At 47.7% G+C, this 67,811-nt stretch overlaps 8 protein-coding genes across 10 annotated transcripts in view; 6 read left to right on the forward strand and 2 right to left on the reverse strand.

Moving 5' to 3' along the window:
* The first annotated feature begins 6,574 nt into the window (after positions 1-6,574).
* LOC101756302 (chitin-inducible gibberellin-responsive protein 1) lies at positions 6,575-10,787 on the forward strand. The gene is made up of 2 exons (XM_004957886.2): positions 6,575-6,735; positions 8,740-10,787. The coding sequence occupies exon 2, from the start codon at positions 8,771-8,773 to the stop codon at positions 10,481-10,483; it is 1,713 nt and encodes a 570-aa protein (XP_004957943.1). The 5' UTR covers positions 6,575-6,735; positions 8,740-8,770; the 3' UTR covers positions 10,484-10,787.
* A 946-nt stretch (positions 10,788-11,733) lies between these two features.
* LOC101756705 (pentatricopeptide repeat-containing protein At4g18975, chloroplastic) lies at positions 11,734-14,017 on the forward strand. The gene is made up of 5 exons (XM_004957887.4): positions 11,734-11,949; positions 12,182-12,272; positions 12,470-12,613; positions 12,752-12,964; positions 13,416-14,017. Exons 1-5 carry the CDS (start codon positions 11,843-11,845, stop codon positions 13,605-13,607), a joined length of 747 nt encoding a protein of 248 aa, XP_004957944.1. The 5' UTR covers positions 11,734-11,842; the 3' UTR covers positions 13,608-14,017.
* A 363-nt stretch (positions 14,018-14,380) lies between these two features.
* Positions 14,381-16,693, forward strand: LOC101757120 (isopentenyl-diphosphate Delta-isomerase I). The gene is made up of 6 exons (XM_004957888.3): positions 14,381-14,665; positions 14,960-15,015; positions 15,114-15,193; positions 15,581-15,683; positions 15,897-16,034; positions 16,186-16,693. The coding sequence occupies exons 1-6, from the start codon at positions 14,391-14,393 to the stop codon at positions 16,440-16,442; spliced, it is 909 nt and encodes a 302-aa protein (XP_004957945.2). The 5' UTR covers positions 14,381-14,390; the 3' UTR covers positions 16,443-16,693.
* Positions 16,694-29,778: 13,085 nt separating this feature from the next.
* LOC101757504 (isopentenyl-diphosphate Delta-isomerase I) lies at positions 29,779-32,940 on the forward strand. 2 transcript variants are annotated; one of them, XM_004957889.3, is made up of 6 exons: positions 29,798-29,996; positions 31,255-31,310; positions 31,424-31,515; positions 32,005-32,107; positions 32,198-32,335; positions 32,493-32,940. In XM_004957889.3, the coding sequence occupies exons 1-6, from the start codon at positions 29,929-29,931 to the stop codon at positions 32,747-32,749; spliced, it is 714 nt and encodes a 237-aa protein (XP_004957946.2). In that variant the 5' UTR covers positions 29,798-29,928; the 3' UTR covers positions 32,750-32,940. The 2 variants fall into 2 exon arrangements, with proteins under 2 accessions (XP_014660125.1, XP_004957946.2); XM_014804639.2 differs by having other exon boundaries at positions 29,779-29,996; positions 32,005-32,335.
* A 6,650-nt stretch (positions 32,941-39,590) lies between these two features.
* LOC101757898 (calphotin) lies at positions 39,591-43,867 on the forward strand. The gene is made up of 6 exons (XM_004957890.3): positions 39,591-39,864; positions 39,969-40,653; positions 40,956-41,152; positions 41,987-42,023; positions 42,131-42,195; positions 42,829-43,867. Exons 1-6 carry the CDS (start codon positions 39,770-39,772, stop codon positions 43,325-43,327), a joined length of 1,578 nt encoding a protein of 525 aa, XP_004957947.1. The 5' UTR covers positions 39,591-39,769; the 3' UTR covers positions 43,328-43,867.
* Positions 43,868-44,461: 594 nt separating this feature from the next.
* Positions 44,462-46,204, reverse strand: LOC101758320 (transcriptional regulatory protein AlgP). The gene is made up of 2 exons (XM_004957891.2): positions 45,797-46,204; positions 44,462-44,756 (listed from the first exon to the last, which is right to left on the reverse strand). The coding sequence occupies exons 1-2, from the start codon at positions 46,105-46,107 to the stop codon at positions 44,699-44,701; spliced, it is 369 nt and encodes a 122-aa protein (XP_004957948.1). The 5' UTR covers positions 46,108-46,204; the 3' UTR covers positions 44,462-44,698.
* A 7,659-nt stretch (positions 46,205-53,863) lies between these two features.
* LOC105913812 (putative F-box/LRR-repeat protein At5g02700) lies at positions 53,864-59,983 on the reverse strand. Its single transcript, XM_012843743.1, has 4 exons — positions 59,811-59,983; positions 54,448-55,075; positions 54,175-54,308; positions 53,864-53,918 (listed from the first exon to the last, which is right to left on the reverse strand). Exons 1-4 carry the CDS (start codon positions 59,981-59,983, stop codon positions 53,864-53,866), a joined length of 990 nt encoding a protein of 329 aa, XP_012699197.1.
* Positions 59,984-63,677: 3,694 nt separating this feature from the next.
* Positions 63,678-67,811, forward strand: part of LOC101758727 (BTB/POZ domain-containing protein At3g22104) — a 4,248-nt gene continuing 114 nt past the window's right edge. Inside the window, exons 1-3 of one of the 2 annotated variants that reach the window (XM_004957892.3) lie at positions 63,678-64,351; positions 65,677-66,810; positions 67,130-67,811. The exon at positions 67,130-67,811 is cut by the window's right edge and continues 114 nt beyond it. In XM_004957892.3, the coding sequence (XP_004957949.1) occupies positions 64,289-64,351; positions 65,677-66,810; positions 67,130-67,612 (1,680 nt within the window). In that variant the 5' untranslated portion in view covers positions 63,678-64,288 and the 3' untranslated portion in view covers positions 67,613-67,811. The other variant, XM_004957893.3, reaches the window with a different exon arrangement.

The raw sequence follows: 67,811 nt of genomic DNA on the forward strand, positions 1-67,811 counted from the left end.
CCAGCCTCCGACGCTATTTTTCGGGATCTGAAAATCTGATGGGAATCATGGGATCGATCGATCGACATATATGGCCGGGGGCCACAAGTTAGAAAAGCAAGCCGCCAGGTCGATTCGTCGAATGGCCGTGCGCCGGACGGCACGGGACCCCGCAGGCGCAGCGGTGGCGGTGGGTGTGGTGTGCTGCGGTGGCCTGCGAGAGAAATCAGAGAAACCGCTAGCGCACACGGGGAAGAGGATCAAGGTTCACGCCTGCACCTGCGATCGGCGATCTTGCTCATCTTCCTGCAATGGCCCGCCGCATAAGACGATCGAGTGCCTGCGGTGCGGCGCCGTCCCACGATAAATGCAAACACACACCCGTGCAGCTCTGATCGAGGGAATCTTCTGAACTTGGTGCCGGATCCAGAGCGAATCTCCGCAGGTTTTAGCTACTGGAAATATGACATTTGGTCCCATTCTTTTTTACCGGCTCCATGAATGAAATGCATTTAAGAAGAAAGGAAGCCATTTTGATCCGGTTTGTTTTGGAAATACCGGTTCATAACATCATCTGGTACTAAAAAAATTAGCATTCCGTCGTTGCCGCATGAACAGTTAGGTCATTCGGGTTTAATATTAGCATTCTGTCAATTGGGTCTTGTCGATGCACATCGTCCGGGAGCAAGGGTGCACGGGAAGGTGCGGGAGCATGCGAACCTCTCTCATAAGTCGTATATCGGCATTTGGAATATTTTATCTTTGTTCAATTTCCATTCCACCCCGTTTCTCTTCCGTTTGTCCTTTTCCTTGGTCGAAGGGACGAAGCAAGAGCCCAATCACGAGGTAAGGTACCGACAAGACCCAATTGACACTAAAAAGAAAATAAAAATAGAACCAGCGGTTGCTCTATAATTTTGATAATTTTTTATCTTGAAATATACCATCAATCGGTACAAAATGAATATTAAAAGTTCTATGAATACGAATAATAAACTTTGATGTACACATATAAGTACGTATATAATTTTATGAGCTGTTGGTAGAATCCTAGGGAGTAGGGAGTTTGGTTATATTTTTTTAATCATAATGCAGCGTGAAAAGGAAAAAAAAAAGGAGGTTACCAGTTACGTGCTCTTGGTACGTAATGCAGGCGCAGCTCAGTCTCCAAAAAATTAATATATAGTGATAAAAAACCTGCAAAATATGGACACACCGTGATAGCACGGGAGAAAACCGTGCGCCAAGGCTCTGGGATGGATAGGAGCAACTTCAGCCTAAAATCTTAATTAGAGGGAAATAGGAAAAAGTTCTTCCAATAGGTCCTTCAAACCTCCCGTAAATTTGTGTCCATCCGTATTCAGAGCTGTTCACCCGCATCCAGAGCTGTTCCGCCCGCAAATTTGCGCGGCGCTTTTCCTCCCCCAATCCGCCCGCACCGGCCATTCCTTCTTTTTTTTTCGCGCGCCCGCGCCTGCCTTTCCCGAGCGGCGGCGGCAACTCCTTTCCCGGGCAGCGGTGGCAGTGGCGGCGGCTGCTCCTTCCTGCGCGCGCCAGATGTTTCCTGCGCTCATTTTTTTGCCCCACGCGCGTATCGCCCGCAGCGCAGTGGCCACCGCCTGCTTGGCCCGTGTTGCTCGCCCCGCGCCGGCCGCCAGTCGCCCTGCGCCGGCCAGTCGGGTAGGGAGGGAGGGAGAATACGACACACTCGATGCAAAACTCGTGTGCGCAGTGGATGGGTGAAATGGATGCGGGACGGCGAGAGGAAGCTGCTGGTGCGAGGAATCGAACGGAGGTGGCAGGGATACGGCAAATTTGGCCGGCGGGAAGCTCTGCTCGAATGAGCGATGGAGCTCTGTTTTGGAGGTAGATAGAGAGGGGCTCTGTTCTGGAGGCAGGCCCAGTTACGATGACGTGGCAAATATTGGGGTAGTTATTGACGTTCTGCTGTGGGTTGATATGTTTTTGGAGAAAGAAAATTTTAGCATAATCCCCTGTACATTGTTTTGGATAAGAATTTTTTGTTATCCCAACCCCACTCTCATCCCACGTCCTACTCCGCATTTAGGAGAAAGAAACATAAAAAAAAACGTCCCCAACGGACCTCTGATCCGATTCCTAAGTTTGAGAGAACTCTCATCCGGCAGTCCAGACCTCCCGCACCTAGGAGCCCCGATCCGGACTCTCATCCGAACGAGAGGAGCAACCGCCGGTCTTCACACCGCCACGGACACCGCTCGCGCTAGGTAGAGAGGGGAGTACCGGAGAGGGAGGAGCGCCGCTTGCATCGCAGCTGTCCGCGGCGATTCATAGCTTCGTGCTGGCCGAGCTGCGCCGCCCCCACGTGCCGCACCTTGCAGGCCCGCAGCTCCCGTGCCGGCCCACACGCGGATCTGCGTGCGTGTGTCGGGGAGAGAGAGGCTCGCTGCCCAGGCCGCATGAGGGCTGAATGGAGAGGGAGGCCGGGAAGGGAAGGAGGTTGGGAAGGGGAGGAAGCTTGGCGGGAGCCTGCCTGTGCTGGCCGGCAGCTGCTTGCGTGCGGCAGCTACAACCTGCAGGGCTGCAGACCGTGCGGCAGAAGAGATTGGGAGAGGATACCATCAATTTTGCAGCTCCGGATTGCTTATCCGTCTTGCAATTTTATTTACATATGCATATGCATGAATCTTGCAATGCAGGGAGCACGATGGATAGCTGGGTGAACATGTTTAATGGAAACCATTGGTGGCAGCAATGATCTGAAATTTGATGAGACTCGTTCTAAATCATGCTCGTGGTAGTTACTTGATGTGAATAAAATATGGGAAAGTTAAATATAGGAGGGTAAACATGAGGGGTTTGTTGGAGATCACTGTGAAGTAGTAGAGAGAAACTGAACGAGAGACTCTTATTTAGATGTGTTTGAATACTAGATGCTAAACTTTAGCAGTGTTACATCGGATGTTCGGATGCTAATTAGGAGTACTAAATATGAGCTAATTATAAAACTAATTGCAGAACCCTTGAGCTAATTCGCGAGATAAATCTATTAATCCTAATTAATCCATCATTAGCAAATAATTACTGTAGCACCACATTATCAAATCATGAACTAATTAGGCAATAGATTCATCTCACGAATTAGACTCCACCTGTGCAATTAGTTTTTGTAATTAGTCTATATTTAATACTCTTAATTAGTATCCAAACATCCGATGTGACAGTTGATAAACTTTAGCGGGTGGTATCAAACACCCCAGATGGAATTGGAGGTTAAAAGTAGGAGATGGCAATCGCACCCAGCCATCGACATGGCCAGGCCGAATGGCGCAACGCGATCGTGGATGGCACGCTAGGCGGGGCTCGCCTCCTTGGTCGACCGATTCATGGCCGTCCCACGATGGCATGCGAGCGCACGTACGCTCCCTGCTTGGCTGCTGTGCCTGTGATTGATCCGAGGGAATCTTCCCCAACTTTTTTGTGTCAGATCAGGATGTTGTTTTTTCTTTAACGTCTTCCGGATGGGGGTCTTGCATTGGGAATTTGGGAAGTTTCCTACTTTTCGTACTACTGCTAGTTGTTGAGATGCTGCTGTTTTCTGACAGATCGTGCGAGTGCTTTCAGAGCAGTCGTACTATTGTTTGGGCCGTGTTTAGTTTGGCGAATTTGGGGGTGCTAAATTACTGTTACAGCACTGTAGCACACTGTAGCGTTTCGTTTGTATTTGTGAATTATTGTCCAAATATTGACTAATTAGGCTCAAAAGATTCGTCTCGCAAAGTACAACAAAACTGTGCAATTAGTTTTTAATTTCATCTACATTTAGTACTCCATGCATGTACCGCAAGTTTGATGTGATGGGGAATCTTCTTTTTGCATAGTGTCAAAGTTGGGAGTTGGGAGTAACTAAACATGGCCTTGGTTTTCTCAAATCTCAAGGGACGTGATGTGTCCGCAGGTCCTGCATTATTTTTGTTGCATGAATGTACAGCACATGTTTCCCGTGGGCACCAACCACCGGAATGGCCACCACGTAATGAGCCAATCTGCCAATGCAAGTTGCTTCATACAGTAGATTTGAGCGATGGGAGCATGTTCCAGCTATTGCATTCATTGCACTTAGCCATGACACAAACTTGGACGGTACACCAGCAAAGTCATACAGTACCAATTACCAACTGCAAGCTCGGCTTTCAGAGCAGTAGTCTCATTCCCGTTTCATCTACAATGGCCATTCAATGAACTCTTGGTAAATGCATGCTTAAATACCGCCAAGCCCACAGCCTAACGAACATCATTTTGTACCAATTTGCTGTACGAATTAGTCTCCTTTTGCTATAAAATCTAAATGGCTTAACTTCTCACGCACTCGTTCATCCCCTCCAACATACAAGACATGAGTTCCTTTTACGAACCACCAGCACAATCACTGGTGTGACCGGTGACCGTGACAACACTAGCGAAAAGCCATGCACCACCGGATCACTTTCAGGGTTGGCAAAAATGATTCGGCATGGTTGCATACAAAAATGTATACTCCTACAGTCCTACGTTTCACAAAAGGATCCAGTTTAATAAACAAACCAGCGAGAAAAGTAAAGCGGAGCACTTGAGGCGAGTTTTATTTTGCCTTACCTTTTTTTTTCCTCCTTTTTTGGGTGATCAACATTCTTTTTTGGGTGATCAGCCGAGTTGAGCGCCTCTCGTTCGCACTCACGGGGAGACACGGGGGCGTGTCGTCGTCGAATCGGCATCGGCCAGCCCGGGCCGACGTCAGTGAGTGGCCTCCTCATCTTCTGGTCCGGCAACGCAAAGCCATCCACTAGGCAACGAGCAAATTTTGCGTGGGCCCTGCGGGTGCGCGTGGGTGTGGCGGCCCACTTCCCAGCTGTTCGTTCTTCAGATTCAGAGAGAGCGAGAGAGTTTGAGGACGCGTGGCGACGGGGCCTCGTGGCTGGCCGCTGCCCTTCTAGAAGCCCGATTTCTTGCCATGTTCAGACCTCAGGTTGAGGGGTGGCAGCTCGCGAGCTCCAATTTCCCTTTTTCTTTCTCTGGGGTGTACGGTCTTACCCGGTCATTTGGCTGTCAATTGACAGCTCGTTTGCTTGGCTGCGGCGTTCGGCTGGCTGGCTGCTGCGTGCTGCAGTTGCTGCGGCAGAGAGCCGAGCAGCAGCAGCCAGCTGCAAAGCAGCCAGCCGAACGAGCCCTGAATCTTTGTTGATGGAACTATGTCCAAGCTCGTATCTAAACTTCTAAAGATACTATAACCCCTCCGTTCTAAAATAAAATATAGGTTATCATAATAAAACCTATGCATCTAGAAAAGTATTTTTTTTTCAAAGATACGCAACTGAGTTGCGTATCTTTGTATTAAGTAGAAGAAAGAATGATAGAACGTTTGGTTACAACGCGAGGCTGCCGAGCGCACGCACACAAATGAAATTATGTAAAGCTTGTGCTTTGGGATAAACTGTATCTAGAAAAATCAAAACGACTTGCATTTTAAAACGGAGAGAGTTATTTTTTATCAACATTTTCTATTCCACAGTGACACAATGTAGAAATATTCTTAGTGTCGATTCCTGGTTTTGATAGAAACTTATGAATGCCCAAACGTTGTATACTCTTTTCGAGCCAATCCGCTGTAAATATTGCAATCTCAAAGGGAATCAAATAGATTCCTCAAAATTTACGTGGTGACATGAAAACCAACTATGGATTGAATCTTTTATCCTTAACTGTAAGTTACATGATTTTCCCGCTTTTCGTCCATACTGTTCCCTAAAAGTGTTATGCTTGAGATATATCTTATTTTCTCTTTGGAACAAGATATACTTTAATACCAAAAGAAACACACGACAATTACGAATTTACGATGAACCGCAGTTTGAAATTATATAAGATGAACCAGTTATGTTATTACTGAAGTTTTGTTTTTCATTGGAGGAATTTTGAGCTGATTACCGATACCTTTTCACAAAAGAAAACTGTTGCCCACTCCTAAGTTTCTTGACGAAGGGAAAGACGGGCAACGGCATCGCATTCCTCCACCATCGCAATGGACACCACCCGGGCAGAGCTATCGCCCCTATCACCTCACTCTCCCTTGTCGCTTCCTGGGTGGTGGGCCCCGCTCCCACCAAAGGGCCCCACGTCACCATCTTATCTCTCCTCGCGCGCCCGATCAGACGGCCTGGACGCACTCGTCCGGACCGCCGAATCCATCCTCCCATGAGAGCCCTCCGATGCCGAACGGACGACCCACAGCAGGTTCAAAGCCCATCCACGTCAGGTCAAACGCGCGACCGCGTGCCCGCTCGCCGCGCGTCACGCGTGTCGTCGGCCCAGCGCCGCGCACCAGGCACGTGACCGCCCCGCGTCCGTCCCCTGGTTGCATCTCGGCCGTCCGTTACGGATCGAACGGGTGGTCGGTGGTGTCTGGTCCGAAGGACAGCCAGGGGCTGGCGGGTGGGACCGGGCGATGCGACGCGGGAGCGCTGACCGGCGGGGGGGGAGCGTGGCCGTGACGGCGTGAGGCGGGGCGGTAACGGTCGCCGTCGGGGGAGGGGGTATATAAAGCGCGGCGCTTTGGGGCTTCCCCTCTTTCCCTCAGATATAATTATTCGCAGCACACAAAAAGAGGGGGCGCAAGCAAGAGAAGGATTAGGACACGAGAACTCGCGGAAGAGAGAGAAGAAAAGCTAGGGAGGGAGGGAGAGAGAGGTGGTGCCCGTGCCGAGGTGGTGGAGTTGGGTCGGCCTGTGCGGATCGGAGGAGGTGAGAGCTCTCGTCCTCGTACCTCGTCTGATTCTGTGCCTGCTGCTGCGCTGCTGATTTTGCTTACTGCTGTTTTTTCATTTGGGGGCGGTTTGATCGGTTTGCGAGGGTGGAGATGGGGACTTTTGCGCTGTTTGGGGATGAGTCGTGAGCATTCGAGTAGCGGATGTGCTCATTCGATGGTTGGGTTTGATTTGGCTAGCTCAGGGGCACCGATTAGTTGGGGGATTTTTTATGCTGGTTTGAGCCAATTTCATCGGTTCGTAAGGATCAGGGGCCGCCCCTTTGGAGCATTTCGCCTCTGGCTTCGTCAGAGCGCGTCCATTTCAAGATTGATGGCTTGATCTTCTATGGGTGTGCCGTAGTGGCAGCTACCGTTGCGTTTTGCTGTTAATTTTCCGCTTCTTAGTAGGCGGATTGGGGGTAATTATGCTTCCCTTAAGGCTTTAGTTGGTATAACTAACTGTGCCGGGTTCATTTGTTGCTATATTTAGCTTGGCGTGCGGTTCACTTGATGGAAATTGAATCAAATTTATGGGGTTAATGAAGAACGCAGTAGCTTACTGCTGTTGTGAGTTGTGACAGGGAGTGGATACTGTGTAACAAATGTTCTCCACCGCAGGTGCTGAAACTTAGGATCCATTTGTTTCTTTGATGACGACGTGTTTTAGAAAATGCTATCCCACACCTGATTAGTCAATTTGACTTACCCTTCTTGATGTGAGAATTGGTTTTTCTGAGTAAAGTACCCCATCGGAAGAAGAACAAATCAAGGTTCTTCTTGGAGAAGGGGGTCTTTTAACTTACGATTTAGGATGGTCAAGCACCGTCCAGGATCCTAGAAGTTTCAGTCCTTTCAGAGTAGAGGCTATGCAATTTGGCTTCTTGTTTTAAGTGACGAAGTTGACGTTTGATTCAACTCGGTTGATTGGTCAAACTTCTTGTTGGGAGTTTTTTCTTGGGAATTCAGAGGGGAGCAATAGACTCTTTGTCAAACAACAGAGTCAGTCAATGTCCTTCAACAAATAGAGAATCTTAGAGGCTGCTTAAGGTTGGTCTTGATAGTTGGTCTAGAGGACGATCAGCAATCAAATAGTGTAGCCAATCCACTTCCACCAACTAGAGAATGTCGGAGGTTGATTTACTTAATTATTAGAGCTGTCCATAGGCGTGCTGAAGCATGAAGGTGGTGTATGAGGCTGTATTTTCTTGATAGGCTGATACTTTTTTCTGAGAGTATGACAAATTGATAATTGAATACCATCCTTTGTTTCTTGTGTGCCTCTAGTAAAGTCTAGTTTCATGTTTTGTTTCTTGATTTTGACATTCTGAATACACAAACTAAATGTCTAAGGACTCTTTGGTTTTGAGGGTAGAACGGTGTAGCTACTGGGATTATTGGAAAAATGATCGAGATACTTTGTAAACATAGTCCTGGCTAACTGACCCTTGGAGTGGCAGTAAAAAATTGATGATATAATGAAATAGGTTGGCTATTTTTGCAACATAAAGATTCCTAAAATTGTACATAACTGGATGCAAATTGCAATTATGTTCAGTTAATGTTTTTCCATCCTCTTATAGCACATCTACTATATCTCCACTGTTATATTTCTTGGTAACACAGTAACAACTGCAAAATGATATGTAGGTAACTGTCTGGAACTACCAGTACGAATGCATCTGTTTACTCTTTTAGCATTCTTTTTTTTTATTAGTTTGATTGATTCAACTTCTCGTAACGCCTTGGTGATAATTCAATGGCAAACGTGTCATTGTGCTCATCTCATATATTCTGGTGATCCTCTTGAAGGATTTTTTTAGTTATTAAGGTCCACTTTTTTTAGCTAAATTCCTTTCATTAGTTCAGAGATTTAGATCTAAATAATGCTTGTTTCATTAGTTCAGAGCTTTAGATCTAAATCAACATGTTCTCTTCTGGTTGTTTGCTGCATCTTACTTCAAATAAGTTGTTCATAGTTTCCTATCTTCTGCTATGTACAGGTCATGAACAGCTAATGCCCATTCATTTATTATGGATTTGCACCAGTTGTTAAAGTACAGATTAACTGGTGCTAACGTCTTCTACGAATTTCCCACAGAGAACAACTTAGCAAACAATCCCTGGCCAGGTACTCCACTGAAGTCGGAATTCAGCAACTCCCCGTACACTCCCCTTTCAGCCCAGCTTGAGTGTGACAATTTGTCTGCTATTAGCAACACTCCAGATAACCAGAGTTCCACAGAAACCATTTCAGCACAACCAATATCACCGCTAGAAGTTGACAGCTCCAACAGACAGGCAGGTATACTTTGGGAAAACACCCAAGTGAGACCTGATCACTTGTACACTACATCAAGGCATAATATGCAACACGCTTTACGGAAAATAGAGACTGTTCTGATGGCACCTGATGCTGATGATGCTGCCACTAGCACCAAGCATGAGTTTGAGGAACACAAACCTGCTCCGCTGATGAGGCAGCGGTCAAGGACATGGAGTCATGAATTAAGGCAGCCATCACCAGGAGTTGTCCGGACACAATTTGCATCTGGATACCCCACAGCAAGCTATGAATTCCGCCCAGAAAAGCGACAAAGGGAGTTAAGGGAAGATCCGCAGAGCATGGTGAAGCAGTTGTTAACAAAGTGCGCTGAAGCATTAAGTGAGGAGAGGATAGAGGAGTTCCTTAAGCTTGTTCAGCAAGCTCGTGGAGTTGTATCAATTACTGGGGAACCAATACAGCGGTTAGGTGCTTACCTTCTTGAGGGTTTGGTTGCTAGACATGGAAACTCGGGTACGAACATATATCGTGCTTTGAAGTGCCGTGAGCCGGAGAGTAATGAACTTTTGTCCTACATGAAGATTTTATACAATATCTGTCCGTACTTCAAGTTTGGCTATATGGCTGCTAATGGGGCAATTGCAGAGGCATTGAGAAATGAGGACAAAATCCATATAGTTGATTTCCAGATTGCTCAAGGGACACAATGGATAACACTGATCCAAGCACTAGCTGCAAGGCCTGGGGGTCCACCACATGTGCGGATCACTGGAATTGATGATCCAGTGTCAGAGTACGCCCGTGGTGAAGGTCTGGACCTTGTAGGGAAGATGTTGAAAAGCATGTCCGAAGAATTCAGGATACCTCTGGAGTTTACCCCTCTACCCGGTGTCTATGCCACCCAAGTCACAAAAGAAATGCTAGACATCAGGCCAGGCGAAGCACTTGCTGTCAACTTCACTCTGCAGCTACACCACACCCCAGATGAGAGCGTGGACGTCAACAACCCACGGGACGGGCTACTCCGGATGGTGAAAGGGCTGTCCCCGAAGGTGACCACGCTGGTGGAGCAGGAGTCGCACACCAACACGACACCGTTCCTGATGAGGTTCAGCGAGACCATGGACTACTACTCGGCCATGTTCGAGTCGATTGACGCGAACTTGCCACGGGACAGCAAGGAGCGGATCAACGTGGAGCAGCACTGCCTTGCCAAGGACATCGTGAACATCATCGCCTGTGAGGGGAAGGACCGGGTAGAGCGGCACGAGCTCCTGGGCAAGTGGAAGTCGAGGCTGACCATGGCTGGGTTCAAGCCGTACCCGCTAAGCTCGTACGTGAACTCGGTGATCAGGAAGCTCCTCGCCTGCTACTCCGACAAGTACACCCTGGAGGAGAAGGATGGCGCTATGCTGCTCGGCTGGAAGAGCAGGAAGTTGATATCTGCTTCTGCGTGGCACTGACAATAAGTTTCAGAAAAACATAAGTAAACACCTTCTCTTACATATAAATATATATAGTGAATTCCCTGGTCTGTTTTCCCAGAAAAGGTTTTCTTTGTTGTACTTGTACAGGATGCTGTATCCTTAGTTTTTCCCTAAATTGTAGACCAGGATAAACATTGACATTAGATTGTAGCTGTATGATAATTACAATTTTCTTATGTCCGCCCCTATCAGTCTTATGGTATGTACCTCTCGAAGCTTGCTCTTGTTGATCGGCAACCTGCTGAGATGCTTAACTTTTAATGCTCTTTAGTCTTGAGTATGCAATGTGTCTTGGTAACATGCCCCTGGGAAGGAAGATGGAATTTCAGTCTTAGCACATACGAATGTTTGTCACTGCGAGATCGAATTTTGTAAAGGCAAATGTAATGTTGTTTTGATTTGTGAATGGTACATCATTCACTATGTATGGTCTACCTTTCTGCGAAGACAATGGGTACTGGTGCTGACTGCTGAGACAGGGTAAACGACAAAACCGGCAATGCTGACACCAAGTGGTGATGTTACTATCTCCGAAGAAACTGAGTCTGTCGTCTGAAATTCAGGGCCACAATGCTCCACAGCATCAGCATGGGTGCACGCGGCACGGTGTCAGAGGCTCAGAGCATCCAAAACAAGCGACAACCATCCGGTTCATCCAAACTTCAGAGTTTAAGCTAGAATGAAATGTTCCCTGTCCTCAGACACGTATGATAGTGATACATTGGTACAAACATTGCATGGCTGCCAAAGTTCTAGCACTACTCAATCATGTCCCTTGCGTAATCCGAATTCCGAAAAGTGAAAAAGGTGATTAACAAAAGTTGGGCACGATGTTTCTTTTTCCCAGATAAGTATTAAGAATCAACGAAAGAGGTTAGATGATAAAAGCAGTTCCATGATAAAAGGATGGGATTCGTGGTTGCTTCTCCAAGGCATTTGAGCTTTAGCATGGTCAGCGCCCGGTGTAATACGGCACTTCAAAGTTTAAAACCTATCAAGTATTCTTTGGAACACAGAAACTTTACTTTACCGAAATTCATGATGAAAAATCCTCGTGCCGTCTGGTCCAGTCGAGCCCATCCGCCTTTCTCGCTTAACCGGGCCAAACCTAATCTGCTAAACAAACACCAAGTCGAACCTGCTACAGCCCGAAATCCAACTAGGCCTACGCGGGTCGATCGGCCCGGACCCCAGAGCCAACAGGCCCATAGCGCTGGAGCTCTCCCGTCAGCAGCGTCTGACGACGACCTCCCCCAACCCCACCGTGTCCAACGCTATCCGATTCGGCCAGTCCCCTGCTTCGCCGGAGCTCGGCCGAGAGGGAAGGGCTGGGCCATGGCGGGAGCCTTCGCTCTCCGCCTCGCGCCGCGTCTCGCCGCGGTGCCACCGGGGAGGGGGAAGGGCGGTGGAGGAGCCAGCCGCGGTGCAGGCAGCAGAGCGCTGTAAGTGGGGATAGGTTCCTTCTCATAGGTCATAGCTTGTATGTGCTGGTTGCCCTCGCCTTGCTCCGCGCTCCTGTTACTTGGTTATTTGGTTAGGTCTCGCTTTCTGCTCTTAATGGGACCTGTTACTTTCATGCATGATCTTCATTTGTTCAGTTTGCAGGTTGCAGATGTGCAGTCTGACCTGTTCTTCATCAGTTAGCAAATTGATTTACATTTACTATGGTCATAGGGTGACAAAGAAACCAAACAAGGAGCACCATTTGTGGATCAGGAAGGAGACAGCTGGGTCAGGGAAGAAGGCTCTCCGTCTTATTGATACTGTAAGATATAAGACCTCTTTATTGCACTTCAGTTAGCCTCACCTGACATGTGAAATATGTTGACCGAATCACTGCTTTTGTTGTCATTTCTCTTTGACTATGCTCTGATTAGGAAGAATTAGTTATTCTGACATCGATCTGTCATGTTTAAGAAACTGATGTGTTCTCAAATCAGTCTGTGAAAACATATCTTTTAGGTTTCAAAGTTACCAAATGAAAAGGAAGCTATTTATGGTGCATTAGACAAGTGGAGTGCTTTTGAGCCTGAATTCCCTATTATAGCAGCAGCAAAAGCTCTGGGGATGTTGAAAAGGCGAAGAAAATGGTTAAGAATCATCCAGGTATGGTTGCTGTTGGTAAAACCTATTAGTTACTATTGTGCCAAGGGCATAGCTATTTCTTATTTGATTGTGTTATCACTGCTTTCAATAGGAAGCTAGATTTCTCACACTCCTATCAATTTTTACTGCTTTTCACAGGTAACTAAGTGGTTGATGACCAAAGGCCAGGTGCTGACATGGACAACGTATGACACACTTCTGCTGGCACTTTTTATGGATGGAAGGGTAGACGAAGCTGAGTCTATTTGGACTACTGTTATACAGACTCATACGCGCTCAGTGCCCAAGAGGTTGTTCTCTCGGATGATCTTGATGTATGACATTCACCATCATCCAGATAAAGTTTTGGAGGTACATCTTAATCATTTTTACTTTCATGTGGTTTCTAGCTTTCTTCTATTCCAACTGTATTTGTTGACCGGTTCATGAATGATTCTTTGGCAACAATTATGAGTGAATTTTTTTTATTGAGACCATAATTATGAGTTGATCGATGCTTTAGGGCTGAAAAGTAGGCAAATCATGTGCAGTTCAGTGTTCTTAATAGTGTTAACTGTTAACCAGTATTCTTGGTCACCAATCTAGTACTGGTTATCCAGCCTAATGTGCCAGTTATGCAGCCTGACTGACTGGTTGTATGGGAACAGGATGGGAACCCATTCCTGGTCTGGTTTTTGGTCTAGCAGACATGTTTCCATTGCACTGGTCTAGTTGGCTGGTCAGAGTTGAAACTTGAAAGTTTTTTATTTGGTTCAAAACAAGATGCTTGGAAATCTTACTCTGTTCTTGTTTCCAATTTCAGATATATGCTGACATGGAGGAATTAGGGGTGCGTCCAGATGAGGATACAGCTAGGCGGATTGGAAAAGCATTTGTGGCTTTCGGCCAAGAAGAAAAAGAGAAGTACGTCCTTGATAGATACTTGAAAAAGTGGAAGTACATCCATTTCAATGGTGAGCGTGTTAGGGTGCGGAGGGATGGACCACTGGCATAGCAACCATTATCTGAAATTCTTGGAGCCATCAATATCACCTCGGTTGGGAAGATGCCCATTACTGTCTCTACGATGGCCATAGACAGTTATGAGCATTGCTCCTACATGAGATGGGACAATGCCGAGAGGTTGATTTGTATTGCTCTAGGCTGCGGGAAAAATGGAAAGGCGCTGGGTGGAACTACTAACATGATACTGTGCTAATTTTGGTATTGTGTAGCATCCGCTAGCTGTGATGGTTTTAAGTTGTAAGTGTTTGTGTAGGGGAGTTCATTGTCATAATCCCGTGCTATGCTATGGTCTAATTTGTCTTTGTGAACCAAATCTGTACCAACTGGAAGTTGTGGTGGCCCTTACTGTGCTTACTTTTGAAGAACGATATCTGACGATTGGGCCTCATGTCTTTGATATTGCACGTGCAGAGCATTTTTTTTTGTTTTCTTTTACGATACGCTGTCAAGTTGCTGTATTCTTCTTATGATCTGTATCATCAATCATGCGCATATTTTGCATATAAATCTCTTTAAAGTGTATCCCTTTCGTTCTCATAGTTCCTCGGCAAGTGATAATGCGAGTTGCATCCCGTATGTTCTGGCTGGCAGCCGGGGAACCAAGGCCGCTCTGCTCCGGTGCTCCAGAGCGGGCGGGTGAGCAGCCAGCCAGCCACACGAAGCGAAGCGGTGGTTGGCCGCTCGCGCCTGTCGCGTGCTCGGACGCTTCCCTCCCTTTTCACTTCTCTTTTAGCAATTCGATCCATTGCTAAAATTGGTATCGAAACATGGCATGCCAAAATTGGTCCGGCACATGTTTTGCCCCGGTGCTGCCGGGAATCTCCGCGCGCCATGCCGTCTGCCAGCCGCCAGCCGATCCCCTGCCGTTATTTATCTCCCCGCACGGCTGCACACACTCCATCGGCAGCCGCAAACGCCTTTGCCATCGCGTCGCGCTCCTCCGATCCTCCGCCGCGACCAGAGAGAGAGAGGGAGGGAGATGGCCGGCGCGGTGGGCGACGACGCCGGGATGGACGCCGTCCAGAGGCGGCTCATGTTCGAGGACGAGTGAGCGCCCCTTCCTTCCCATTCTTCTCCCGTTTTTTCGCGAAGTTAGAACTTGAACTTTAGTTCTCTATTCATAATAGTACTTTCGAAAAGGTTATGCAACTCTACTTCACTTACCTATTTGGGCTTCAAATTCATGTTGGGCCTTCATCAACTTGGGCCTTCGGGCCACACATAATGGATCATGCATGTCTCTCTAATGCTGCTATTCGTACTGACCGATATCTGTCTGGTGATACTCCTCATTCATTCCCTGAATTCATGTTCCCACCACGTTGCTTGGTTATTTTGCAGATGCATGTTGGTGGATGAGCAGGACAATGTTGTTGGCCATGCTTCAAAATACAACTGTGAGTTCCAGTCCCCTCTGCGTATCCTGTGGCCTGCTGATGTCCTTCGAATTGGCTGCTTCTACTGTACTTGACTAGTCCTTTGTGTGGCATGCTAGGCCATCTGTTGGAAAAGAATCTGCTCCATAGGGCCTTCAGTGTGTTCCTTTTCAACTCAAATTGTGAGCTGCTACCCCAGGTTTGGAATGTCCTTTTTGTTCTGCACTTGTATGATCTATTCTCCAATTCTGTCGTGCTACTCGATTTTTATCTACACCTGGCAAAGTTTTTAAATTTCCAGTTTTTGGGATTAATGTTATGTTTGAAATGGAAACTCATGAAGTCCCAAGTTACTCTGGTAGCTTATAACACTAGGATCTCCTGCTGGAAGTTCGGTTCATGCCTTGAATCACCATAAAGACGAACACCCATCGCTTAGGATGACGCATTAAATACTTGTAGATGTTACTATTTCTCTGATCATATATAAGGCAGTAACTTCTTAAGTTGCATTCTTGCTAACGTCACTATCCTATTATTCTTCAAGTTTGTTTCTTTCAAGTATCTTTCTACTCCTTTTCTGCAGCAAAGGTCCGCAACAAAGGTTGCATTTCCTTTAGTTTGGAGCAACACCTGCTGCAGCCATCCTCTGTACCGTGAGTCTGAGCTCATCCAGGAGAAAGACCTCGGTATGTTACAGATAATGCCTGTTCGCTTCAGCTTATTCAGCCGGCTTATCAGCCACCAAACAGTGTTTTCCTCTCACAACAAATCAGCCGTTTCGGCTTTTCAGCCAGCTTATAAGCTGAAGCGAACATGCCAAATGAAGCTTGTAAACTCAAACTGTCTGCTTCCATTTCTCGTTCTCCTTCAGTAACAATCAGCTACCTGTTGTTCTCCAGGTGTCAGAAATGCAGCACAGAGGAAGGTCCTGGATAAGCTGGGCATCCCAGCTGAAGATGCCCCGGTCGATCAGTTCACCCCTGTCGGTCGGATGCTTTACATGGCCCCGTCTGACGGAAAATGGAGCGAGCATGAGCGTGAGTCTTTGCATCCATTCAGATATTCTTTGAGGGGTGAATTATTGGTCGACTGAATATCCAAGCCTTGTTTCAAATAGACACACCTGAACTGAATATCCTCAGCACAAACTCAACGTTAACGCCGGTTCCTTTGGTCTCCCATCCTCAGTTACCCACATGCTGTTCATCGTCCGGGACGTGAAGCTGCATCCGAACCCGGACGAGGTCGCCGAGGTCAAGTACGTGAACCGCGAGCAGCTGAAGGAGCTCATCAGGAAGGCGGACGCCGGCGAGGACGGCGTGAAACTCTCTCCCTGGTTCAGGCTGATCGCCGACAACTTCCTCATGGGCTGGTGGGACCATGTCGAGAAGGGCACCCTCAGTGAGGCCGCGGACATGGAGACCATCCATAACCTGAAGGAGTGAAGGACCATGTTGGCCTTTCCTGCGCTTATACATCATCTGAATAAACAGTAGGCTCTGACGATGCCACTGCTGTAATAAGGAATTCAGGCTCAAAAACACTCAACTTGTCTAATGCTGAATAAATAGCTTCCTTTTCTTTTTTGAAATTTAAATAGCTTCATTTCCATTTGGAACATTGAAACCTAAAAGATATGTTTCCACAGGCTGATTTGAGATGTTCTTAGACATGATAGGTCGATGTCAGAATAACTCTTGCTAATAATCAGAGCATAGCAAAAGAGAAATATGGCAACAGAAGAAGTGATTTGGTCAACATATTTCACATGTTAAGTGAGGATAATTGAGGTGTGATAAAGAGTTCTCGTATCTTACAGTATCAGTAAGATGGAGAGCCTTCTTCACTGACTGTTAGAATATATATGTATAGTAATAGATTGTGTTGTACTATGTTTACTTGTACACCAAGTCTTGATGTCTATATATATATATGAAAGGTCACCCCCTTCTAGGATGTGTGGTGTTTCCCCCAATTCTATCTCTCTACATGGTATCACGAGTCCGGAATCCTCCGATTCGTCCACCTTCCGCTGCCTCCTCGTCGTGCCCCCCGGCACGTGCGATCTAAACCCTCGCGCCGCCATCCCCCGGCCGTGTGCCCACCCACCACCTCGCGCCGTTGGTTCCCAGGCGCGCGATCCTCCCCCTTCCCTTGCGATGCTGCTCCAAGCGCACGATTCCCTCTGAGCCGCCGGTCTCCCTCAGCTGCGCACACCTCCTCCCGATCGCATCTACTAGGCCATTGGTATCTCCTGCTGCGCTTGTCCATCCCGACATGTGCAGCACCGGTGATCCTGCAGCCATGTCAACCACCTCCACCTAATCCTCGACTACGGCCGTCACCTTTCTGCTGGCCGGTGAATTCGTCGGGCCCCTCTTCGTCAGCCCCTATGCCACGGTGGCCGTCAAGACCCACGTCACATGGCGCTCGATCTGCAGGCCTCCAACTACAACAAGTGGTCCTACTTCTTCCGTGCCATGTGCGGCAAGTTCGGCCTCATGCCGCACATCAACGACACTGCCCCTGCCAGCCCCACCGATCTAGCCTGGGCGCGCAGGTGGATTGCTGCATCCGCAGCTAGCTCTACGGCTCAGTTTCGGATGTCGTCCTCGACCTCGCCATGGATGGCACCGACCAAACCGCTCGTCAGCTCTGGGTCGCCATCGAGGAGCTGTTCCAAGCTAACAAAGCTCCCCGCGCCATCTTCTTGAGCCATGAGTTCCACTCGATGACTTAGGGAGACCTGTCGATCAATGACTACTGCCACAAGATGAAGACAGCCGCCGATGCGCTCCACGATATCGGCCATCCCATCTCCAAGCCCAGCCTCGTCCTCAACCTGCTCCGTGGCCTCAACAAGTGCTACTCCAAGACCGCCGACAACATTGCAGGGTCTTCTTTGTCTGATCCAGCTGTCTGATCCACAAATGGTGCTCGTTGTTTGGTTTCTTTGTCCCCTTATGACCATAGTAAATGAAAATCAATTTGCTAATTGATGAAGAACAGGTTAGAGTGCACACATCGATCATAATCTCAGAAGCAGACGCTGCATACCGAATAAATGAAGATCATGCATGAAAGTAACAGCTCCATTTAGGAGAGGGGGACCCAACCAACTAATTCCGTAACAATAATTATGAGTCAATTTATTCAGACCATAATTAATTGCTTCATGTAATCGCAACTTTGTAAGACTTGGCATGCTTCTCCTGCCGTCTTATAAAAATAAATAAATAAAATATAATCTTGGTCACCCATCCAGTACTGGCCCAGTCTAATCGGGCGATTATGCAGCCTGACTGCTTGTGAGTTGACTGAGTTTGCATTCCTGGTCTCTGTTCCTGATCTGGTTGGTATTTTTAGTCTAGCACTAGCAGCCTGTCTGTTTTTATAGCACTGGTCTAGTTGGCTGGCCAGAGTTGAAACTTAAAGCTTTTTTGTTCAGAAAAAGGGGCTTGAAAATCGTACTCTGTTCTTAGGTCTATGCTGACATGGAGGAAGTAGGAGTGCATCCAGATGTGCCGCTGACATAGCAACCATTATCTGAAAGTGAAATGCTTGGAGCCATCAATATCACTTCGGTTAGGAAGATGGCATTACTCCCGCTACGATGGCCATAAACAGTTTTGTGCATCCCTCCTATATGAGATGGACAATGCAAAGAGGTTGATCTGTATTGCTCTAGAGTCTTAGTCTTTGGGAACAGAATAAGAGCGGCTGGGTTAGGTACTGTGATGGTTTTGACTTGTATTTTGTCCTTGTGAACCAAGTCTGGTGGTACCATGTGGAGAAGGGCACCCTCAGTGAGGCCGTGGACATGGAGACCATCCACAACCTGAAGGAGTGAAAGGGCCATGTTGACCTTTCCTGTGCTCATACATCTCTGGATAAACAGCAAGAAACTGACGGTTGGTGCTGCTGTAGTAAGGAATTCAGGCTCAAAACCACTCTAGTTTGTGTAATGCCCAAAACATAGCTTCCTTTTCATTTGGAACATTGAAACCTAAAAGATATGTTTCCACATAATGATTTGAGATCTTTCGAACAACAGACTGATTTGAGAACACATCAGTTTCTTAGACATGATAGGGCGATGTCAGAATAACTAATTCAAGCTAACCAGAGCATAGCAAAAGAGAAATATGGTAACATAAAAAGTGATTTGGTCAACATATTCCGCATGTTAAGTGAGGATAATTGAGGTGTGATAAAGAGTTCCCATATCTTAGATCATTCTCAATGCAAGTTTCATGAGAGTTCCAAACCCATTAAATAACATGCCACATAGGTAAAAATGGTGATATGACATAAAATTTATGAAGAGAGAGAGGAGTTGGGTTTCACGGGGATGAAACCCCGTGTACACGGTTACCTAGACTTTGAAACTCTGATGAAACCCCCATTGAGAGCAATTTGTTTCATCTTCGTAACTTCTGTCGATCCTATATGTCCATGGTTAGTGTGTCACTACTTAATTTATGTACAATTACAAGTGGTTACATATTCATATGGCATATTTGATCTCAACAATATACAACAATTAAATATCACGAGTAGACTATGAAATCGTGATATGAAACTGTGCATTGTGAGGGGTTGTTTCATTCATCAACTTAAATCTTTAAAGATGATGTGGTACTCTTGGAAACGGTGTAACGAAACTCTCCGCTAAGAATGACCTTGTACTATCAAGAAGATGGAGAGCCTTCTTCACTGACCCAGCTGTCTGATCCACAAATGGTGCTTCTTGTTTGTTTGGTTTCTTTGTCACCCTACCACCATATTAAATGCATATCAAATTGTTAACTGATGAAGAACAGGTTAGAGTGCGCACATCATAATCTCAGAAGCAGTTGTGAACAAATGAACATCATGCATGAAAGTAACAGCTCCATTTAGGTGAGGGAGACCCAAATAACTATAATTCCGTAACAATACTAATTATGAGTCAATTTATTCAGACCATAATTATGAGTTGAGTGATGCTTTAGGGGGTGGAAAGTAGACAAATCACGTGCAGTTCAGTGTTCTTAAATACTAATGTTGACCGGTATTCTTGGCCACTGTTGTTTAATTTAGCTTAAATGAGTACGCATAATTGTTTAAGAGTTGGAGAGTTAGGCTCCGTTTGATACACAATGCTAAACTTTAGCACCATCAAATGGAGTGCTAAAGTTTAGCACTTGGGGTTGTTTGGATACAGTGTTAAAGTTTAGCACCTTGGGTGAGAAATGACTACATTGCCCTCATTTATGACTGGCTTGGGGAAAAGTGGAGAGGAGAGAGAGGGGGCAACTAGGGAAAAAGTAGGCTGGGGACCACTTTTAGCACCCATTAGCACCTCTTGGGTGTGTTAAAGAAAACAAGGGTGCTAAACTTTAGCACTCACCTTTTAGCATCCCTGGTTGGAAGTTCAAGTGCTGAAAGTGTGCTAAAAGTGAGGTGCTAAAGTTTAGCACCCCTTTCCAAATACCTCCTTAACTATTTCATGTAATCGCAACTCTGTAAGACTTGGCATGCTTCTCCTACCCTCTTTTAAAACTAAATAAATAAATAAAATCATGTAATCGCAACTCTGTAAGACTTGGCATGCTTCTTCTACCCTCTTTTAAAACTAACTAAATAAATAAAATCTTGGTCATCCATGGTCCAGGCTAATCGGGCGATTATGCTGCCTGATTGGTTGTGAGTTTACTGACCTCGCATTCCTGGTCTGTTCCTGATCTGGTATTTTTAGTCGCAGCAGCCTGTATTGACTTTAGACCTGAGGCTAAAGTATCTTTAGTCCCGAGTAAAAAATAAGGCACCGAAAAAACATCAACAGGAGGAGCTTTAATCCCAGTCGTAAAGATCTGGCACCGACGTCCCCCTTTTATCCCGGTTGGAATTACCAACCGGGACAAATGAGGGGCCTTTAGTCTTGGTTGGTGGCTCCAATCGAGACAAAAGGTCCTCCCCACGCGCACCCCCCTCTCCACACAATAATATCTTCTCCTTTTCCTTATCTCTCCCCTTTTTCTTCCACCGGCGCCTCCTATCTCCTCCCTCTCCTCCTCTCTCGGGCAGGCACCCTCTCCCCTTCCTCTCTTCCTCTCCCACCCCATCCCTCTCTGCTCCCCTCCCCTTCCCCCTCTGCTTGCCCCTTACTGGCAGTGAGGAGCGCTCTCTTCCTCTCCCACCCCATCCCTCTCTGCTCCCCTCCCCTTCCCCCTCTGCTTGCCCCTTACTGGCAGTGAGGAGCGGTAGCGAGGAGAGGGCAGGTGGTGGCACGCGGGGCGGAGGCCGGGCGACGCGCGGCCAGCCGACGGGCGTGGTGGCTTTTTTTTTTTTTTCAAAATTTTTAGTCCAGGACTAAAGGATCTTATTTTATCTCGAAAAATTAGTTCCGGATGGATTTTCAGAATTTTTGAGTCCTACCAACCGGGACTAATACTCAATTCTCAAGTAGTGCTGGTCTAGCTGGCTGGTCAGAGTTGAAACTTAAATCTTTTTTGTTCAAAAAAGGGGGGCTTGAAAATCGTACTCTGTTCTTAGGTATATGCTGACATTGAGGAAACGAGGAATTAGGTAGGGGTGCGTCCAGATGTGCCACTGACATAGCAACCATTATCTGTGCGGTGTTCTTGTCCTGTACGATGTCTTCATTGCCGAACGCCAGTTGAAGCTGCCTGTGTATGGCTAGAACGCTGCTGTCTTCTGAAGTTCCTCCGATTCAGGTAATGATATAAGCGCATGTGTCTGGTGTGAGCCATGAATGCCAGTCCATGTGCCGGGACAGCGACCACCAACCGGTTCTTCGTCATGGGACCTGGACCGTACCCTGCCGGCCTGCCGCCGGGCGAGGGCGACAGGCGCGGCTGCTGGCCTGCTGCCGAGCGGGCCGCGATCGCTCCAGACGCTTCCGTGCCCCCCGCGAACGACGACCCGGTGCCATCAGACATCAGTTCTACTTGAGCCTCTCGCCTCTCGGTTTCGATCGCCCGCGGATGGCTGCGGATGTCCGCAAATAATGAGGCATCGGGGAGCGTTGGTGGGTGGTTGTTCGGCCATCATTCATCCGTCGCGACTCCCACGTATGGCCGCGTCGATAGCGACGATCGCGACGCGACGGAGACGACGACGACAAGTGCGGTGATGCCCGGTCGCTGCATCGCCGGAAGAGCACAAGTGGCTCCAGTAGTTGCGGTGGCGCGCCGCTTATCTATCCAGCCCTACGCCCCTACCCTCTCGCGCGTCATCTCGTGCGGCCGGCAGCCGTGTCGCCATCGCCAAGGAAAAGGGCTCCGACGAGAGGTGGCCCCTAAAAATCTCTTGGATCTCGGACAACCACCAGCGTCTGCTTCTGCTTTCCTCAGAGAGTGTCACTCTCCTCGCACATCATGCACCTCTGTAAACTACTCTCCTTTTTTCGCTTTGCCCTTAGAAAACGCTCCTGGATCTTGGACGGTAGCTAGCTTTGTGCCAGGGGAGGCTCAGATCGGATCGATATGCATCGGACCAGAATTTCGAAACTTTGCCCCGGATCTGGAAGGATTGCTTGTTGCAACATTTCGCTTAAATTTTATATCTTGTACAACGGGATTGAATTTGTTGTGGGAAAAAATTGTGCGTCGACAAACGCTACACACTACTGTCACGTACTCAGTTATTTATAGATAGATTTTCAAAGGTTTCAAAGCGAAAATCCCTTCCGGAGGTTGTGTACTCCGGTGGGCATTTCATCTGCCGTAGGATTTCCAATCAACGGAGAGAGTAGTGGAAAGATGCAGATTAGGGAATAAATATTCTGTCCTCATTTAATGTTTCCCAACGCCACCTGCTACAGCCTGACCCTTCCCCTTCCCCGATGCGCTCTCTGAGCCTCCCCCCACCCCACCACCACCTTTCATCCTCTCACTTTCTCTCTCTCCTTTCTCTCACGCCAGCACGAGGAAGCGGAGGGGGGCGAAGTGAGCGGCCGGCGATGGTGGCGCTCGGCGACGTGTACCACCCTAATTTTCAAACTTTTACAAATTAATAAAATTTGCTAGAATTTCTAGAATTTATTTGAGCTTAGGGATTTAAGGATTTTCTAAGGTTTTATTTAATTTCCTAGATATTCAAATATTTTTCTAAAATTTAATTAATAAATCATAGGAGTTCATTATTGCATTCATGCAGGTGCATGAATTTTGGTTGTTTGAATTCAAATTTGTATTTAAATTTATTGATTGAATTCCTTTTAAACAATAGAAAAATCCTTTCTTTTTCCTTCTCTTTTTCTCCCTCTTCTTTCATCCCTTAGCAACAGCAGCGTAGTGACCTAGCAGGCCGACCCATTCCCGCCGCCGCCCTCGCAGCCTAGCAGCGTCGGCCGCTCCTTCGCCCAACCGCTGACAGGTGCACCCCACCCGTCATCCCCTCCTCGCAACCGCACCCACGCCCGACTCAAACTCGAGACCTAGCTCAAGTCCCGGTCGCACCCCGCGTCCGCCTCCGACCTTGGGCTCGCACGCCAAGGCCAAGCCCCTGGGCTATAAAACCGCACCGCGGCCGCACCCCAAAGCCCCCACTAAACCCTAGCGCCCCCCCCCCCCGCCTTGAGCCCCAGCGTCGTCGCGCCCGAGCTCGAACCCGCCGCCATCGATCTCTACCACCGCCGCTACCTTCCCGTCGATGAGATCATCGTCCGGAGCTTCACAACGTGGTAAGGAAGCCACCCGTGTAGATCCCGTGCGCTCCCGTGCCCTCTTCGTGCACACAAGCTCGCCGGAGTTACCTCCACGTCGCCTCGCGCTGTCATCACCTCGGCCGCCACGGAATCTACCTAGATCGGTTCGCCGCGCCGCCAGCTTCGTTCCGAGCCAGTCCCATCAAGAACCGTGGACCGCTGCTCGAGCTACACTCGATTCCGGTGAGGTAGCCGCCCGCCACCGCCGCCTCCGTTGCCTGCGTCACCGCCCATCTCCTTCCAGCTGACCGCAGCTATCCGATCGGGCGCCGACGGCCTAGATCAGATCTGACTGGGTCAAGACCGGTCAACCCAAGCCATGCGTGCTGCTTTTGCAAAAAGGCCCCTACTTTCTCTTATTTGCACCCGAGATCCATCTAGTTCAAAAGTATTTCAATCTAACTCCTTTTTCTTCTATTTTAGCCCCTACTCTTTTATAAAATTCCGCCCACCGTCCTGTTTGGTCATTTTATGCGTTAGACCTTCGGTTTATATGTTTAATGAGGTTTTAGCCCTTGGTTTCTTTAACTTTAGCCCCTGGAAGTTCAGTTTTCTCATAGTTAAGCCCCTGAACCTTGTTTAGCTCATATCTTTAGCGTTTTAAATTCGTACCGATTCTTGTGCCTATGAGTTCTTGTTGACGCATAGATTAGTTTTATGGTCTTGTTTTGCTCCGTTGCTACTGCTTGATGTAATGTTTTCTTATTTTAGCCCTTTGTTTGCTTGTATATGATCGTGTGATGCGAATAGAAGGATCGCAATTCGAGGGATTTGAAGAGCAAGGCTTTGCAGACTTTGAGCAGCAAGACCAAGGTCATGAAGGCAAGTCATGCCCTTGATCACAATTTGATCCTATGCAACCTTTACTTTCATGTTCAATACTCATATGCTATGCACTTTAAGTATATAAACATGATGGGTCCTATTTAAGGTGTGCATAGTTTTATCCTTACACCTTGATCAGCCTAGGTTTACTTTAATGTTGGGTAGTTCTTGCTTAGTTACTCTAACTGGGTATGGTGGTATTAATGGACCAATGCTTAAACTTATTTTATTTATGCTATACCTTCCATATTAATAAGATCACCATGCTTAATTGGAACATGGAGCGACCACTTAGAAAAATAGTACAACCATAAGAACTACATGACTCTGATCTTTGCTAATTAATTACAGACTCTAGTTTGAAACGGTCTTACTGAAAGGGCAAGAAGGGTGGCGGCAGATGGGGTATAACCCGGCCCTCAGACTGATCTGCTCTACGGTAGCTTCGAAGTCTTGAGAGGTTTTATGCTCTGCTACTGATCCAGAAACCTTAGTGGGCTACTTCTTATTAGAGAATCTTTGTAAAGGTCTCGTAGCGTCCCTATGCAATCACACCTCGAAAGTCTGGTATTATGCCTAGCCCGCACAACATGATTGGGTCTAAAGTTCTTTTGAACTTTTACGCGACTTGTGGGTAAAGATGTACAACCTCTGTAGAGTGTAAAACTGTTATAACAGTCGTGCTCACGGTCAAGAGCGGCCTGAACCCTCACATGATTAATTTATCAGAAGTTGAATTAAATTGTTGTTATCTTTATTTATGTTCATGCTTAATGTGGGTGGTATAAACTTATACTTAGTAATTGCTAATAAAACTTGACCAACTAATTAAAATGTTGAAATGCTATTAAACCATGGCCTATCCTTGCATAGCGTTATACTACACATTCCTCACGTTGCTGAGTACCAACCATAAGTGTACTCACCCTTGATAAAACCGCTGCTCAAGCCAAGTCAATGTTGAGGAGGTTCTTGAAGACTTCAAGGAGTTCTACGCGTATGTGTGCCCCCAGTCAACTGCCTGTGGAGTCGTCATCATCGTTGGAGTTCCACTGCTAGAATAAAGACTCGTTTTGCTATTCGAATTAAATACTTTTGATCATGGTCATGTAATAAATATAATACTCTATTTACGTTATGGTATTGTTTATGGTATTTACTGAAGTCATTGCATATGTGAAATTTGATCCTAGCGCACATGTAATTTATTCATTTGGTTTTGCCTTTAAAACCGGGTGTGCCAGTCGGCATGCTCCGTGCTACGCGTGAGGGGCTGGATCATCTCCATTTTTGTCTCTCTTCCCATGGTGCGCCGCCGGACCTGCCCATGGAAGAGGAGCTCGGGTTCCCCAAGACCCCAACCTTGTCGGTGTGCTTCCGTCCTTGGTGAGCACATGGTTTCTCCAATCTCTTATCCCCCTCCCCTGCCTTGCCATGTCCGGATTGCTAGCGACCGCAACCTAATATTCTCTCTCAGATTCGCCAGTTCCATTCGCGGGGAGGCACGGGAGTGGAGATGCATGAGCTCGTCACCGGAGCCAGAGCATCTGTGGAGCCACCCTTCCCAAACTTGGCTCGTTGCGCAGGGAACCAATAAGCAATGGACGGTGAGTGGAGGACCACATATTCGTGAAAATGTCCATGGCGGCACCAAGATGTCTATGCTTCCCGCCGCCGGTGGCGGCGGTGGAGGAGGAAGGTCAAGGGTGTTAACGAAATTTTGTTGCTTTTCTTGAACATCACCAAGAACTTTTTGGTGATTTTTTTCAGTGACTTGCAATTTTTTTGTGTGTGCATGAATAGTCTTGAATCTTGTTGCTTTTCTTGAACATCAGCAAGAACTTTTTGGTGATTTGTTGCAGTGCCTTGCAATTTTTCAATTTATGAATGAACATGCCTGATGATGCATGATATTTCTTTGGAGTACTTCACGTGCGCATCTATTTTTTTCTATATAAATATGAACTTACAATTTCTAAGAAGAAAAATATTTCCCTTGAAAATATGATGAGGATGAAAATAACTTTTGCAATTGACAAATGCAAAAAAAATTGTTAACTCTGAGTTGTTTATGAGAAAGAAAACACCAAATACTTTGATATAAAACAAATAAAGGTGGAAGAACCTTGATGATTGTGCGCAAGTGCCTTGGTCCTTTTCTTCAATATAGCATAGTGTTTGATGGTGTCTGAACTGTTTTATTAGGGAGTGTTTGGATCTTTAATCCGGACTAAAATTCATGTCACATCAAATATTCGGAGGCTAATTAGGAAGACTAAACGTGAGCTAATTATAAAACTAATTACACATACGGAGGCTAATTCGCGAGATGAATCTATTAAGCCTAATTAATCCATCATTAGCACATGTTTACTGTAGCATCACATTGTCAAATCATGGAGTAATTAGGCTTAATAGATTCATCTTGCAAATTAGACTCCATCTGTGCAATTAGTTTTATAATTAATCTATATTTAATACTCCTAATTAGTATCTAAAATTCGATGTGACAGAAATTTTAGAAGGTTCTAAATAACCACACACCCCCTTAATTACTTTGATAAATCATCCTACATGTTCTCTCCCATATACGTGTCCACAGGAGAAAGATGCCCGACGGGGCACATACCCACCGAATTGCCTAGTCCTGAGTCTGACGATGATCCAGATCCACACCATGAGACCGCGCGGACCATGTGGGTCTGACTCTGACCGATCTGCCCGACCAACGAACACGAGCCGGACCAGTGGGCACACACTGACTCGGCTCGATCATGCTCCACGAGAAAAAAAAAACATTCCCGTTGTTTAGTACCAGCCTACCAGGGGCAGTTTGGTTTGGAACCATTTTCATAAAAAAAAATAAACAAGTTCAAACCAATATTTGCTAGTGTTTACTACAACAATTTTTTGGCAGCATTGACCAGGTTTGGTCGTCATTTGGTTTGCTGACAATCTCTGACGATCCTTATGACAGAATTTGGGTGTGGTGACCAAGTTTGTTAGGATCTCGGAGTGCCAGTTCAATTGTACCCAGCTCATGGATTTCCAAATTGGTGGGTAGCATATGTTGTCCGCAAACTTAACAACGCTAATTAAGTTTTTCCAGCCAAAGTGTTGCCAACTCATGGATAGCTAAACTTATACCATAATTTCTTTTTTACCAGGAAAATCAGGTTACATATGCGTGACACCTTCCACTTCAATTCCTTCCTTTTCTACTTTCTCCTTTTCCTTTCCCCCACTTCTATGTTGCATATGCGCAACTTCAATTCCTTTTTATTACTTTCTCCTTTTCCTTTTCCCCACTTTCCCCCCTTATTCTCTTTCTCTCCCCCCCTCCTTGCGAAACACATTACACACAAATGCTCATATAAACATACACACACTCAACTCTATGAATACACACACAACCCTACCCCTATGATTACCTTTGATAGACTGAGCTGACGGATCCTCGAGATTAACGAAATCACCATTGGTGCCTGGTTATCAACGGGTACGTCACCTACCACCAAAAGAATAGCCGGTTAAATCAAAAATACGACCACCAGCCCCGAGTAGAGTATTCGAACCCTGGTGGGCATGTTTCACCACAAGAAATCTTACAAGCTGAGCGTCTTATCCTTTTTTTCTCCTTCCTCCTTGCTAAACAATAGTGATCTACAAACACTTTATTCCCCTATTCTTTTTCTAAAAATAAGGGATCTTCAAAGTTTTTTCAAAAAAATTAGAAGAATTTCACAAATAACTTGTTTGAAGAAGTTTCTAGAAAACTTATTTGATCAAGTTTTAATGAAAAGATATTTAAAGAAATTTGGAAGAACTTCTCTTGGAAATTACTTATCCTAAAACGTTTTCTTGAAGAGTTCTACTGAAATTTGTATATGGAGATATCTCATGTGCCTTTAAACACATGGCTCCTAACAACTATGCTTCTAGAGGCCTTGACAATGACACTATCAGGTAGACCTAAACAAATTTAAGCTCGGTCTGGGCTTAGGCTGGACCGACAAAAAGCTCAAAATGTTTCGGACCCAAAGTACGTGCCAAGAGTCCAAGACAACCCAAGAAGAGCTATTGGGCCGTTTTCAAGATGCTCGTTATTTTCATGCATAAAAATAAAAATTCAGATAAGTAAAACCAATGCCATGCCTTGACCTAATGTAGTCATCGACGGGCTTAGTCCGACAGACTTGAGGGGGGCTAAATTTGCTTAGGTCTAAACCACTATAAATCTTGTTTCATTTCGGCACTTGGATGCAAGGCTTGTAAATGGCCAACTGTCCCTTTGTGAATTGACGTTTATTTCCAACCATATTGTACTTGAAAGTTTCGTTGGAAAGTTGTATTGAAAATTTTGGTAAAACAGTTATCTAGAGAAGTTTGAAAACATTCAAAGTTGTCAAGAAAGAGAAGTTAGTAAAAAGGTAAAGCCAAGGGAGGATGGAGGATTTTGTCGCTTTATGGTCGGATTGTGTGCGTCCCAATTAAAAACTTATGTATTTTAACACCCCTCTATAGCCAAATTTTAGACCATTAGATCTCCATTAATATTTCGTCCAACTACTCTCGTTCTTTCTTCTTCCTCTCGCCTTCTTCTTCAATGCACCAATAACGCCACTGCCGCTTGAATAGTGCGTCCTCTACCCACCCCCTCCTATCGTCTCCAACGATGGTTTCCTCACCACTACGCTAACCAGTCGGAATGAGTTCCAACCTCGTGGTCCTTTCATTAACCATCCTCTACCATTCCGGATGGTGACTCACCTTCCCTGTCTTATCGACCCACTTAGTAAACCTCTTTTAACATCCTTGCACCGGCGGAGCTTCATTGTGACCGAAGGGGGGCCATGGCCCCCCTGGTTTAGAAACTTTCCTTTACAAAAGAGTAGTTTTCATCGGAGATTAACTCAAAAGCATCAATTTCACTATACATTTGGGTTAATTTCTTGGATGGGCCCCTGATATCTTCCTCAAGCTCCGCCTCTGCACCCTTGGCCCTCCTCTAAATACGGAAATCTTCATTGGAACTAAAGAAGGTAAAGAAAAATTCAAGTGTGTGTAGGACTAACATTGGGTACCAAATTTGGTCCGGCACAATGCTTTGCCCGGACGGGGGCGAGGGAAGTACATGGAAGGGGAAAAACCTGGCTGGACCCGGCCGGGAATCTCCGCCCGTCGCACGCCCACCGGCATGTGGGGCCCGCCACGCCGTCCGCCAGCCGCCACCCCGATCCCTCGCCGTTATTTATGTCCCCCGCTGGACCCGTTCCCTGGCACTCCGGCTCCGCTCCCCGCAGCGCTCACGCTCCCCACGGCCCACGCTCTCGGCAGCCGCAAACGCTCCTCCATCTCTCTCCTCCGCCGCGACCCGAGAGAGGGAGGCAGGCATGGCCGGTGCGGCGGGCGACGACGCCGGGATGGACGCCGTCCAGAGGCGGCTCATGTTCGAGGACGAGTGAGCGCCTATTTTTCCCCCCCGTTTTCCTCCCCTGCCTCCTTCCCCCGTCGTGTGCCTTCCCGTCTGCGTTCGCGTATCCGCGATCTGCTTGTCCCGAGACGCGCATCTGGGTCTGCACGATTGCTATCGCCGCCGGGGTTCCGTTTTCTCGGTTGCCCAGTTGTGTGTCCCGCCGGATCTCGCGGGGGCGGTTTGGTTTTGTGCCCGTGGTAGGGATGTGCTCGAGAAGTTTGGAACACCGTGTTTTGGTCTCACGTGCTTGATGTGCAATCTCGTTCTGTACTTGCTGTGGGTGTAGTCGGCTAGCCGGCTAGGACTGCAAAATTCCGGCATGCCGTGCGTGCGCACTGTAGTCTAAGCTCAGTAGGTGAGGGGGGAACAGAATTTCAATGGATAAGGAAGAATAACTGTGCTGTTTTTTTGGCATGTGGAATAAAGGGTTCACCAAGTATTTTAACGATGATTTGCTACTGAATATCTGAAAAATTGATGAGTTTCAAAAAAATTTAGAGTGTAAAATTTGATCTACAATGTGGTACTAGAAGAAGGGTCCTGGATGGCTGAGTGCTTTTCATTGTCAGGGAGATGCTATGCCTAGTTACCTATTGTCTGTTCTTTATGAAAGTTAGTACACAATTATATTCCTGTGTGGGGTCTTTCTGATATACTCCCTCCGTTCCAAATTGTAGGTCGTTTTGACTTTTCTAGATTCATAGATATTATTATGCATCTAGATATAGATATATACTATGGGCCTGTTTGGATACTATGGGCCTCAAATAGAGTGCTAAAGTTTAACACATTGGGGTGTTTGGATGATGTGTTAAACTTTAACACCTTTGGTGGGAAATGACTCCATTGCCCCCTCATTTATGGCCGGCGGAGAGAGAGGGAGGAGAGAGAAGGGGTAACCTGAGAAAAAGTGGAGAGGGGGACCACTTTTAATACCTTTAGCAAGTTTTAACACCCCCTCTATGTGTTTATGAAAAATGGGGTGTTAAACTTTAACACCCCACTTTTAACACTAGTGTTTGGATAGGAAAGTGTTAAAAAGTGTTAAAAGTGGGGTGTTAAACTTTAACACCCCCTTCCCAAACAGGGCCTATATCTAGATGCATAGTAAAAACTATGCACCTAAAAAGGTCCAAACGACCTACAATTTGGAACCGAAGGAGTAGTTATTTATTAGTTACTTGTTTTGGTGATATTCAAGTCAAAATTTATTTTGTGACCACGCTGCTTGGTTATCTCGCAGGTGCATTTTGGTGGATGAGCAGGACAATGTTGTTGGCCATGAATCAAAGTACAACTGTAAGTTCTATTCTGCTCTGCGTTTCTGGTTAAATTCCATGCCCTGTTGATGTGATGTCATTCCAATTGGTTGCTGGAACTGTACCTGACTACTCATTTGTACGGTATGCTAGGCCATCTGATGGAAAAGATTGAATCTGAGAATCTGCTCCACAGGGCTTTCAGTGTGTTCCTTTTCAACTCAAAATATGAGCTGCTACTTCAGGTTTGGAATTTCCATTTTATTGCGACTTAGTATGATATATTTTTCAATTTTGTCGCGCTACTCAATTTTTATCTACACCTGGCAAAGGTTTTAAATTTCCAGTTTTTGGTTTAATGTTATGTTTGAAATGGAAACTCATGAAGTCCCAAGTTACTCTGGTAGCTTATAACACTAGATCTGCTGGAAGTTGGGTTCATGCCTTGAATCACAAATAAAGACAAACAACCATTGCTTAGGATGATGCATTAAATACTTGTAGATGTTATTTCTCTGATCATATATATGGCAGTTAGCTCTTAAGTTGCATTAGATGCTGTGACTCCCTGTAGATCTTATCGTTACATATTACATAAGCAACTTTCTCCCTGGGACAAACATGTCGAGTAGCTACAGAAAATTGTCTGGATTCAATGTTTGGGATAATAAATTGTCACTATCCTATTAATCTTCAAAACGTTGATTATAAGTATCTTTCCACTCTTTTTGCAGCAAAGGTCTGCAACAAAGGTTACATTTCCTTTAGTTTGGACCAACACCTGCTGCAGCCATCCTCTGTACCGTGAGTCTGAACTTATCCAGGAGAACTACCTTGGTACGTTACAGAAAATCTTGCAAACTGAAATTGTTTGCTTCCGTTTCTCATTTTCTCTCTGTAATAATGACTTAACCTTTTGTTCTTCAGGTACGAGAAATGCAGCACAGAGGAAGCTCCTGGATGAGCTGGGCATCCCAGCTCAAGATGCCCCGGTTGACCAATTCACCCCTGTTGGTCGGATGCTCTACAAGGCTCCATCTGATGGAAAATGGGGCGAGCATGAGCGTAAGTTGGTTTCACAGCCTTGGTTCGTCATAGTCATGTTCATTAAAAGCCAGTTAAATCATTAGAATGATCCGTACAAGCAAATCATTGTTGCTGGAAGGTGTTTCACCAGAACCACTCAGTTGCTAACGCCGGTTTCCTTTCTCCTCACCCGCAGTTGACTCCATCCTGATCATGGTCCGGGACGTGAAGCTGCAGCCGAACCCAGATGAGGTCGCGGACGTGAAGTATGTGAACCGCGAGCAGCTGAAGGAGCTGATCCAGAAGGCGGACGCCGGCGAGGACGGCATGAAGCTCTCCCCCTGGTTCCGGCTGATCGTCGACAACTTCCTGATGCGCTGGTGGGATCATGTGGAGAAGGGCACCCTCAGCGAGGTCGTGGACATGGAGACCATCCACAAGCTGAAGGATTGAGGGGCCACTGCCAGACGTGGCTCCAGTGACCTCGTCGCCCGACGTTGCTCTGCCGCATGCTTGTCGCTCGTACCTAAGAGGGTTTGCTCCTGTGTGCCTATTGGCCCTATTGAGAACCAGATCGTTTGTTTAACCAGTGTTTATACCTCGGCCGAATAAACAGCAATAAGTTTGACCTGTTCGTCCCGTCATATGGTGTCATTGGTACCAATTCCGCACTTGTAGCTTCGATAGGATTTCCTGTAATTTGAATAGGCTGCTGCTTGTTGTAGCAGGTGGTCTGTAGCTGCGAGGATCCACGCCGGCGGCGGCCGCCGCCAGCCTGCGCGATTAGCCTGTGGACTGCAGCCAGCCCTGTTGCTTTCTTGGCTTCTGGTAGAAGATTATTTCTGAACCATGAGCTTCTGATAGAGGATGTCTGTGCAGCACTGGAACTCTTGCCAGGTCAAGCCTCCACACGACGACTCTTATCAGGTCAAGCCTCCACTCAGATGAGTCCAAATTTGAGATAGCAGCCGTACGGGGGGCAGAGGATGTCATGAACCATGGTAGCACACGGCAGCCACTTAGCAGCTGGGAACGTGGAACGTGACTACGTTCCTCGTCTCCGGGAACGTTGTTCCGGGAACAGAACAATTAGCCCTTGTTTACTTCCCAAGTTGGGAGGTGCCAAATTGGCATTTTGCCATAAATGCGACACTGTAGCGTTTCGTTTGTATTTGTGAATTATTGTCCAAATATTGACTAATTAGGCTCAAAAGATTCGTCTCGCAAAGTACAACAAAACTGTGCAATTAGTTTTTGATTTCGTCTACATTTAGTACTCCATCCATGTACCGCAAGTTTGATGTGATGGGGAATCTTCTTTTTGCATAGTGTCAAAGTTGGGAGTTTGGAGGGAAGTAAACAAGGGCTTAGTGGCACATGTGTGATGACCTCCTAAGTAAGACTTGCATCCCAATATCCCATGAATTCCCAAATACTAGAAACAGACAGCACATTGACGCCAGGGCATGGTAAACCCTTTTCAACAGTACAGGAGACCTTCATGTTATTACAAGCTACGACTTCAGGTACTCCTCCGAAAAGACGCAGCCGACTGACAGAGAAACACTCTGAATGACGCCTGGTCCTTGTCTGATCTCACCTGAGCGACATCTGTGATCTCGCAAAGTATTCCTTTTCTTTTAATGCCTCCTCTAGTGCGGCCTCTTGTTCGACATGTCTGGTAAGTGCCTTCTTGAAGTTGCAGCTGATTATTTGGTAGCCATACTTAGTGACCATTCGTCTACCGGAATACCATGCGAGAATATGATGTGTCCTCTCCCTTGTGCGCTTCAAAGTTCAATCACATGGTCTGGAAACCAGTAACCTGTGAACATGCTGTGTTGCCGTCTGCACCCCGCTTGAGAAATCTGAGTCTCCTGTTCTTTCTGAAGGAGTTTGCATCTCCTTTTTCATGTAGACAGTTGATCAACCAATAGTCATATGTGTTACCTTGCATGAAAAAAAAAACTAGCTAATTTGGTCCTTGTTGATACCGGTTTTTGACAAGAGTCAACCACTCCGTGGATAAGGTTCTGATAGCCGATGATGGAGAGAGAAATAGCTTGTTGACAACGCTGTGTTGACCAAGACTAGCCGTGGCTCACCATGATTCTAGAAGCCAGTGGTTTATTCTAGAAATCGACTCCACCAAATAAGAAAAATCGTGAAGATTTATTCTTGGTAGTTTTTTAAATAGTTGAAATAATCATGTCGTAATTGACTAGGATTTCTAGCTTGCTCCAGGTATAAATATAAACACATGAGCCTGGTAATGAATAATCATCAATCAATCAATACAATCTTTTGGCGTCACGCTGCCAAAATCTTCGGAATAGGAGCAGAGTAGATTCGACAAGTTCCTTCTTGCGTGCGGGGCTGCATCGGCTTCGATCTTAAGCAAGCTTGTAAGTACCATCACCCGATCATTACGATCTCTATCAGAACTTTCTAAGTTAAGTCTTATATTCTGATATTCGGTCGTGTGGCTAGTTATCGAGTTATCTTAAATTGCAAGTAGAACTTTCTAGATTTTGTTCAATATTTTGCTTGTTCTCGACGTTGCTCACAGTTATCGAGTTGTTTGGTTTTATTAAGTTGCATGGGATTGATCTTTTAGTTCTATCAAGCACTCACAGTTATCGAACGGCTTAGATCTGGTTAGATCTTGCATGCTTTACTTGCTTTATATATGATAGATCTGAAGATCTCTACCCCATCGGCTCTTCAACCCTATTTAAGCGTTCACCAGTTATCTGATCATATCAACTGGTTAGATCTTGCATGCTTTACTTACTTTATATATGCTAGATCTGATAGATCTCTACCCTTGCTCCTCGTACTGCTAGTCGTCGGATCCTTGACGTCGGAACGCTACTGTTGAGAGCAGACTTATCAGCTGGGTATCATCCATATCTCATAGAAGCGTGATGGCTTCATTGAGACGATAGGCACGCGTACGAGGTCTTGTTATCGCAAGCTTGTCTATTAAGTTAGTGGGCTGAAGTTAATATCCTCTCATTTGTATTACCTTGTCTAAGTTCAATACACTTATCATGACATTAATTAGATCCGTTAGCTTAATCAGCTTGTAAGCGGTAGGCAAGAGATCTTTGTTGTTGTGCTCTAATCTTTTAGATTAATAGGTTGATGTCAATGCCCTCTCATTCGTGTTACCTTATCTAAGTTCAATACACTTATCAAGATATTGACTAGATCTGTTAGTTTATCTAATGTGCGCATGGTGAGCAAGGGCTCCCTTCCATGGTTGTTATTTTACATTACTTTGGGGTGTTTGGATCCTAGAACTAAAGTTTAGTCTGTGTCACATCAAATATTTGGAGGCTAATTAGGAGGACTAAATATGAGTTAATTATAAAACTAATTACACAGATGGAGGCTAAACGGTAAGACAAATCTATTAAGCCTAATTAATCCATCATTAGCAAATAGTTACTATAGCAGCACATTGTCAAATCATGGACTAATTAGGCTTAATAGATTCGTCTCGTCGTTTAGCCTCTGTCTGTGCAATGAGTTTTGTAAATAATCTATGTTTAATACTCCTCATTAGTATTTAAACTTCGATGTGACAGAGGCTAAAGTTTAGCCCTGGAACCAAACGACCCCTTTATCTCAGCCCGTCGATTCATATAGCCAATAGCACATGCCATTAAATAAATCTCAGCCCGTCGATTCATATAGCCGATAGCATATGCCATTAAATGTTTTATTTATTTACACTGCATGATTACATTGAAAATTTATATGTCATGGTGTTTATTCCAAGAACGCCTACCCATGAGTTCGAGAGGCTTCGCCGCCGATTGGCTTAGGAATTTAATGTTTACCTTGTCAATTTTCAGGTTAAATCGCGAGCTGATTTGGAGCCTGCACTGAGTTAAACAGATCTCTCAAATCCTCCTTATTGTTCAACGCAGAAACCCGAAGTCCATTTTTTGTGTCAACAGGAGATGCACCTTTGCATTACCAGGGCAATATAATTTGAGCTTGGTGAAACCGTGAAACTGGAGACTGATAAGTTTCATACCATGGCGGTCGTGAGGCTCCCTGACAATGCTAAGAGTGCAAATGCTAGTGGGAGCCCTGAAGATTGTCCGGTGACTTGCCTGAACAGTAGCAGTGGCTGCTTTTGTTTGGCAGACCTTAACTTGTTCAAACTGCAAGAACAGTGTTTGGGGAATTGGAGATGGAGGAGGAAACCTCTTCTGGTGTTTGAGAATATCAGTGTTAAGGTGGCGACCATCCGGATGATCATCAATCGTGTAAACTTGGTACGCTCTTGTTGGTTTTTGTGCCAAGCTGCCCGTGTGGAACATGAGCCAGACGTCGTTGATGCACGTTGTGCATTTATATGATACACACGCATCGCTGCTCCCGTAAAGATTATGTTTGTAATTGTCTAACTATAGTTTGTATGATCTTGTCGATAATAGATAAATCTACTAATGGCTAGCAAATTCAGGTTTTCACAAAAGAAAGTCCCAATATCATTATAGTATTAACACGGTAATAGATAAACTCTACTACGTGATTAGTACTGACCAAGAAATCGGTCAAGTGATTATTTGTTACAATTCAGAGACAGCGCATTACATGTATAGAGTAAGAAAACTGAGCTCTATATGCCATTTAGCATAGCTCATGTAACTATAGAAAAGCATGCAATCGTTTGGACTGCGGACAGGCACCAAATGCTCCTTGTATATGCTATATGGGACGAATGGCAAGATTCCAGATGGACATCTGATAGTCAGAATGGCCGCCATTGTGGGGTTGCTGCAAACTGACTCTGAGATGAGTTGCCCAACATGGAGAACCTAAGTGTACCAGAAGGGTAACAAATTAAACTGAAAAAAAAATCCTTCATGGTCCATCAACACACGGGTAGCATTTTTAGAGTGGGGAATCAAATAGTTATCTTCAGTGCACAACATTGATAATGGCTGGCAATACATTTTTTTGAGGTCAACAGAGGGGAGAGAATCCCCACCTGATTTCGTTCATATGAGGCCTTTTGGAAGCTAAAAAGCCTTACAGAGTGTTTGCAGATTATTTGTTAGGAAAAAGGGGGAAATATAGAGATGCAAATTTATTTTAAGAGCATGGACATACATCCGTTGACATAATTCATTTCGAACTGATACATGTAAATTTATAATGCTCCAGTGTAGGAAAAGGAACTAATATGTATCCTATGCAAGTAATGCACCTCCGAAAAACCTGCTTCTAATGTTTATTGATGCACTGCTACACTGCTTGTTTACAAATCCTTATAGAATGTGTATATGCTGTACAAATTCATGCGTAAAACAATAAGGAAATTTATACGCAAATTTGAACTTACTTGTATGTCCTTTGTCTTGGTTGAACCTGTGCACATATATAATCCACTTAGAATGAAAATGAACAAAAGTTGCAAATTGTAAAAAAGAATGACACTGCCGTCACTTCCAAAATGGTAGGAACATGGGTGACACCAACAAAAGCTAAAGGTTTAGACCACATATTGTGGGAGTGTAGTTTACATGCAGGAGAGATAGGTCGTAGCAAAATTTTAATTCCAAGAAACGATTCAGCTATGCATGCCTTAATTAGACAAATGATGTTGCAGGGAAAGAGGGGTCATGGTAATATAGCACCAGACAATCGATTTCCTGATAACAGGCACTACTGCATGGAAGCTGAACAAACATATCCAATAGTTCCGTGATATGTCTGGTACTAAACTAATTTAAGAATAAAGAATTATGCTTCCAGTCTTACTGGAAACGTATGTGTACTATGCCTATACCCGCCACTCACCTGCAGTGCCGTTGCCTGCCCTTTTCCGTTACCAGACGGGGTTCCTATGCAGTAACGAGCTGCAACTTGGGTCACTGACAGATGGACCCCATCCCAAGTGTCAGTAGCCCAACTACACTTTGCAAAGTACTGCGGAGGAACTGCTTCCCCTTTACCCACGCATGGCAGCATGGATGTAGGACATCCTTCTTCCTCTCCAATTTTGCATATATTATTATAAAAATATTACACCAAAGTAATTTTTATATGCTTATAATTTATCCACTCGTCACTAAAATCATACGTGGTAATGCATAGATGACGTATGAGACAACTTACATCGAGCACTTTACTTGCACTGTGCAATTAAAAAAAAAGAGACGTGAAAGGAGAAAAAAGGAGAAGTTGTCTAGTCTAATGATGATGATGACGATGATTATTGAAAGCCCTTGGATGAACGGAAACGAGAAGCAGCCCAGCCCACTCCCTAAACCAACCGACGCTTTATTTCTGGTCGGATGGGCCCATAATGGTGTCGCGCAACCCAGCCAAACGCACAACGCGCACAAGGCGGGAAGGGGGCAACTTTCTCTTTTCACTCCTCGCCGAGTCGCCGCACTGCCTCCAGCTCTACAGTCCTTCTAACGGGTCTTCAAGTTCAGGATCAGCTGGCCGTTTTATGAGACCAATCTATGCATATGAAGAGATCATTTATCATAACAATACGTACTAGGCACGTGCTATTAGAACGATGTTCAGTTCCAGAGGATTTCAGAACCTGATTGGTTTGTTGCCAAAGTTTTGGCATGCCAAAAAAGTTGGGCACAAAACTTACCAATATTTTGATAAAGTAAATGGGAGATGTTGGCAAATTTTGGCAGAAAAACCAGTGCTAAATAGTCGGTTTGCCAAAATTAAGTTTGATCGCGCCAGGAGGACAAGACAAGAAGTTTCTGAACTACAGGGAAAATATTGCATCGAGCAACAGCAAAGGCAACTAGTGAACAGGATAGCTAACCAGCATTTTGATTGGAATCTTGAGAAGCTTTTGCCTGACTTAATGCAGCCTCGCTCGCAAACAATTCCGTGCTATAAGTCTGCAACCGATATCCTTGTCCGAAGGCTCAACAAATTCACGTAATCACAGCTCAGCAAGGCTCCTAGTAGGCGCCGCCGCCGCGAAACGCGAAGCATCGTCTGCAACATGCCAGTATGCCACCAAACGGGGGGCACCTCCTGCGCAAATGGGCTCAAAAGAACTGTTGTCTTCTTTATTTCACACAGCCTAAATTGGCCTTGCGCCCTTGCCCCTTTTTTTCCGTAACGAATTGGCCTGGGCCCTTGACTATGGACTTGGGCTAGACTGGGCCTGATCTAGATTCAGGCCATATCCAAATGATATCTGTATGAAATGATCCCTAGCATCTCGTGAAATATAAACCGCATCCCTGAGGCACGATCGCAGCCCATCCAATAGTGCAAGGTCCACGCTGTGAAATTCCCGAGCCTTTCATCCAACGCAAGACGCACACTCTTCCCCTTCCTCGCTCGAGTCCTTCGGAAGCACGCGGGCGCGCGACACACCGATCAGGCGCGCCGAAGAAGCAGCAGCAGCAGCCGCTCATCTTCCGGCGCCGGCGGAGCTCGACGGCCACCGCGCCCGCCGCCGCCATGTCGAAGAAGAAGGCGGTCACGACGATGACCCTCAAGGACTTCCACGGCGGTTCCATCCCCTCCGAGCTCCCGCTCCCCTCCGCCCCAGGAGTGTAAGTTTCCCACCAAACCCTAGCCCCTCCTCACCCGCCCTCGGCCGCTCCTCCGGCCCCTCGTTCGGATGTGGACTAACAGGGTTCAACCTCTCTCATCGCAGCACCCCGCGCCCGGCGGACCGCCCCGTCGCCTCCGCGTCCCCCGTCGCGGCCGCGGTCGCACGGCCCCGCGTCCCGGTCGCTTCCCCTACCGCCGCGGCGGCCGCGATGCCTTCCTTCCTCACCACCCCGTCCCGCATCGGGCGCCACTTCGACGAGGACGAGCGCACACCCTTCGAGCCCGCCGCGCCGCGCCGCCCGGCGCCGTCGCCCACGTCGTTCGCCCCCGCCCCCGTTGTGGTCCCTGCCAGATCCGGGCCCGGGAACGCCTGGGGCCCGAGGAGGGAGGCCGCTCCGGTCGCGTCCCCGGTTGGTCCCGCCCCCGCCTCCACCGGCGGCCAGATCTGGTCAGCGACACGCATCGCCCAGGCGAGCGCGGTGGAGAAGGTGATCTCCGGGAGATGGCACCCGTCGAAGCCCTCGTCTCCGCCGGCGCCAGTGTCGGCTCCAGTGGTGGAGACGCCCGTGGCCCCGCCGCAGATGGAGAGGCCAAGGTCTGTTGGCGTGAGAGAGGTGGATGGTGGGGTCGAGAGGGGCGCAGCACCAGTGAGACCCGCGTCGCATGAAGGAAGGGTTGGGGATGGGAGAGTCGCGGAGGTGCCGGAGAGACCAAAGTTGAAGCTGCTTCCTCGATCCAAGCCAGTCGAGGCTCCTGAACCATCTCCTACCTATGTTGAAGATAAGCAGGTTGTTACTTTTGTTCTTTGTTTTAGTTGATCCAGTTGCAAATTTGTTTGTCATCTCTTTTGACCAACAGCAACAGTACTGTAGCAGTGTTAGCCTACCAGAAAACTAAGTTGCTTTTTTGCAAAGCTGCAAATATAACGATAGATATGTCCCGTGCAAATGTTACTGGATTGTGTTACATACTATTGTATTTGTAATGGTTTTGTTATTTTGATAACTGGATAATTGGTATGCAGACTTTCACAATGACATCTCTGAAATCTAATACTTTTTCATTGGTAATGTGGATCATGATTATATAGGTGCACCAGGTCCAGGTTACTGTGAATGTCATGAAGGTTGAGGCTGTTCATGATGTGAATCAGAATGTGATGGCAGCTAAAACAGGAGTGTTAGGAGCAGATGCTGAGACTGAGAGCAGGGTAGCAGAACGACCACGGCTGAATCTGAAACCTCGTTCGAATCTGACAGGACAGTCTGTTGAAACTGTAAAGGAAAGGTATGTGATGTTTAAGGTTTCAAATTTCCTTTCTGATTTTTTTAATTTAGTTGTGATCATTTGTTGTTGTAATCTGTTGCATGTCGTATGTATGGTAAATACAAACATGTCCAAGCTCATATTTTGGTTTCCATTCTTTTCCAACTTGCATAAATTGTTTCTGTTAAGCTTAAGCAAGCAATCCATCGTTACTGTGAAATAAGTGTCAAACTACTCTGCTGTCTCAGTGTTATCCCTATATACAGTTAATGATTTTCCACAGTTAAGCATAGTTTGCTGCATTGCTCTGAATTGTATCCGGTTTGAAGATTAAAATGACACCAACTATGTCCTTTAGGTTTAATGTTTCTGCATATTTTTTGCTTTATGATAAATACAAAGCTAATGCTTAACTGAATACCATAAAATAGGTTTTGTTGTCTACATAAGCAAGTTTATACAATTAAATAAAGTTTACCTTCAAGTTCGTCAAATAGTTAGAGTGTTGATTCAGTCTTCATGACATGTGAAATTTTTTTAGTGATTTATATGGAGCAAACATTTTTGTATTTTGCTCAATATAGTTCTGTAAATAATATCTGCAATAATAGTGGATAGGGAGAATGTTGGTGGTTGGAATGACTGGTTGTAGCAGAATGACGTTTAGATTCTTTTATTTTGGTACATGCACCTCATTATTTTTTTTAGTATGTGAGAACTTGGAATCTTTGTAGTTTATATTAACAATTTATTTAGTGATGCTTATTTTTTGAGCAATTCGATATCCAATAAGCTACCCAGCAAGAAATAATTTCACCATATTGACTTATTTCTGTTGCATTCTAAATGCCTTAGGCAATCCCTCTTTGGTGGTGCTCGCCCCCGGGAACAAGTATGTAATCTACTTACCCTCTCTTCATGTGCCTTTTAGTGATATGATATTTTATGTTCTCTTCTGTTTCTGGATGAATCAAAATCTGATATTGTTCTTTTACTCAGGTTCTCAAAGAACGTGGAGTAGATGTATTGGCCAGTGATCTTGAAAAGACTTCACCTGTTGGCAGGTATGTTGCTGTGATGCTTTAAGCTACATTAATAGATGTATTTTAGTTAAGTTGTGATGATAAAATTTTGCACCTTTTGCCGTTTGAGATCTTGTTTCCAACTATCACTACTTTTGCAGCTATGAATTCATTTATTGCTTGGAATTTGATATCAGAGGGGATGTTTGTATTTAAATTTGGTAGTTACATTCTTACATGAATGGGACCAGAAACAATGAATTGGTCTGTATTGGGTTAACATAGGATAATTCATCTCTAATAGGTAAGTGATTGGTCTTTTGATAATGATGTGACTAATGTAGTAGTTGAGTAGTTTGTTTTAAGAATCTGTTGGGGTTAGCAGATTCGAAGTGGAAGAATCCAGGATTTTTTTTACTACAGAAGTATAGAGTTTAACTTTTTATTAAAAAAAAGTTGATATTGTGTTCATGTCACAGAGACTGACTAGGTTGCATTTGATGAATCATGGAATGTGACACTGAGAAAAACTGTAATGCTTGCTGTGAACCGGATTTTCTTGTTTCATGGCAGTTTGTAAAAAAAATGCCTTGAATGTGTTTTTTCCTTGCAGAGAGTACTAGAGGAAAGCATACAATTGAAAGTATTTACTGATAGTCTCTTTGTCATTTATAGGTCTAAAGGTGAATCTGCAAAAGTTGAGCAGAAGGTTGAAGCTATGTCCATTAACCCTTCTTCTGTTCAAAGGGGTGAGGGTTTTCCAGCTGGTCATAGAGACCCAATGAATGGCGATAGGAAAGAATACAAGCGGGATACAGACAGGGCTGATGCATATAGACCTACTCGTCGAGAGGACAACAGGAGGGTCGCCAGAGATGTGGAGAAGCCGCCGGAGCAACCACGCCCAGAGCCTGAAACCTGGCGTAAGCCAGTGGAGCCACCGAAGCCTGAAGTTACAACACCCCGTTTCGGGAAGGCAGCAACTGCATTGGAGCTCGCCCAAGCCTTCTCAACATCCATGTCTGATACCTTGCCACAGAGCCGATTGACAAGTGTTCCTAGTCCAAGGGTTCCTCCGAGCCCAGGTGGTAGGGATCAGTCTGGGTTTTCCAGGCTCACTGACAACAGAGCATTACACTCCAGCCCTTCCCAGCGGAAGATAAACGGCTACTGATCCCTTGGCACACATATTACATGTGCCATGATGACACAGCTCAAGAAGGTATCATGGCCTCAATGAAGCGCCGTGCTGTATCTTGATGTTCAACTGTTCCTGCGTGGAGATGTCCAATTGTTGCTCTGTCAAACGGTGGCACACGAGGAGCGCTAATCTCAATTAGCACACAAAAGGCTCCTCTCATAAGTTTCTGGTTGTTGATTTACTACTCAGGGTCGTCCTCTCTTGATAGGTGAAGAGATGTGAATTCATGAAACTATTTCTGCTTGTGTTCTTCAGCCATGCTACCCGTGATTAAGTGCTGGGGAATAATTGCTATGCTGCTCTGCTAGTTTGATGTGCCGAATGTATTTCTGGCGTGCCTGGTTCTACGATGTTGCCAGATTTGTGGTGCTACGCATACACAGCATATGTATTGAAATGTGCCCTTTTGATGGCGCAAAATTGTTGGTTTCATTGTGTTGGTTTTGGGAACATATCATTGGCACAAGGGACTAGTGCAATTATGTTATGATCCAAGGATAAATAGTTCTTCAATCTTTTTTGTCTGCTTCCTCTCCATCTGGATTGCCTAATCTTTTAGGATTCCAGATGGAATCATTAAGGTTCCTTTAACATTCCTTTAGGCCTCGTTCGTTTCACCAGGATTGGATTCCAGCTAGGATTACTTCCAGGTTCGGTTTGAGTGATTCCACCCGTATCACTCAATCCGGTCAGGATTCATTCCAAGGGTGAGGAGGTATGGTTTCAATCCGGGCCATCTAATGTAGAAGGATTCCAATCCAGGCCGGTTTTCGTTCCAGGCCAGACTAAAACGAACAACACTTTCAATGCAAGTCTGGTTTCAAATCGGGTCACTTCAAACCATCCGGAATGGACCTCATTCCGGGCCAATCCGGTGAAAACGAACGAGGTCTTAACAGGGTCTTGGTTGTGTTTCGTTTCTGTCCAACTTTTGTGTTTTCCGGATGACCTTAAATTGGTCTGAATCTGGCAACTCGGGTTGAATCGCTGCAAGTGCTCGCATCGTTGGGGCACTCAGTCTGGTGTCTAGATTCCAGGAGTGCGTAGATTGTTGCTGCTCGATTCCTAGAGCACACCGAGACGAATCCCTAAAGGCGATGGGGTAACTGAAAGGCACAAGCACAATCCAAGTGGGGGAGAATCTGAAACAGCAGAGTTGTATGCACATCCAAACATCCTAGGAACAGGGACAAGCTTTGTGAGCGTCAGGTTGGGAGCACAAAGCAGAGCCGTCGTCGTCCGTCGAGCCACACCGACACCCACACACGCAACCACACGAACACGAGCTACCCCCACCGCCGGTTCCGCGCCGCCGCCGTCGCGTGGTCCGCAGGTCGCCGGAGCTCAGAACAGGAACGCCGTCGGCGAGAACGCCGGCAGCACCGTAGGCGGCCCGTAGTGCCTGCAGGAAGAGGAGAAGGTACATGCACCTTGGTCAGCGTCACACAGTGAATAACTGAATACTGATTTGATTGATTAACACAAGATAGGCGAGTGAAAAAACTGTTTGATTTGGTGGATCTACGTCATGTACAGACGCCCTAAGCAAGCTGAAAATACCGTTGGGTTTGGTGGATGTCTTTGCAATCTGCGGTGCATGTCATTGCATATGAAGATCTTTTTCAGGTGACCGGTGATCCCGAGGGACAGGCGGTCGTGGTAGGCATTATGGTCGCAGGCTCGCAGGTTCAGTTCGGCCATGTGCTGCTCATGCACAGGAGTACAGCCTTGTGGGGGGTGGCCTGGTGACCCGGCAGGGCAGTGCAACGGACGCATCTTGAGTTTGACCATGACCAGGACTAAAGCTGGGTAAAAAGGTCTCGTTCTGACGCATGCACTACCGACAAGAAAAGGTGGAAACATTGGCATTTGGGGGGCTCCTGAACTCTGATAAGGATAACGAGGTTGTCCGCCATGGAGATGAACCCAATCGGAAGAACACTGCGCTCTACACCGTGTGGCCCGTGCAGGAGCAGTTACGGTTGAACGTAGTGTTTCCAAACGCTGAAGGTGAAGAGGATGGCACGCACAATTCGCAAGCTACACTTGGCCGCACGAGCTACCAAAAAAAAAAGAAGAGTAGCTTTGACCCGATCGAGAGGGTTGCTCGTGTGAGGCGGCCTCGAGTGGACTTTTGGATCGCCCAACTAAAATTAGGTGGCGCGAGTTGGTCAACTAGCTAAAGCTACCCATTTGTCTCGAGGGCTTATCCACTATCTTCCGATCCAAACCCAAGGTCACGTTCACGTAGAAACGTGACCGCAAAGAACTAGCCTGGCGAAGCACATCGTGGGCCCAACTTGGCGGTGACACGTGACGCCCGGTCAACGCCTGCGTGTCGTGATCTAAAGCCCCCGCCCCTCCCCGAACCGGCAAACCCAACGGCGACTCGCACAGTCGCACGCGACGCAGGACGCACGCACGCGCGCCCGAGGGACTCACCGGAAGTCGTCGTAGCTCGCCGCCGCCCGGGTGGCGGGACGGGGCGACCTCGCCGCCTTGGCCTTGGCGGCCGGCTTCGCCTGCGCTTTCGCCAGCGCCGCGGCGGTCACGGCGGCGTCCTCGGAGATGGCGCCCAGCGTCGGCTTCCACGCCGCGGACCCCGACGACGACGACCGCGATGGCCTCCGCCGCCGCTTCTCTGTGGGCTCGGCGGTGGCGGTGGCGGCGGCGTCCTCGGGCGCCGCCGCGGCCGGCGCAGGCGACGTCGGCGCCTGCCGGCGCGCGCGCCTCACGAACGCGAACAGCTTCATGTGCGTACGTGTGGCTAGCTAGCTCTAGCTCCCCTGGTTTTTCCTTTACCGTTGGACGGAAAGCTCAGCTAATCTGCATCACGGGGGGAGTTTTGTAGTGGGCGGCTGCGGATTGGCGCTTATTATATGCACACAAGCGGGGGGTTGGACAACTTGTTAGTTGCGGGGCCAAATGACAAAACTGCCCTTGCTCCTTATAAGTATATGAATTTTTTTTGTTTAGAAATTGCAAACACCTCCTAATTTTGTAGGAAAATTACAAATACCCTTTAAATCTTTGTTTGGTTTTTTAAAGTATCTTTGTTTGGTTTTCTCTGTGCCGTCCCAACCATCATGGAAGGATATGGTTAAAACCCTCGAAGTGGGAGTCAAAGAGGATGCAGTGACATACTACATGAGTTAAAGATGAACATAGTACGTGTCTGCACAAGGGTTATGCCTTTGCGCAACAATGATATTTTCCACTTAGAACAACAACATTGTTGGAGCTAAAGCCTGTTTCTACAGGATGAGGCAATGATGGCGCTCATCAGGAACCCACAATAGTGGGAGCATAATTACTAAAGAAAATGGACCACGCTTTTCGTTAATAGTTGTGGTCATTGGCAAAGCAAGTAAAATACTCCCTCCGTTACAAATTATTATTCGTTTTGGGTTTTCTAGATACAAAACTTTTGATATGTATCTAGATGTATGTATGTCTAGATACGTAAGCAAAAACTATGTATCTAGAAAATCCAAAATAAATAGTAATTTGTGACGGAGAGAGAGTAGAGAAAATAAAATTAATTAAATGACTTTCAAGAGGGACTTTTGCATTTGCCCCCTTTTTATTTGGTAGCACTAGCAGGATGTACGTAGTTTTTTCTTATTTCAACTTTCAAGTGCCGCACAAAGCCGTAGTTTCAACTTGCAATAAGCTGCAAGTTTTAGTCAATTTTCTGATACTATGTTGTCCATGTGCCGTGGCATGGTTTGACGGTGAGACGTCAACCACCACAGCACGACAGCACTTGTTCATCAAGGCTTGTGACTAGGGCCGCAACTATTCGTTCAATCGCGATCAGATGGCCATGCCGCTTCTTGGCATTTTTTTTCTCGAGATAAACGCGTACATACAAGAAATTATTTGGAATATGTGATACAATTTTTTTTGCAAGGGTGGTACAATTTTAATTTATCGCAAGTTGGACACATAAAAATGAAACAGGTCCTGCTTTTTTCGGTGATTTTGTGACTTTGATCCGGCAGCTGTGTTAGTCTTCCATTAGTCCAGGTTGTTGAGATAAAGGTCGCAGCCGGAGATCACACCTGCACGTCAGCTGTATCTTGACTTGTGCAGACATGGTAATTTCATTGTTTATCGATTTTTGGTGTTACCCCATGACATGATGTGATGCACAATGACCTTTGGATTTGTACACATGGGCGGCTAAAACTTACTCCAATGTTCTGGTATATTAAGGACTTCTTTTATAACAATTTTCATCACAGTACACTTTTTTTAACATGTGCACCAAACAGTTGAGAGGGAGCTAAGAGAAGAAAATCAGCTACCAAAGAAAGTTTAACACAACTGCAGCTGATAAAGTTCCTTATGGTGTAACCTGCCTCGACTCGACATCTCGACGCAAACGTGTAATCATGCGGCAGGGTCACATTCAGGAAATGTGTAGGGGCCTTTTCAATATAAATCAAAGCTGCCCATTGGATGAAATGATTTATATAGTATGTTTATAAATATGCTTCTATCTATCGAGCTGTTACAAGATCAGACACGATCCATGCCCAACAGTTTTAAAATGTTGGCCATCTTATCTTTTTTTTATTAATAAACATGAAGTCAAAACCTTGACAGACGCATGCATATTTGTTTATGTTTCTATCTCTTTCGGATCACAAATCCAACACAGCAGTATCTGGCAGGATATGCAAACGAGAAGTAAAAGAAAGACTACTACAGTCAGCACTGCCCATCACTAGCTTTTCTTTAACAGATCAACTTAATAAAGTTAACTGAGGATACCATGACATGGCTTGCACTGAAACTTAACTTGACCTAATCAACAAAGTTCAGTATCGATTCGGTCTCGAAGAACTAAAGAGCTAGGTGGGGTAAAATAGCAGCAAAGGTCCTTATGGTGCTAGAGATTTTTTACGGCGCTTTTGTATCAAGAGGTACTAAAATTATAGCTTGAGACGTTGGGACAGATCACAGAAGTGATTCACCGTCAATCTCAATCATGCTAACATTAGGTTTTGAAAGTTAAATTTGTGATGGTTTTTCTTCTTTTCATGATTCAAAATAACACATCAAGCTTATTAATTCACATTCTAGTCACATAAAGAGAGGCAAACAAAAAAAAAAATAGGTATGGGACTCCCCTGCTGATTCCTTTTTAAAAAAAGAGAGAGGTAAACATTCTACTTAAAAAAAAAGAACATGGTGGCCCATTATAAATTAACTATTCAAACTCAGTGAAGAAACTTGTGTGGAGATTCTCCACTGTTACCCTTTGGAGTGCTTGTGTGCTTTCTGTAACTCTCGTCGAAAGGGTGAAGCATGGAAAGAACCTTTTACATAATTATTAATCCAACTTTGCTGTTTTTTTTTTGAAGAAACAGGAGGGGCAGGCTCCTACTGAAATGCATTAAAATGAAATAGCGGTTCCGGTTGAAGTTACAGGGAAAATTAAAAGCTTGAATGAAAAGGAAAAAATTACAGAGCTTCGATCCAGGCCATCAATGCCGGGGCCCAAGCAGCTTTAGCCCTATGGAGGCAGACGATGGTTAGCTCTTCTTTGAATTTTCTTTGGCAACCTTGCACTGTGGGCGGAGTATTGTTGAAGGTCCAGTCGTTTGTGACAGTCCATATAGCCCAGGACATCAGCATGATGATTTCTATGAAGAAGGGTACATTCAGTTTTTTTCTGATGGAGTTGAAGATGTGTATTGCCGGCCTGGCTGGAATCCAACTTCGCTGTTGTATAAAATGTGGATACCCCAGCAATGCAGCATGAAGGAATAGTAACGAAACACGACACTGAATCTGAGCGATGTCACTTGGCACTTCAGGCAGAGGCTGCGCAAGCCGACCTTAATGATTGGAAACCCAGAAGAGGAAAAGATAAAGAAAAGCGGCAAAGATTGGAAAGCAACAAAAGAGAACAAAAAGAGGCAAATGATTGTTAATTTAAATGACAAGGACACATGTCCTATGATTGATCTTCTCCGGCCACCTTGGTTAATCTTTTTTTTTTGTCATCTTTACATATCACTCACCCATTGCATGGAAAGTTTCTATACGAAGGTATCATTGTAATCTTACTGCAATAAAGGGAGTCAGACTCCATCTGGGTATAACTTTTTGGTTAACTAAAGGAACTGGAGAGGAAAGATATATGACAGTTTTTCACACAAAACTCTCGAAGATCAAAAAAGAAACCTAAGAGGAAACCATCAAGAAAATAGGCCCCAAGGCATCGAGTGAATGAATAAAAACTTTAAAGTGACGAGAACCTTTTTATCCCTTAGCACACCTCCAAACCGTTCCATGTGGCTCTGCCTGAATTGGTGGTGTCAACTAAAGGGCCTTTGAGCCATCATATGACAGGGAGGGTGGAAAATACCTGCTGGTTTTATTCAAAGAATAAAGGGGGCTCTGCCCACCAGACAAGTGGGAAGTTCAGGTTCAATCAAATTGAAATGAGGGTGAGAGGACACCAACATGGCAGATACCCTTCTGAGCTGGTGAGGATAGTAAAATCCGCAAATTGGAAGCTGCCTTTGGTCCTGACTAGCTCCATGTGCTAGGCTGACCTTGCTGTATTTGTATGCGTTACCTTGGCCCTTGGGGGGACTGAACAAGGCCAGTAGCATTTTGTTCTGAAGAACTGCACATGATTGCCTGTACTTCTCATTATTTTTTTCAGATTGTCAACTCTTCATTTCGGTCTTTATATAAGTACTATACATGTGTACCTCTTGTGAAATTTAAGAGCTCAACTTGTACAGCTGCAGGGCTCAGATAGCATACATACATATATTATGCATTTGACGAAAAGGAGGTATGCTGATAAACCAAAATCAGCTAGAGAAACCTGAAACGAGTTCTCTACTTGGCTTCCCAATCCCAATGATGCCAAAGAAGAAAAGGAACAATTCGAACACGTTTCAAATCGAGCTGTCTGCCTGCAAGCAAAGCGTTTAATTTGCAAGATAAGCACGAACGACGACTGTTAGTCCATCTCAGTGCGCTCGATCTTTCAAGCGAAGGCACTGACCATGACGAGCGAGTGCTCGAGACCAAACTGTCATTATCCTCCTTTTCGTGCCATCTATCATGGCCCTCGAAGGATGGTGAAAGACCGCAAACCCAGGATTAAACCACCGCGAATCGCTCGTTAGCAACCGATGATCTTTCTCGGCCGATCCAGCTCCAATGGCAAAAAACGAGGCCTAGAATCGGATCGGCGAGGCGAGATCCGTGCGAAAACGAAGGCGTGCGTCCTCTTTCCGCAGCCGGATCCTTTTCAGGGGCCCTTTTCAGATAGGCTCGGAACCTCTTTTCCTTTCTTTCTTCCCAGGAAGTAAGGTCGATGCGCGCCCAGCAGGAGACCCATGCGCCGTCGGTCTCAGGAGCTCAAGTGGTGGACGCCGCTGTCCATCATTAGCGCCGTGTGCGTTCAGATAGAAGTGGTATATAGGGAGGCCTAGCTAGGTTGTTTCTGCAACGTGTTCGACAGTTCAGTGCTTGCTGATGAGAAGGAGATCGAAACCGACGCGTAGCGGGTGCCGGCGTCACGCGTGGCGAAGAAGAAGGACGTGACGGCGCCATGCAATTGACCGATCGATCAGGGAGACAGGGAGCATTAGCCCCTGGTGCTAGGGGGAGAGAGGACCAGCTCGATGGATCGTCCTCGAGCCCTATGCCACTGACACTGAGCGATCCTAGAAGCATGTGTAGCACGCCGGCCTGGGACGAGACGATCGCGGACGACTGGGGCGTAGCGTGTGATGATGATGACTTGGTGTTGAGACGAGTGCCAGGAGAACGAGGGAAGCTATGGAGGGCATGGGCTCCCAGGAAGAGACACGACCCAGCAGCCTCGATCGCTGGTTTGCCATTGGGCTCGGAGATCTCCGGGGGACCGTGCTAGCTTGCTAGCTCCGCGGCGCAGAGGCAGAGGCCGGCTCGTCTGTATCCGGCCGCCCGCCCTACGCCGGCGGGTACAGCGACGACGCTATACAGGAAGGAGGCGGTGGAGGACCTGAACCTGGATCTGGTGATAGTGATCACCGCACGTACAGAGAGCTTATTCAGAGGACGGTGACGAGAGCTAGCAGCAGCCTCATGGTCACGGCAGGATTTCCATGACTCCAGGTCCTAGTTGCCTAGTTGGGGCACGGGCACACAGGCGCACAGCTGGCCAGTCTTGTCGTGGCCAAACGCACGCACGCAAAGCTTTAAGCTTCCGGCAAAACAGACACGACCAGACAAAAACAGCCCACCAACACGACGGGCCATGATGTGGCTGAAATGACTAATACAGCCCAGTGTGTTTTCAATACGTGCAGGGCCTAATAAACGGCTACATCGAGTTTGCAATACAGCCCAGTGTGTTTCCATCTATTTCCTACTTCTAATATTATAAAAAAAGTTCCCCAACGTACTTCTATATATGCTTTTAAATTACACACTTCGATAATTGTTAATATAAAAACTAACTTAAGGTACACATGTATTTTATACAAAACCATGCTATCGGACTTCGTATGCGCAACGTTGTGCTAATAATACATCTACAATTAAGGTGAGAAAAATTTTAGAATGGTCGTAGAAAATGAGAGCCGTCCATCACGACAAATTTAATGTTGGAAACAAAGGAAGTAAAGATCAAGTACAAAAATAATCCTTAAATTTAATTTTTTAAAATATTTTTTTCATATCAAATGGTGGATAAAAATCACAGACAAAAGTACTAACAAGTACCATTACCACTAATCCCCAAGAATTAAGAATAACTTGCCAAATCATAAAAGCCAAGCTGTGTCCGCGTGATGCATGAGCTAGACGTCGTGGGTGCAACGTTATACATTTATATGACAGCTAGCACAATGCATATGCATTGCTTCCATAAAATACTAATTCTATATAGTTTTAGAGTCGTGTACTTATTATGTAACTATGGATAGGTTGTTAGAAAAGTAATGGCATAATAATATAAAACATACGGTTAAAAATAAACCTTCAAGATAAATATATATTTGATATTATTAATAAAGGATTAACTCGAGCTTTATATGTCAGATTTAGCGTCCAGTATATATATACCCTAGGGTATGCCTGAGTGGTTGATTTGTTCAGAGAGGAAATGGTGAGACCAAGAACCCGATAATGCGGGAATCCAAGGATTAGATAGATTTTGCCCACCAACGAGGTGTAATACCCTACGTTGTGTGTTTTGTGGATTCTATTGAAGTGCTTGACAAAGCTAGTGCAGCAATAGCGAGATATCAATTCGAGAGTCCAAAGGTTAGTCCCTAGTCACCTTATATATTTGGCCTGCAATCTCGGATTACAGTCATTTTTACACGGAAACAAGAAGTCTGATACGATTACAAACTCTATCCCGTCATATATGGCTAAAATCCATCATGTTAAGATGACTGCCTTGCAGTCCACACCGTCTTACATGTACCGTGCCCCGCACGCCTGGAGTATGAGCTGGGCCATCTATCCTTCGGGCCGGCTGGTATCCGTAACGGTGAGGATACCCTAAGTGTTTACCTCCATCAATATATGCAACATATTTTTTGAAGTAAAATGTTTGCTTGTTTCCCTCGCAGAGGAGATAATAATAATGATACAGTCGAGGGCCCATGTATGCGCCAGGATACGGATGCCTCCGAACGGTCGGGCTCAGCTCCCTCATTCCGTTGATTTGCTTTCTCCTTTGCTTGTAACGCTGGAACAGCCTCTTTTGGCGTGCATGTACTATATCTCCGCAGATAAATTGAACCATCCATATGCTGCATCAGTTCACCAACGGATACAGGCCGTGGTGCCGTCAGCTCCGCACAGAAGACTGCCATCAGGAAGTCGCTCAATAGGAGGGAATGATACAGATATCCTCTCGAGTGCAGGCCATGCAGCCCTAACCCCAAACAGAAGATCCGCGAGCTCCATCTCACGGTCTGATCCCATGAACCCGCTGGTTCTTATTTCTTGAAGCTAGCCTAGTTGCACTGTTGATTTCTGTCCACCCTTTCCACGCATCGCAGTCAGTGCTTAGCCGTGGCTTCTTCACAGTTTCATATTCATCCTGGTAGCAAAGGGTTGATACATTGCATCGATCAAACGATTTGCACTACTACTAGACGTTGAAAGGATATTTTCTAATATAGTCTTAGGCTACAAATTAAAAGGCGTGTATCTACACATCATGCATGCAATGTTGAAAAAACAACTGCTGATTGGTGAACAGAAACGATATTATCCGGTGGAATTCCTGGAAAAAATCATTAGGATTGAAATTTTTCAATGACTATTTGACAACTGCTTAAGTAACTTGTGAATAATTAATGGGTACGAAGGTGTGCATACTTACTGGAAGCACAAGGTAGTCGTGATTTGACCGTGAACCTTGGTGCAGCATTGACAGGTCGATGTGAAGCCGTGTTAGGTTGAGACATTGCCTTAGGAAGAAGAAGATGCTTGGGGTAATATTACAATTGACAACCCGCCCAGCACCGGCTATCCGCAAGGAGAGTGCCCTGATATTAGGAAGGCGTGATATTTGCTCCAAGTCCTGCACACACAAAATTAACATTAGAAGAAACATGTGAAAAACACGCACTACGTGTCTAAAGTGATGTGCTACTGAAATTCTGAAACTAAAACTAAACAAATGTGACAGTACCAATTCCTCTAGCACGGACAGAGTAGGTCTGTCGTCACTTCCTTGTGAAGTGCCAATGCAAACATTGAGATGGCTGGCACCGGGACACATTTCCAGCAATTGCATTGCATTGGCCTGCTGGAACCCTCTATCCTTCAATTGGTACCATTTGAAACCCAGAGCCAGTCGCTGCACACATCGACAGTCGGTGAGGAAGCTGAGGTGCCCCGGGAGGCCGCCCAACCAGCTGATATTGTGCAGCCGCGGAGCCGAGATCTGAACAACGTTGTCTGTGTCCCACTGTGACAGAGAATAAAAGCAGCAGTAGCGCACAACCAGCACCTGGAGATTAGCGGCCACAACCTGCAGCTTGCTAAAGGATTGGATACCATGCGGAGCACCATGGCCAGGGGGAATACCTGTGCCTCCCATCGCTCACCTTGCTAAGGCGCAGCAGCCTCAGGCAGGGGCAGCATGATGACAGGAATTCACCGAGCGAGACGCCACCGCCACCCTGTAGGCGCGCCCTCGAGAGGTTCAGCTCAACTAAGCTGCCGAACGCCACCGTCTCGCAGGGTTCGTCGGGGAGCACAAGATCGGCGTTTTCGTACATGCTGCTGAGTGTCAGGCTTATTGACTTGGCTCTAAGGCGGCGGGGGAGAGTCAGCCGGTCCATGGGAACCGGCGCCGTCACCGAGACGGAGATCGATCCGACGGCACGCTCCATGGCATCGCGGAGCCACGCGGCGGTGCCGGGGCCGAGGTTGGACTCGCAGCCGATCGCCACGTTGAGCGCGGGGATGTCGGGCGCGCCGTACCGCGAGAGCACCGCGCGGGCGAAGGCGAGGAACCGGCCCTGGTGCCGCTCGTCGGAGAGGTTGAGGGCGGGGGCGTGGGCCCAGTCGCCCCGCCACAGCCCGGAGAGAACGGACGAGCGCACGGCGTCCTCGGCGGGCAGGAAGGAGAGGATGTGGTCGATTATTCCTTCGGGGAGGGCGCTGAACCGGTCGCCGCCGCCGCCGCCGCCAACGGCATAGGAGGTCGAGGCGTGCGGCCATCGCGCGTCTCTTCTCGGTCGGTCGCACTTGTTCCGTATGGCCGCGTTGGAATTTCGTGGCGCCGGCGACGACGGTGGGCGCGCGTTGCGAGGGTTTTGGTTCGCCGGATTTGGGGACGGTTTTGTGGTCGGTCGGGGCCTCGGGGGACGACGGTGTAGCTGGGCTGGGCTGACACTTTTTTTTTGGTTAGGTAGGGGATGCTGGGCTGGCCCATGACAATTCGTCGGACGATATGGGCCTGAGGCCCGACGTCAATCCCATATGTTCCATTTCGTTCGCTTGCTGCTCGCAACTGATAAGTTCGTCCGTCTTCCCCGTTGAGGTCGCCGGATAACTTCTCCATGGCTCGAACTCGGTCCCGGCGACCGGCTGCCGGTACCAATCACCCGACCACTTTGATGCGCTGGCCGGCCGGCCGGCCGGCCGGTTGCGGTTGGACATTGCCGACTTGTCGTACGCCTTCGTCATGCATGATATTCCTACCTCTCCGGCACGCTCGGTCCAGATCCAGCATGGGCGGGCCAACTCTCCACTCAGGCTCCGCTTGCTCCCACGCAGTGCAGTTACGTTACGTGAACAGTGATCGTAAAGTAAAAGGGGAGTGGCCATCTCCTGAATGGAAAGTTTATAAGAGAAAGCTTATTGGTTAACGGCGACCCACCATCCAAAGCGAAAGGTGCATCGATCACACTAATCACTTATGCGGGCCAAAAGCTTTTTCTTTATGTATAATTGAAGTTTGGGCCCAGAAGAAGCTGTGTTGGCGCGTTGCAGTTGCGATTGGTCAACCATAACATTCCAGAGGTAAAGCATACTAACCCATTCTCTTCTACTGCCCGGTCATACGCTTGCCCATAACACAAGCAACAACAAAGAGTATCGCGGTAACAAATCGAGGTGGCGATTCCATACCAAACCATTTGTTTACTGGGAACCATGCACAGTGCACGCCGCATGCTGCTGTGTCGTTTGACCTGACGAGCAGCCGGTACAGTACAAACAAATGCGTTTGATTCTCTTGTTCAGACGACACAGCATGGACATCCGCCACACAGAGCAGCAGGGCAGTCAGCCAGCAGTAACCGCAACTGGAAGGCAAAAGAATGGTTTAACCGGCAGTAAAATCCCACTGACAGCGGTTTGGGGGGCGGGAATTCCGAGGCCGGCATGCATGGGCACGCACGGATGGGCGGGGCCACCATTTACGTCACCTGCAAGCTAGACCTAGGCTTGTTGTGAGAATCTCAAAGCCACTGGCAGGATTCTCCGGTGAAACAACGCCGCCGCTGCTGTCGCATTGCCCATGCTTCTTGTTTCTGCAGCTCCGGCTTCGGGACCCCAGGCAGGGGAGCAGTGTTTTGAGTTTGCTCCCTTCCCAAGCAAGCAATTTTGGTCTGTTTTTGGGTCCTTCAAAACCTGCCCCTACCCCCACTACTCCTGTGATGAGGCTCCTTGACTGATGACTAGTGGCCCTTGGACGGTAGCGTTGGCTCTGGAATCTAACCTGGAGTGGTGTCACTCACAAGTAACAGGTTTGGTTATGTGTGTAATTCATTGTTTTTTTCTTGGTCTGTTCCATACTGTAGTTAACTTTGGCATTTCAAAATGGGAAGCTTCCATGTACTCGTTGGCTCACTACTAGGTTAATTAACCTGTAGTGCGATGCATGGTCAGAATATAATGGCAATGGAGATTCCAGTACGACACTGAAGTTGTGCGAGATTAAGTTAATCGCTGAGATTAGTTAACTACAGTATATAAGATATATAACATGGCGTTTGAGTGGTGTGGTCATGTGTCCACACACACTTTGAGAACGTAACATGAGTGTGATCTAAGGAATTGAGCAATTGTATCTCTAGTGGTAGTGTCACAATAACCTCATCTATGTGGGCCAAATGAGATACTAGTATAATCCAACCCCAAGTCCCCAATTAAGAATGCTGCAGCCGCTACAACGCCATGAGCATGACGCATGCGTGAGGCTGTCGCCAACTTGTTGTTATAGTTTTGAGCCTTATCTATCTGTGATGAGTGAATGATCGGATGATTTGAGGATTTTATCGGTTAAGTCCATATGTCATATGTGCTAGATTATGCTAATGGCTAATCGAAAATATTATATTGTGTGTGTTGTGTTGTGTGTAATACATATCTTGTGTGTTGTGTCTGAGTAGGCTTGGATCAAGGGACCCTAGGAGTCCGGACGGAGTCATGGGCGATCCACATGGTGCATGGAAGAGCAAGAGTACACGAACGGGATGGAGACGGCGTCGGTCGAGTCAAGTGGGATGGAGGCAAGTCGAGTAGGCAACCCGGGAGCAGGAGCGAAAGACTTAGAGGCATCGAAGGCTTGGCAAAGGCCGGACACGCGTCGACATCGGTGAGTCACGTTTTGCTGGGTGTGCAAGAGGGTTTGACCGGTTTGACATTAAAACTGGAGGTGAGTCGTGCCTTGCAGGGTGTACACAGCGGTTCATCACTTTTTCCCCGGCCCAACAGAAAGTAAACAGCTGGTTCGTAGGGAAGATTAAGGGGGTGTTTGGGGGAGGGGGTTAAATTTTAGCCCCCGTCACATCGAATGTTTGGACACTAATTAGAAGTATTAAACTTAGACTAATTACAAAACTAATTCCACAACCCCTAGGCTAAATCGCGAGATGAATCTATTAAGCCTAATTAGTCCATGATTTGACAATGTGGTGCTACAGTAACCATTCACTAATGATGGATTAATTAGGTTTAATAGATTCGTCTCGCGATTTAGCCTAGGGGTTCTGCAATTAGTTTTGTAATTAGCTTATGTTTAGTCCTCCTAATTAGTATCCGAACATCCGATGTGATAGGGTTAAAGTTTAGCATCCTCCTCCCAAACACCCCCTAATTTTCCATGGACCATCACTTTCATGCTATAGTGACCAATGATTAGTCAATCATTGATTGTTTGCTTGTGAACGTTCATTGGCTATTTGATATATATTTAATTATTTCCTTTAGCTCTTTGGTTGAATTAGCACCGGAGTTCTGCTCTTAGCTTGTATGCTCAGATTGCTTTTCTTCAGAGCTTCAGGCAGTTCGATTTAGTACAGTAGCAACTGCTGTTATTTGTTCAGTCAATTAATTGCGTGGCCACCAGCTAGGCTTTGTTTCTCAGCTCTGATTAGCTCACAATCAAGTGTTCTCATTTGCTTGCTAGTTGCACTGTTGCTATTTCTATTTGTCTGAAGGGTCAGCATCTCAGCTCGGTTGAATTCATGCGAAATGTCTCTGTCCGGCAACAGTAGACTTTTTAGTCTTTTGCATGCTTGCGTTTTGCATGATTGCGTTGGCCTGTAGCTAGTTAGTATCTTGATCTATTCAGTTCAGGGCAGTAGCATATCGTCGGTGTGGATTTAATCTCTTTGTGCGAGCTTTTCGATGTCTCGTTTTTGCGTTACTTCCGTTGTGCTTTGAGCGTCTCTAATCATTACGTTCCTATGATGAACTTATCACGAGTTGACTTGTGTCATCTTAACGATTAGCAGTGAGGTGTGTTTGAGGTGACAATCGAAATATAGACCTGGTTCTCGAAGAGAATTTTAAAATACTTCCCATTCACCTCCGGTCGCCGTCTCGCTCCTTCGAGTTTGCGCCCGGGCCTCCACAATCGGCGAAGGTTAGTTAATCCATTTTCTTATTGGATTAGTTAATCACTAAACTGGCGGTGAGTGCAGTGCAAGTGATCATTTTTCCTCGGCAAACACAAGCTGGTAAGCCTTGGAAATGCATGCACAGTAGCACTCCAACACGCGATGCGTTTCCTCAGCAAGACGTATCCTCATCAGATCGAAAAGGGCTTGGCGTTGTCATAATCTATTAATTCCTTGGGCACCGCAATCATAGAGTTTTGATGTGTTTTGCTTCTCCCAGCTGAGCTGAGGACCAGGCGAAACATCTCGGTCGCCCTTTCTTTTTCTTTCGACTCGATGATCCAGCTTTTGTTTTGGCCCGATCGATCTTCGATCCTAATAACATGTGGTCCAATAAAATCGAACAATAATCGACACCCTACCCGAGCGTCACTAGCACGACACTATTCCAGGTAGAGTTAGCTGGAGGAGCATTCAAATGGTGTAGGTATGTAGTAGATATTCTGATAGGCAGGTGACCGTACGTCCCTACACTGCGCGGGGGATACGATCGTAGGAGGCCGGCCGGTCCCAAACTCCGATCGAGTCCGACTGTCGGCTCGTATTATCTAGCAGAGCTACTGCACTACTCCACGCCCGATCATCAGGCCCGATCGTAGGCAGCTAGTATAGGTAGCTCAACTACACTGGCCTACTGCATTTGTTTTGTTTCATCAGCTGATGGCAGTTGATTTGATCGCCTCCGCCCTCCGCGCTGTCCGCCGTATCGTGCACACACACGGCCATAGCGCCGCTGCCATGCCCACGTCTCTGATGGGATCGGATCATATCGGCGCTGCCTGCGTGCACGCACGGATGGTCGGATGCCACACCTCACGTGAGGGTAAGGCCATGACGACAGGCCGGCGCCGAACACTGAACGGAACAGGCCACGCGCGGCGTGCCTGGGGCCTGCGATCCCGCCTGCCGTGCCGCGAGCAATTAATGCGAGCAGCAGCAGCAGCAGCACGATCGATCAGCGATCATCGTTGGCCGGCCGGCGTCCCGTCCGTCTGGATCAGGTCAGAAGATCGAGAATGCGCGAGGAAAAATTAATAAATGCTACCACACCCTGCCTGCCAGGTGCCGAGACGAGCACAGCACAGCCGGAGCCGGAGCCGGAGCCGCAGGGGCACGGAACAGCCTGGTCCTGCAGCCCTGTGGTGCTGCGCTGCGTGCCGTCCACCGATCGCCAACCGCCGCCACCAAACCGGCGTTCCCGGACCACGGCCTCCTCCTCCTCCTCCATCGCCCATCGGGGACTAGCACGGAGGCCGGTTGGCGTCGCGTCGCCCGTGGTGGAGTGGAGCCGGGGGGCCGGGTCCCTGCCCCTGATGGCTGATGCAGATTGCAGAGATGTGTGTGTGGGTACTACTGGGCTCTGGAGGAGGAGGAGAGGCCAGCGGGCAAGCAGCCTTTTTGACCATGATGATGGGTGTGCGCTTGGTGGTGACCTGTGCGGACGAACAGATAGATTGGGAGGACCAAATTAAAGCGGGTTTGTCACGGCTAGGTCGCCAGCATCTCCTCTGAAACGATCCTCCTGCCACTCGCTGCAATCCAACTTCGCTTGTTCATTCACTGGCGAAGACAGAGAAGACCAACAGTAAACAAAAAAAACTTGTAAACAAAACTAGATGTGGGATTGCGCATTTATTTTTGCTTAGGAATTTTCTGGCGTGAACATCCGTCACTAGTATCACGACTTTCATTTTGGGTATTAGGACGAATGTGCAACAGAAAAAGGAAATAAAAAGTTCCGTCAGCACCCACCACAGACCACACAGAGAGCTACTCCTGGTTGCCTGCTGGAAGATCAACACCATCATGAAGCAATTGGGAGCGTGACTAGATCACCACAGGTGGTGGGAGGTAAACATTGTTTAGCGTTGGGTGCTGCGCACTCTTGCTCCTTAATTTAACCCTTCGTTTTACCCCTCTCAAAGAGCATCCGAAAAGCACCGAGGTAAAAAGGTTCCCCTGCCTAGATAGAAAGGGACTCGAATGCCCATGTCATTTTCTTTGGTCACTAAACCATGCGTATCAGGCCGTCGGAGCTGTCTTTGCTTTCTAAGCACTGTAACAGCTTACTGCTAACATAGAGTTAATTTACACTCTACAAGTCAACTGTTGCCCCGAGACCTTACCTGGCACTGCCATGTCATGCTATTCCTTTTTATCTTTTCCATTCTTGTGTGGATCGTGCGGCCCACGAGCGAGGTAGCCGCCGCCGCCGAGCCCACAAAACAATCAAATTCCTTTACGGCCCAGAAACAGTGAAACGGCAGCAATATCTCGTGCTGCTTGTACAGTTGTACTACGGGGTCGTCTGGCAGCGTGCTCTCACTCAGCCACGCCCATGAGCCAGGCTCTGGCCAGCCCAGCCAGGCTCACGGGATGCACAGATGATTTTTGGTAAATTTGTATATGGTGGAACGGGAGGTACTGATGATATTTGGCAAATTTGGCAAATTTGCATCTGATGGGCCGGTCTCAATTAAGATTTTGTTTATTAGAATTGGTGAGCTTACCTTGCATCATGTCTGCGGTAGATATACCGACACGACCGAGCCTCCGTCGTGCCACCCACATCCGCTCCTCGACCCCTGCACCACGCCGCAGCTCCCTGGGCGTGCCAGCCTCGAGCCACCACGGCGGCGGCCATGCCCTTTTCAAGCAGGAAGCGGCGCTGTGGTGGGGTGCTGCATGAGCGTCGAGAACAGCAAACCTAGTGTGGCGTCCTATAGCTCATGTGGGTGGGCGTCGCGGCGGCGGGGACGGCATCCCGGGGAGGCGGGCGACAGTAGGTGCGGTGGTGCGCCGCAAGGAGCAACATAGTGCCAGGCTTGGACGCGGCAGAAGGCAATGCGATGGTGGCATCGTCCTCTTTGCCGGCGGTGGCTTTGTCCTCTTCGCGCACGGCCACCATTCTAAATCCCGGAATTGAAGTTGTTTCTCACCTGATTTGAGTTATAAGTCTTGAACTGAATTCCTCCCACCCAATTTGTGTTCCTCATTGCTGATTGAGGCTCCGGCCGTGCTCTGCTTGCTCTCCTTCGACCGTGGAGGGTGCACCGCCGTCCCTCGCGCCCCAGCCTCCCCATTCCCCTTCTTCCCACCGTCGTGGAGGGTGTGCCGGAGCCGCGCATCGCCACGACCTCTGTCACCCCCGGGGTCCTCACCTGCCACACGCCACCCGCCACGACCCCTGCCGGCCGTGTGCCTCCCGAATCGCCGCGCACCACTACAGCCTCTGCAGTCCACGCTCGCAGTGGGTGTCGACGAGGAGGACGGAGCTGCAGAGGCTGCTCTCGAGAGCTGTTGGGACCGTACCAAGGCCCCCTCGAGAGCTGTTGGGGCAGCGCCGTAGCAGCCCCCGCATGTCGTCTCCTCCACGGCCGCTGCAGCCCCGCGTGCCTTCGCGGCCGCCACCGCCACCCTCGCCAACCACCTCTTCTGGGTGCCGCCGTGGCTGCCGCAAGCTCGCCCCCACCTTGTGCTCCTCCATGGCCCCAACGCGTCTCCACGACCGCGTGCCACCGCCCCTCCGCGGCCGCCGCGTGCCGTCATGGCCTCTGCCCGTTCTACGTGCGTGGCGTGAGGAAAACGAAGCGGCGGTGACGCGAACGAGCGCTTCGAGCCTGCACCGCGTGGAACGCTTGATTTTTTGCGTTCCATGCGATGCAAGCTGGGAGGGCTCTTTTACACACAACTGGCCCGTGACCCCGTTCAGACTACCAATTATGGCTACCTGCACCATCTGGGTCTGACCCAAAAATGATGCAGGCCGCTAAACACGTCCTAAGTGTGTAATGGATCCCTGAGATCATCAACCGCGGGCACCATATCTTTCTCCTACGTACGCTAGGGGCGAATCGAATCCAAAGGACTACGAACAGCGGCCACCGCGGAAATGCTCCTTGCCTCCCTGTACCATCCCGTTTCCATTCCACGGAATGCGGCGAGGAGCAGTGCAGAGCCACAGCTCACAGGTTCTGCTCCTCATCAGGGGCAAAATGGGCATTAGTTTCAGCAGGCTCAAATTTCCGTAGCGATCCCAAGGAGGCTCGCAAAAATGCAAAATCAATGGTGCCTTGCAACCTTGGACAGTTAAATGATCCTTTGACAGTTCTACCAACCAAGCTCTTCAGCCTTTGCCTGAAGCAGGTAAAAATTAGCCCGGCGGGCACTGAAGACGCGCACCAACCCGCGGAGGAAGGGATAACGACGGGTAACGGTTTTTTTTTTTAAAACGAACCATGCAGGAGAACGGTTGATTATATTAAAAAGAGGCGAGAGGCAAAATACCCGTAAACGTGAAAGACAATCTCACGCTGCTTACATCATCCATACTACGGAGTACTTTGGGAGGACCATCTCGCATGTGATGTGCCGTTGCAACTATATATATTCCTAAACTGATGTGGAAGAATAGTAGTTGTGAAAAATCATAGTGTCGTGTCGTTTGAATAGGGGTTTGGGCACACATCCTTCTGTTTTGTGGAAAATTGGTTATTATAGGTGAGAAAAAGGTGCCAGATTTGGCACCAAACCATTTCGAGCTCAAAATTCCTATGCATAGCTAAAATCTGGCTTGGCACATTGAGTTTGCGAACCAAACACACCCTACACACCCTTAACGCACAAGTCCATTACATGGGATTACCATAGTACACGCCTCAAAGCCAAATGAGCGTTTGTTTTATCCATATCATTATGTGTATTAATTTTAAAAGTTTTTCCCTTGGACCAATAGGATTGGATTACTATGAAGCAAACCATCGTGTTCCATGAGAAACAAGTGAAGCTAAAATAAAAGGGGCGCATCATTCACCCCTATATAGGCAAAGGGCCAAAGATAATCTCACATCGGCGAATCAGACATCTGAGTGTCACATGGAAATGACCAACTCAGATGCTGTTCGCTTGCAATCTCAGTCGACACAAAAACAACGCACCTCTGTCTCTACCTAGCTACCCCCTCTCCCCCGTCTCCTTCACCAGCAGCCAACCCACCCACGTATAGCAAATCCTTCTCTCTCCCACCATCTTTTTGCTGCCCATATCTTGGTCCAGGAAAGGACTCCCGCAGCAGCGTAGCACCCAAGTGGCCGAGCACGGAGCACTCCATATATGATAGTACGTGCAAAGGGGGAGGCAAAGAACACGAGAGGGAGGAGAGAAAAATCAGGAACCAGCCTTACATATTCCCCAAAGCTCCCCTGCAAAAGCTCCACTCGCCGCAGTCGCAGGGAACGGCAGAGGAGGGCGCCAGGCGCAGCTCAGGATCCACCAACTTCGCCTGGCCCCTCGGAGCCAGCCAAAGCCATTGACTGCTCTGAGCAGATGCGCGGCTTGGGCGTCTAGCCGTTTGGCGGCTTGGGCTTTCTGCGTGGGTGCCGCATCGTCCCGTTCCCACACCTTTGCAATCCATCCATCCATCCCCTGCTTCCATCCCCATCATCGCAGCCTTTTTTATCCCTCCATCGCCGCCATGTTGCTTTAAAGCTCAAAGCTCGTGGGATTGGGGACGAACCCGTCTTTTGCCGGAAAGATGAGCCGTGTCGTCCTTCTTGAGGTGGATGTGAACGGCGAGGAGCTCTTCGTTGTTGACAAGGTACTGCCCCTTTCCTCTACTCCGTCTTCTCGCTTGCTTCCTCTCCTCCATGGATCAAGGTCTCTTCTTGCTCTGCTCTGCTTTGCTGTAGACTGTAGTGAGTGTTCCTCCATAGACGTCGGTGATGAATGGTGATGTCGAAGTTTTTGTTGTTGTATTCTTTCCTAGATTGGCAGCTTGCTGTCTACAGCGAAGTGCGCTACACACTGTTGTGTAGCCGCTTGTTTCTAGCGGGCACCCAGTTCTTGGGGATGAGCGAAGCTTGCCGCATCCTGCTGGAAAGAATCGAGCCTGTTTTCGGCTCTACCTCTTGGAGTTTCCTCTGTCTGAAAATAGCTCCAGCAGATAGTCCGCGGATTTTTGGCGCCACCTCGCCATCCTCTTCCCCAATTCGGTCTCTTCCATCCTCTTTCCTTCCAAGGCCCCCGCAGTGTTTTCCCCTTGATTTGTACCCCGCCGCAGGTTTTCGGGCCGTATGCCGACGTGAACCATCCAGGTGGTTCCATTCCCTGTCTTCGACTGATAGTTCCTGATCCTTTCCCCTGCAGAGGTTGATTCACCTGCCTCACGGCCTGAAAATCCTTGGCTTGTCTGTCGCTTCGTCGCTTCTTCCTGCAGTAATTTTGCTGCCGAGCTCTAGCCTGTCTTCCGTGGATGTAGTAGATGGCTTGTTTGCCACACGACAATGGAGTCGCCTTGATTCCACTCATTATCCTCACCTGCAGCTCTGCTCCCACATCATTTCTGTCCATGTATCACTCGGATTAATCCTGCACTTTTGCCCCCTCTGTGCGGTCTGAAATTTTACTGTCGGTTGTTACTGGTTCAGAGGAGCCGAGCACGTCGCAACGCTTCCCTTTAAGCGCAGTTCCAGAGTGCTCAACTGCAGAGCACAGTGACGCTGTGTTCGTTTCCCCATCACCATCATCAATGAGCTCTCCCCATGCCTGGTCCTTGCCCCCTCTTATTAATGGCGTAACTGTACCGAGCATATCCCGCACCTGCTAATGTGCTTCGTCGTCCTCCCGCCTCATTCCTCCACTGCTCGCGTTAATGGCGTAACAGCTACAGCTCATCTTCTTCGCCCTTTTCTATGCGAGGTTTAATGCCCGTTTGGTGGCGACTGCTAGCTTCTTCCCCCCTTTGAAAAAGCTTTTATACATTCTTCTCCGCAAAGAGAGAGACCTGGTCTTCCTTTCCGCCTGGCGTCGGTGTTAATTTGGATTCTTGCAAGTGGGTGGAGCCTCGCATTCTTGAGGATGTGCGATTCTTTAATGTGCTGACGTTTCTCGTTCTGAATTGCTGTTTGCGTTTATAAATTGCAGGACATTCTTGCGCGGTTCTGTGGTAGGATCAGGAGGTTGGTGGTCGCCGGCGCAGCGTCCGCGAGGCGGCCTCCGAGGGTAGTGCTGCACGGCTTCCCCGGCGGCGCCGAGGCGTTCGAGCTCGTCGCGAGGTTCTCTTACGCCGACGGCGGCGGCGGAGTGGTGACCGCGGCCAACGCTTGTGTGCTCCGCTGCGCGGCGGAGTTCTTGGATATGGCGGCGGACGGGCCCGACGCCGCGTCCACGGCCGCGCCGAGCCTGATGAGGATGACGGAGAAGGCGCTCGAGGAGATGCCGCACTGGCCGTGGCACGCCGTCGTGGACACCGTGAAGCAGTGCCAGCGGCTGCTCCCGCTCGCCGACACCACCGGCGCGTTCGACGCGGCCGTGAACGCGCTGGTGTCCCACATGGCAGTGCCCCCGCCGGCCGGGGACGCCACGCCGACGACCTCCTCGCCGGAGAGCTCGGCGTTCCGGTTCTCGTGCGACACCAAGAGCAGCAGCCTCAGCCTCCGGGGTTCCTGCATCAGCCGCACCTGGTGGTTCGAGGACCTCGTGCCGCTCCGCCCCGGCACGGTGGAGCGCGTCGCCGCGGCGCTCGTGGCCAGGGGCACTGACCACGGCGTCGTCGCCCGCTTCCTCTTCTACTACCTCAAGTGCCGCATCGCCGGCGCGAGCGCGGAGGACAAGAGGGCGATGCTGGAGGCGTCGGTCGCCGTCATGTCCGGACTCGACCGGAGCGCCGTCTCCTGCAAGGGCCTCTTCGGCATCCTCAGGATCGCCGCGCCGCTGAAGCTGACCGACGCGTGCCAGGAGCGGCTCGTCGCCATGATCGGCCGCAAGCTCGACCACGCGACGCTAGACAACCTCCTCGTCCCGGCGCCGGCCGGGACGGGCAGCCTGTACGATGTCAGCCTGGTGCTGAGGTTCTTGGAAGCCTTCCTCCGCGGCGACGCCCGCGACGAGCCGGCGAGGCTGAAGAAGTTGGGCAGGCTCGTCGACCTCTACCTGGCCGAGGTCGCCCCGGACCCGTCCCTGCGCCCGGCCAAGTTCCTCGAGCTCGTCACGGCGCTGCCGGCTCCGGCGAGGGACTGCCACGACGCGCTGTATCGCGCCATCGACGTTTATTTCCAGGTACATACTACTACTAGTGGAGTAGATTCCCTTCCGACAACGTCCTAATTTGGACAGCATTTCGCATCACTCCGCATTAACTTTCTTCTAGAGAACAATTACTTCGCATTAATTGCTAGCGTGTCAGTACCCCCTCTGAAGTCCTTTGGAGTATGCAATTCAGGCCTCAAACTTCTGAATGTTCCCTGAATTGTCTGATTGGTCAGGAAAAAGAAAAACTTGACCTGTTAGTAGTTGGATGTTATTATGTTACTCTGTTCGCCAATCGACTTGTTAATTCGGAGCTCAATTAAATGCTGATCGCTGTTGATGGTGGCAGGTTCACGCTCGCCTGACGGACGAGGAGAAGATGAAGATCTGCAGGGGGCTGAGCTACGAGAAGCTGTCACCGGAGTGCTGCAAGCACCTGGCCCGGAACGGCGGGTTCCCGACGAGGGCGGCGGTGCAGGCGCTGGCGTCACAGCACACGGTGCTCAAGAGCCTCGTCCTCCGCGACCCGGCCCAGCTGAAGCCGGTGTCGCCGTCCCCTCCCCCGTCCACGGGAAAGCGCCGCGAGACATGCTGCCACGACGACGACGTCGGCAGCGGTGGTGGCGAGAACGACGGGCAGGTGATCCTGTACGCGGGGCGGCTGGACCTGACGCTGGAGAACCAGAACCTGCGGTCGCTCCTGGACGGGATGCACTGGCGGGTGATGGAGCTGGAGAAGGTGTGCAGCCGGATGAAGACGCAGATGATCAAGATGAAGGCCAGGAGGGGCGGCGGCCGCACCGCCAGGTCGCTCCCCAGGATGTGTTCTTGATCCACCCCACTCTGCTGCCATCCGTGGTTATCATAACCTCACTGTGCCATAGCGATGTACATAGTGCTAGAATTGATCAAATGCAGGTCTTAGCAGATCTGCATGCTGTATTTCTTCTTTTTTGGCTTCATTTTTGCCAAGTTTCCTCTGTGCATGTATGATGTGGTATCAGTTCGTGGTGATTGGAAAGGAGAGCCAG

Source organism: Setaria italica, chromosome II, assembly GCF_000263155.2.
Source record: "Setaria italica strain Yugu1 chromosome II, Setaria_italica_v2.0, whole genome shotgun sequence".
In the NCBI taxonomy this organism is placed as follows: Eukaryota; Viridiplantae; Streptophyta; class Magnoliopsida; order Poales; family Poaceae; genus Setaria; species Setaria italica.

What these genes read in the sequence shown, in the direction of transcription:
- LOC101756302 (XM_004957886.2), top strand. Translation starts at nt 8,771, where the DNA reads ATGGATTTGCACCAGTTGTTAAAGTACAGATTAACTGGTGCTAACGTC.
- LOC101756705 (XM_004957887.4), top strand. Translation starts at nt 11,843, where the DNA reads ATGGCGGGAGCCTTCGCTCTCCGCCTCGCGCCGCGTCTCGCCGCGGTG. An exon ending in GGTGCAGGCAGCAGAGCGCT is followed by an intron (nt 11,950 to 12,181) that starts GTAAGTGGGGAT and finishes CTATGGTCATAG; the next exon opens with GGTGACAAAGAAACCAAACA. An exon ending in AATGGTTAAGAATCATCCAG is followed by an intron (nt 12,614 to 12,751) that starts GTATGGTTGCTG and finishes TGCTTTTCACAG; the next exon opens with GTAACTAAGTGGTTGATGAC.
- LOC101757120 (XM_004957888.3), top strand. Translation starts at nt 14,391, where the DNA reads ATGCCAAAATTGGTCCGGCACATGTTTTGCCCCGGTGCTGCCGGGAAT. An exon ending in CATCCAGGAGAAAGACCTCG is followed by an intron (nt 15,684 to 15,896) that starts GTATGTTACAGA and finishes GTTGTTCTCCAG; the next exon opens with GTGTCAGAAATGCAGCACAG. An exon ending in AAAATGGAGCGAGCATGAGC is followed by an intron (nt 16,035 to 16,185) that starts GTGAGTCTTTGC and finishes TCCCATCCTCAG; the next exon opens with TTACCCACATGCTGTTCATC.
- LOC101757504 (XM_014804639.2), top strand. Translation starts at nt 29,929, where the DNA reads ATGGCCGGTGCGGCGGGCGACGACGCCGGGATGGACGCCGTCCAGAGG. An exon ending in CCATGAATCAAAGTACAACT is followed by an intron (nt 31,311 to 31,423) that starts GTAAGTTCTATT and finishes ACGGTATGCTAG; the next exon opens with GCCATCTGATGGAAAAGATT. An exon ending in AAAATGGGGCGAGCATGAGC is followed by an intron (nt 32,336 to 32,492) that starts GTAAGTTGGTTT and finishes CCTCACCCGCAG; the next exon opens with TTGACTCCATCCTGATCATG.
- LOC101757898 (XM_004957890.3), top strand. Translation starts at nt 39,770, where the DNA reads ATGTCGAAGAAGAAGGCGGTCACGACGATGACCCTCAAGGACTTCCAC. An exon ending in CTCCCCTCCGCCCCAGGAGT is followed by an intron (nt 39,865 to 39,968) that starts GTAAGTTTCCCA and finishes CTCTCATCGCAG; the next exon opens with CACCCCGCGCCCGGCGGACC. An exon ending in GTGCTCGCCCCCGGGAACAA is followed by an intron (nt 42,024 to 42,130) that starts GTATGTAATCTA and finishes TCTTTTACTCAG; the next exon opens with GTTCTCAAAGAACGTGGAGT.
- LOC101758320 (XM_004957891.2), bottom strand. Translation starts at nt 46,107, where the DNA reads ATGAAGCTGTTCGCGTTCGTGAGGCGCGCGCGCCGGCAGGCGCCGACG. An exon ending in GCGAGCTACGACGACTTCCG is followed by an intron (nt 44,757 to 45,796) that starts GTGAGTCCCTCG and finishes CTCTTCCTGCAG; the next exon opens with GCACTACGGGCCGCCTACGG.
- LOC105913812 (XM_012843743.1), bottom strand. Translation starts at nt 59,983, where the DNA reads ATGGAGGAGGAGGAGGAGGCCGTGGTCCGGGAACGCCGGTTTGGTGGC. An exon ending in CTCGTCTCGGCACCTGGCAG is followed by an intron (nt 55,076 to 59,810) that starts GCAGGGTGTGGT and finishes CCGACCGAGAAG; the next exon opens with AGACGCGCGATGGCCGCACG. An exon ending in GGCTGCTGCGCCTTAGCAAG is followed by an intron (nt 54,309 to 54,447) that starts GTGAGCGATGGG and finishes TCTCTGTCACAG; the next exon opens with TGGGACACAGACAACGTTGT.